The sequence below is a fragment of the Nilaparvata lugens genome, chromosome 1 (genome assembly GCF_014356525.2).
Source record: "Nilaparvata lugens isolate BPH chromosome 1, ASM1435652v1, whole genome shotgun sequence".
Taxonomy (NCBI): domain Eukaryota; kingdom Metazoa; phylum Arthropoda; class Insecta; order Hemiptera; family Delphacidae; genus Nilaparvata; species Nilaparvata lugens.
Genome location: NC_052504.1, coordinates 72270394 through 72342482, shown reverse-complemented (window position 1 = coordinate 72342482; position 72089 = coordinate 72270394). Strand labels below are relative to the sequence as shown.

At 33.2% G+C, this 72089-nt stretch overlaps 3 protein-coding genes across 18 annotated transcripts in view; 1 reads left to right on the top strand and 2 right to left on the bottom strand.

Annotated features, from left to right (window-relative positions):
• The window catches only part of LOC111060247 (kelch-like protein 41), a 24527-nt gene extending 11033 nt beyond the window's left edge, over positions 1-13494 (bottom strand). Inside the window, exons 1-6 of one of the 8 annotated variants that reach the window (XM_022347904.2) lie at positions 13270-13494; positions 11387-11541; positions 4025-4149; positions 1259-1446; positions 971-1072; positions 460-583 (exon numbers count right to left, since the gene is read on the bottom strand). In XM_022347904.2, coding sequence (XP_022203596.2) covers positions 460-583; positions 971-1072; positions 1259-1446; positions 4025-4123 — 513 coding nt within the window. In that variant the 5' untranslated portion in view covers positions 4124-4149; positions 11387-11541; positions 13270-13494. Of the gene's footprint in view, positions 1-459; positions 584-970; positions 1073-1258; positions 1447-1952; positions 2210-4024; positions 4150-11386; positions 11542-13269 lie in introns of those variants that run through there. The other 7 variants (XM_022347905.2, XM_039442334.1, XM_022347903.2 and 4 more) reach the window with 7 other exon arrangements.
• A 132-nt stretch (positions 13495-13626) lies between these two features.
• LOC111062628 (glyceraldehyde-3-phosphate dehydrogenase 2) lies at positions 13627-25400 on the bottom strand. Of its 3 annotated transcripts, none has more exons than XM_039442364.1 (6): positions 24988-25400; positions 19123-19204; positions 18137-18260; positions 16419-16789; positions 15235-15590; positions 13627-14050 (listed from the first exon to the last, which is right to left on the bottom strand). In XM_039442364.1, the coding sequence occupies exons 2-6, from the start codon at positions 19198-19200 to the stop codon at positions 13981-13983; spliced, it is 999 nt and encodes a 332-aa protein (XP_039298298.1). In that variant the 5' UTR covers positions 19201-19204; positions 24988-25400; the 3' UTR covers positions 13627-13980. The 3 variants fall into 3 exon arrangements, with proteins under 3 accessions (XP_039298298.1, XP_039298314.1, XP_039298306.1); XM_039442380.1 differs by having other exon boundaries at positions 24692-25084; XM_039442372.1 differs by lacking the exon at positions 24988-25400 and adding an exon at positions 23361-23437.
• A 6173-nt stretch (positions 25401-31573) lies between these two features.
• Positions 31574-71613, top strand: LOC111056071. Of its 7 annotated transcripts, none has more exons than XM_039442289.1 (6): positions 32520-32639; positions 50782-50938; positions 58581-58808; positions 59517-59639; positions 66501-66736; positions 67317-71613. In XM_039442289.1, exons 4-6 carry the CDS (start codon positions 59535-59537, stop codon positions 67720-67722), a joined length of 747 nt encoding a protein of 248 aa, XP_039298223.1. In that variant the 5' UTR covers positions 32520-32639; positions 50782-50938; positions 58581-58808; positions 59517-59534; the 3' UTR covers positions 67723-71613. The 7 variants fall into 7 exon arrangements, with proteins under 7 accessions (XP_039298216.1, XP_039298223.1, XP_039298188.1 ...); XM_039442273.1 differs by lacking the exon at positions 58581-58808 and adding an exon at positions 50457-50478 and having other exon boundaries at positions 32522-32639; XM_039442282.1 differs by lacking the exons at positions 32520-32639; positions 58581-58808 and adding an exon at positions 31574-31684.
• The last annotated feature ends 476 nt before the right edge of the window (positions 71614-72089 follow it).

Sequence of the window (72089 nt, the reverse complement as noted above, 5' to 3'; positions counted from 1 at the left end):
TGCAGTAGAACATCTGACAAAACACAAGAGATGATTGATGTTCATTATATTTTTAATTTATATATTTAGTTAGGTACCTTTTGGAATAATTATTGATTAATAGGTACGGTAACGTAGTTATTGCAAAAATGAGTTAATCTTTATGTAGAGTGAATAAATTTTGATTTGAGTAAAATTGTCCAATGACAATGACAATCAATGAACGAACCTGGTCTTTTTAAATAGCTTGGCGTTCGAAAACTCAAGTGGACTAGTGGACTGATGAATGCAATATTAAAACGTTGAAGTTGAAAAAATCGTAAACTCACATCTCATGTGGAATAACAATTATTTTTATATTGTCAGTTGAAGTATTAAAAAACGTTATAATTCACATAAAAAATTGTTGCACAGTTTGTGTTCTAATAAGGTGCCAAAAATGATTGCCAAAAAACAGTCTACTAAATGATCGACACTCACCTCAGGTAAATCTTTTGATTTAACGTTTCTTTCCAAATTCTCAAAAAAAGACGAATAACACTCAAGAACCAATAAATGACAGTAAAATTCAACTTTCCCAATCTTCACAGCAAAATCTGGATTTCTGTGGAAGTCATAATATGAGTTTCAAATCCAATGACAATAGACTTGAGCTGATACAATTTTCAAATGGAGAGATAGGCTATTAAAAAATATATATTTAAAAATAATATTATAAATTATTTACAGTTCTTTGAATAAAAACTCTGGTTTCAATATTTCTAGGTTGGTTAGCATTAACTTGAATATTAATAACTAGCAGGTAACCCGTGCTTCGCAAGGGTCTATTTTAAAACTTAACTAACAAAAACTTGACGTACGGTAATGAAATCTTGAAGAATTGAAAATAACCATCCTCGGTTAATTGAGTACCTATCTATATGCAAAATTTGAAGTTAACCAGCCCAGTAGTTCGAAGTAGTTAGTAGTATTGGTACTAATTGGTACTTACATAGAATTGGTTATTCTATGCTGGAGCAGCTTATGAAGATCGGACTTTTCGGGTAATGATATCTTTGACCAATTGATCTGTTCATCAAATGTACAGCCCATTCTATAAGACATGGAAAAGTAGTACATTTCAAAATTAGAATAGGCTTGAATAATTGTGTATTTCTAATAAATAATAAAAAATGATTGAAAAAATAATGTGTTACAAATAATAATTATTATTGATTTGAATTAATTATAAGGGCAAATTTGAATCTGATTGGCTTGAAACCAGAAAATTATAACACACCTTTTCAAACTGGTTTCATTTTGAGAAGCTGATGAACAGACAGAAACTTTATCACTGTCCTTTCGATGTTCAGTAGCAGTATTCTCCTTTGTCTTGGTGTTTCTTTTCTCGCTTTTGCTTGGATAGTCTCCATCAGCTCCTCTCACTCCCATTTTGTAGTTGTCAAGCATCAGCTCGGATAAATCTGTCTTTCAAACAAAAAGTGATTAATATTGTTAAATTATAAAACTGTTTAACCTATTAAAAATTATCAACTCGCTTTAATATAATTAATAAAACTTATATATAACAGACCCTATTACTTACATATGACTTACTAGCGCTACTTCTAATATTCATATCCATTATATAATTATTACACGGTACATTACCTACTAAACGTTGAGTTTTTTAGCTTAAAATTCAAGTAGAAAAAGAAAAAAATAATATTTCCATGAAGAACGATTCATGAAGGAGACTATGTCATTTATAAAAAACCTTATGAAGAGAAGTTTTATCACACATATTTATTATTTGAGTTTAGCTAGATTTGCTGTAATACGGTAGGTTTTTTAATTTTCTCTTTATGAATTGCCCAATCTAGGAAATTTTATGTTTGATAATTGAAAAGTAGATACTAATACAACCTATAATAATGAACACATAAATAAACTATTACTATAAGGTATAGAATTCAATATCATTTCTTACTTACAAGAATCACCTTGGGAAAATTTTTGAAAAGCTTACATTCTACAACATTGTGTGCTGTATAACCAGCAAATCTATTTCAACTTCAAATAAAAAATTGAAATAAAATTCACACGTTAATTTACAAATTTAATTTGTACACTATAATTTTATAAAAATAAATTATTTATAAAACTACGTAACAAAAAAATTAAATTCACTCTGGCTTGCAAAACAAAAATTTTGTTTATATACCTTACCATCACTCACTAATATTAAAACAGGTGTTTTATTGCATGTAGCTGCTGATAAAAAAAATAAATGTGGGAAAATAATGATAACCAATAATTATTATTGGAGAACATAAAGCTGGTCACTGAAGGGCGTTTCAACAAACCTAAATATTCACTCAGAATTTATGCTGTCCTAGGATTGACTGAAAATTTCAGCCAATTGGAAAAATGTTGCTAAAACGCATCTGTCATCAAAGCTGGTTATATTTACCACTTTCAAATAATGACACAACAACTTAATAATAGCCCAGTCAATGGAGAAAAAAAACAGGCGTTTGCGCAACAAATAAGGGTAAAGCTAAATTTTTGCAGGGTGTTAGTATACATACTACATAGCATGTCGAAAAGTCCCCATCGTCAACCGCTTTCTTCCCCCCAGGACCCTCCCACTAAATTTGAAACTGCATTGGTTTTTCAAAATAAGTATATCTCGGCTCCATATCAATCTGACTTTGATTTCATTCTTTCAATGAAGAATAGAGCTACATTATTAATAGAACAATTTAATCGTATATCTATAACAATTTAATCGTATATCTATTGTTCAGGAAGCTATTCTTGTACAAAGCCAGAAAATTAGGAAATTTCCAAAATATAATGAATATAATTTTATATTTTGTATAATGAAAGTTCACGCTCCCGTTTCTTGAGAAAAATGTTTCTTATAAAATTTATAGCTTGTTTTAAGGTCTTTGATGTATCATAAGTCAAACTTTTTCGATGTCCTACTATAATCTTGATTTGTCCAGTCAATCTGCACAATATACTTTTTCGCGCTAGATTCCCATTTGAAACAGGTGTTTTCCGGGAATACTATTATCATGTGTTTTTTTTTGTTCTCAATGCCCGAAAGCTCGGGAGCCCTTGGTGATAGATAATTGAATTTGTTCTCACATTGTGAATCAGGGGATTTCCTTTCACGTGCATCAAATTAAAGAATAAATAGTTTTGAAATTAGATTGATTGATTGATTTTGATTCAACTGAATGGCTACATACGTAATACAGTATAGTAATTTATGGTATATTGCTACAAGTAAGTGCAGAACGAGTCAAATTTAAACGTAGCTGTGTTGCTGTGTGATTGAATTTCTTAACAAACCTCTTTGAATAAACCTCTCTTTTGAGTTTAGGTAAGTTTAAAAAACAAAAAAAAATCAAGAATTTCATCCTCTCTCCAGAGTTCAAGCCATTTTCAATCACACGGAGTGGATGAAGATAAATTTGAGACTACAAGGCTTATAGAGAATAAAATTCCCTACAATTCTATACTATATAATTACTTGTTCTCACCCACTGAGTTTGATTGGAATGACTTGAGCTCTGAAGAGAGGATGAATTTATTAAAATCTTCGTAGCTACGAAATTAACAAGAATAAATATCAATATTATATAAGATATTCTGGGGTGTCTCCAATGTACAGCTATCTGCTTCTTTGATTTCTACTGACTTTATAACGTGTAAATCTCTATATAGCCTATACATAGGCTATGTGCGCTCAACGCCCACCTACTATCAGTAGTAGGCTAGTAGGGCCTATCAGCACTACTGTATCACTACACGCCTAGTTGTCACACGATGCAGTGCCAGTGCATTCTCTGTTCATTTCCACTGTAGAAGTACTGTGTACACGTAACCCGCAACTATCACACACTTTCTGATCATTCATAATTCTGTACAATTTCTAAATTCTCTAAATTACACTATTTTATCAGAAGTAATTAAAAACTGTATCACGAAAATACAATATAAATATATAATGTGTAGTAGTTTTAGTTTCTTCCTTTAAAGCAAAAAAACTTACTTTTAGAACAAAAGAGTTGACTGTTGCTATCACTTTGTTTGCAACTTCACCATTCAACTTGATCATCGTATTTTGTGGATTAGCCAAGAGAATGCTCATCTTGTTCGACTCAAATACAACCTGCACTTTTGAAAGAGTATGTTGATTGTAAACAAAGAGAAAAAAATATATCAAATTTAAATAATTGGTTAACTAATAAAGCGTGATAACAAGGTATAATTAAAATGATTTAGAAATACGGCTCTAAAGTGTGCGTCTATCCAACTAAGTTAGGAAAGCAAAATACATTGACTTCCAACAGAAACTATGAAACTGATGATTTGGAAAATCATTTACTTATTACCAAGTTGAAGAAATTTCACTTCATCGATTTACAGTATAATCTAATATCTATCTATTAATTTCAAAATTTACGAAAATAGTTATTAATTGAAAAAAAAACTGTATAGTTCAGGTTAAAATGATCCATACATCAATAGAAAGGATCATTCTTATCGTCATTTCTATGTAAAATTCTCACTGATTACCTACCAGGAGCGGATCCAGGACTCCAGTCTCAACTGATTTTATATACAGACTATTGTATTAGTGCCCGTGGGAGTTGCTGGTCTCCTATCGGGCGCCTCCCCAGGTGGCGGATTGGGGAATGCCTTCTAGATATAGGGGGTACCGGGGAAATTAAATACCCGGGGTGGACCAAAACCAGCAACTGCTGCCTTGCAGATGGAGCTCAGTAGACCTTCAAGGGCTAAGGGAAGAAAAAATACAAAATTGGTCCTCCAGGTTGGGGGTTGGGCGAGGTGCTAATAATTCTTCCCCGGAAAAAACAGCTTATTGTGAAACCTCAAAATGAGACTCGGAATTGGGACAGGAATAAAGGAAATAGAAACGGAAATGCCAATAAAAAAGGTTAAGAAAATTGGATTGGTATCTTGCCACATGGAATGTAAGGACAATGATGAGAGCTGGGAAAATGATGGAGATAGGGAATGAAATGCTAAAATTCAATGTCCAATTGGTCGCACTACAAGAAACACGATGGAATAGACAAGAAAGATTTTTCATTCATGTACAGTGGGCCAGAGGAAAGGACAGGACAAGGAGGAGTAGGATTCATGGTAGGAAAGAGATTGAAATCATCTATCTTAGGCTTTTACCCAGCTGGTAGTAGATTGTGCCGTATCAGAATCAAGGAAAAATTCAAAAATACAACATTAATATCTGCGTATGCTCCAACTGAAGAGGCTGACGAGGATGTCAAAAATAGCTTCTATGAGAAATTAGAAAAAGAGATCAGATTAGTACCAAAATATGACTTGTTGATTGTGCTTGGAGACTTGAATGCCCAGATTGGTAAAGAGGATTTTCTGAGAGGAGTTGCAGGGGAGTGTACGTTACATGATTTAACAAATGATAATGGAATGAGATTATGTGAATTCGCATTGGCAAACGATATGATAATAAGCAGCACATATTTTCCAAGGAAAAACATCCATATGGGTACCTGGACGGCCCCATCAGCAGGATTAGTCACTCAGATTGATCACGTGTTAATATCCAAGAGGCATGCTACATCCATTATAAATGTCAGATCTCAAAGAGGACCAAACTGTGACTATGATCATTTTCTTGTGTCTGTCAAACTGAGAGAGAGAATATCCCGAGTAGAATATGGGAATGGAACAAGAGGATGCATGTTTGATATAGAAAAACTCAGAAATGAAGAATACGCAGCAAGATATAGAAATGAGATGGAAAGATTGATACCAGATGGTCTGAACGAATTAGAGGAAGAAGAAAGAGATGTACAAGAACTTTGGAACCATCTGAAGAATACAATCAATGAAGTTGCCAATGAAAACCTGGGAGAAAAGAGAAGAGGTAGGAACGAGGAATGGTATGATGATGAGACTAGAGAATCCATTAGAAGGAAAAACGATGACAGAAGAGTAATGATTCAGAGAGATAGTAGAAGAAATCGTGCTAAATATCTAGAAAGTCGGAGAGCAGCCAACAAAATATGCAGAAGGAAGAAAAGAGACTACATGAAATAGCTTATAGAAAACATACATGAAATGAATGAGCAAAATGAAAGTAGAAAATTCTTTCATGCAGTTAAAAGAATGAAGAAAGGATATCAACCAAAATTAATGGCTTATAAAGATGGTGATTGAAAAGTGCTTGGAGAAGAAAATGACATAATGAACAGATGGGCTGAATACTTTCAAAATTTCCTGAACCGAGTTGACAATGATGATGAGGAGGAATCAAACTACATTTTACAGCGCTGAACCCTTTATCCACCCTCCAATCTATGAAGAAGTGTTAGAAGTGATAAATAAGTTTAAGAACAACAAGGCCCCTGGGAAAGATGCAATACCCGCTGAACTTATCAAGTACGGAGGCAATAAGATGGTGAAAGCTCTACATACAATGATATTATAGATATGGCAGCAAGAAAAGATGCCGGAGGAGTGGAGGAAAGGAGTGATAAGTCCGATACTAAAAAAGGAGATAAAATGACCTGCAAAAACTACAGAGGCATAACCTTACTATGTACAGCGTACAAGCTTTCCTCTTCTCTTCTGTTGGAAAGACTTTGAGTTTATGCAGAAGAAATAATAGGTGATCATCAATGTGGATTCAGGCAAGGGAGAGGCACAACAGACCAGATTTTCACAATGAAGCAGATCATGGAGAAATGTTATGAATATAAGGCAGATCTGCACATGATGTTTGTGGATTTCCGCCAAGCTTTTGATAGTGTTAAAAGAAACAGAATGAAAAGAATATTACAAGAAGTCGGAATACCAAGGAAGCTGATCAACCTCATAAATCTGACAATGGATAACACAACAGCCCAAGTAAAAGTAGGAAATAAACTAAGTCAAACTTTTAGAGTTACTGCCAGAGTCAGACAAGGAGACGCTCTCTCAGCCACACTCTTCAATCTAGTCCTTGAAACGGTAATTCAGAGGCTGGGTCTGAAAGGAACAATTGTGAATAAAACATCTCAAGTACTAGCCTATGCAGACGATGTAGTTCTGATATCCAGAAATCAAAATAATTTAAAAGAGCTCTTTTGCAAAGTGAAGGACGAAGCCCGAATTTTATAAGGGGTCTAATGACAGGGCTTGATTCCCTACGGTCTATCATGTGAAGCTTTTTGAGTTTCTCTTTAATTTGATGTATTACTCGTGACTAAGATTTATGCAATATATATGATAATATACATTTTGAAACACCCGGTACCGGTATTATAAATATAACTTACTATACTACAATGTTGAAGATCTATTCTTATATCTTCCGCCCAATATAACACGTAATTTTTTTAAAATCATTGGTGAAAAATAATAATATGTAGCCTACTGATAATAGCCCAGTCAATAAAGGTTTTTTCGATCCGAAAATTAAATAAAAGCTGAATCTTTTAACATCGATAGAACCCTCTCAGAGGGTCATTCACGGTAATCACGGAAAATCAATTATCTCTGTACTCATTGATCGGAAACAAATCTATTATACGCCATTCGATTCGTTACATTATGGACTACAATATTAGTTATAATCATTTTTTCAATAAAATTAACAGTTTTCTTGATAAAATAATATATAATTAATTTTGTCTATTGTTTTGACTTGCGCTGTATATAGCTTTTCACTTTTCAATTCTCTAAAAAATATTACAATATTTTTGATTTAACCATGCTCATGTTAAAAATCAGGATTTCGTTGTTTGCTCACAGAATTTATTATATTAATTTGAAGTGTGCTTTCTCCATACGAGTCAGAGGTAACACAATTTGATAACTCTAGTTTCAGATATTGATGTTTTTCAACGAAGTTTCATTATATATTATGTGTCCGACTCCTTCATCTTATCCTTATTTTGTGAAAAATGAAGATTCAAAATTTCTTTTCATAGCTTTTCTTGTGTTTTATCTTGTTTCATCACTCTTTATAATTTAAACACTCGATAATGGAATGAATATCATCAGATCACGTGAACAAAAAAATAAAAGGGTGGGCCTACCTGAGATACTATATGATAACACTGTACTCCTGATAAGTTGAAAATTTTCAAGCTGAAAATAGATTAATTTGTTGCACATTCGGTTCAAATATTAACAAATGTTACTAACTATTACCAATATTATCACATATAATGAGAACGAATTACTCTGAAGCTTTCTATTCTCACTGAACATGAAGAGGCAATACCAAGCCAGAATCGCAGTTACGTTCAAATCATTATTATCAGAGCTTTCAAATTGATGCTATGTAACTATGGATGTTATCCCCATCTCACAATTTCTCTATTTATCCTTATCCTGATTCAGAATAAAGTAGTTGATCTCTATAATCACAAAAATCAATGTACAGTTCCTATTATAAATAGTAAAAAAAAAATTCTAGTAATAATGCAACTTTTTCTAGGTACGAATTTCAAGGCTCATGAAATGACTTTTTCTCAATCACAGGTAGAAATTCCAATGATCATCATAATAGTAATTTAATGAAAATTGTTTGTATTGTCAATTGTTCGACGTAAGATAAGCTACATCTTCAAGGTAATCAACGTATTTAGGATTATCATGTTTATGAATGAAAGCGAGACTGTGATATAAGATTAGTCTAACTGAAATATAAACATTATATACAATGCATATTTCTGATCAACTATAATCACAAATGATAGTATCAAGCCGAAATGAATTGAGCAACTAAATTTCAAAGTTACTATCCACTGTTCAAATCGCACTGTGATTTCCTTTTACTTCCAAATTGATTGAATTGCCTCACTCTTCAACGTAAAAATTATTGCAAAAAAACCAGTGGAATGTGAACGTCATCCAAATAGCATTTGAATTTCAATTTTCAGATCATGAAATTCATAAAAAACTAATTCTTGAGAGAATAGTGATGAATTGCAAACAGTGCAAGTAACATTGATACAAAGCGATACAATGAAAATCAACATCGATTAATTTAATACTGGACTTATCAAATTTATATTTCCGTTAATTTATATTATTTATAAAGCTTATAAAATGTAAAACCAACATTTTAAATGTTCTCTACTGGAGCAAAATATCGATAGAAAATAAAGAAGAGCCCATTATAAGCACAATATACTTGTGTACTAGAATTCACTTGAACTAACTCATCACTAAATCTTCAACCCTTCAATGATCACAATGAACTAGAATGGTAAAAAAACCATGAAATTGATAATCAGGTACATTTTTCAATTAGTTTCACCCAACTAAATCTGTGAATGCTAAGTCATAAGAAATCATGTTCAATAGATTTGATTTGAATGCTTCAAATAGAAATTAATGATCTATTCTTTTGGTGCCCTAATCAAAATCAATTTCAATCAACATTAATCGACATGAAGAAAAGCTTCTGCCAACCTTGTGCAATGAATGACAAGATGCGAGTGGAGGTGAAAAATCGATATGTTAACAAAAATAATAGAAGATGATGAATCATCTTTCAATTAATCTTATACGGTAGGGTACTTTGTGGTTGAATGTGAAACACTTTCATGATTTTCCTACCTTTTATGCATGCTTACTCTTCCTTAATTTGTATGTTTGCATGGCTTTCATCTTTAGAATCTACTGAATTTTCATATTGGACTGTCTAAATAATGTAGATTCAACTAGTAAGAACGGAAGATAAGCTACTTTACAGAGAGAATCATAGAAAGTTTCAACTAAACAAGCCCAATGTATGAATTTTTTTATGCCTCAGCCGTCATATATTTGGCTCAACAGAAGGTATATTATCAACCTGGCTTGGAGAATATTAACTGTAGAAAACAGCAAACACTGCACGCTATGATTTTTCAGGAAATTGCCACTGTTAACACTATTTTAATCTATGATTTATCTCAGTTTTTGACATTCATAACTTATGATAAATTTTAGCATAGAATTATGATCATATACACATATTTTAAATATGTATTATATTATGTAATAGTATGAATATTTAATCGGTTGCAAACAATATCTTTGTCTGTCATAGAATGCATGATTTAGCACATATATAACAACAAAATGATTTTAGAGAATTAAAATGTGAAAAATTAGTTTCATCGCTTGTCAAAACAATAGACGAAATTGATTGTTTCCAGCGCCATAGTGTGAATAAGATGCAACTTAGAAAGCAGTAGGCCTACTACTGTATTTTACTGTCTACGATGGTGAAGAGAGTCAGCCACGCCGTACCGCGTCGACTGTTTCCCCTTCCACAGTGTCAAATCGAATCGCAAATAAATAACAATATACATCAATGGATTCGCAATGAATGTGGCTACATTATTTATCTGTCTAATTTTCTTTAGATTATTTGCTTCGAAGTTAATCGGAGAAAAAAAAATCAAATCGAAAAACCCCTAAATTTTTACATATATATTATTTTATCAAGGAAACTGTTTGATTTATTGAGAAAATGAATCCGACTAATATTTTAGTCCATAATGTAACGAATCGAATGACATATGATAGATTCTTTTCCGATTAATGGTTGCAGAGATAATTGATTTCCAGTTTGCTGTTTACTATGGCTAAGAGAGTCAGCCGCGCCGTTCCGCGTCGACTGTTTCCCCTTCCACAGCGTCAAATCAAGTCGCAAATACATAAAAATATACATCAATAGATTCGCAATGACAGTGGCTACATGAATTATTTGGCTCATTTTCCTTTAAAACTACTTGTTTTCGAAGTTAATCGAAGAAAACAAAAAAATCAAATCACAAACCCCCTAAATTTTTACATATATATTATTTTATCAAGAAAACTGTTAATTTTATTGGAAAAATGAATATAATTAATATTGTAGTTCATAATGTTACGAATCGAATGGCGTATAATAGATTTGTTTCCGATCAATGGTTACAGAGATAATTGATTTCCTGTGTTTACCTGCATTTTTCATGTTTTAGGGGGCTGGGGCGGAAAGCTCCAAGGGGATTTCTTGGGACTTTTGGGAGAATGACCCTCTGGGAGGGTTCTATCGATGGTAGGAAATTCCGCTTTTATTTAATTTTTGGATCGAAACTGCTTTTTTGGACCTTCATTGACTGGGCTATAATTGAAATTCGATACAGGCATGCAGGCATCTTTAATAGACTGAACCACAATCTCTAGATAGTCAACTGGAGATGCCTATTTACTAAGACAAAACTATTGTCACATATAAGTAAGTTGTTCCTGTTTTTAATCAAGTAGGCTATATATTATTATTTGATCTATAGTAATAAGTTATATAATAATATGTTTAATCAACCTATCAATTGGATTTGCTATGAATAAATACAACGTTTCAACTGTTAATATCTGATCTTACCTTTTCAGGAGAAACCTTAAGTTTTCCACTAGGAGTCGAATCGAATGGGAAAAAACTTAATTCATCATTATCTTGACTATCGCCTTTCATATTTGTGCTACTATGATTTGGATTAGCAGTTTCTGTAGGCCTACAGTAGCGGTTATCCCTATTACCTGCAAGTCGTAAAAAACGATAAGTAGTAAATGTAGAATTAAAATGTGTTAAATGGATAAGAAATTTGTATATTTGAGGCTGTACTAAATAATAATTAACCATTCAAATACTGTGTTGTAAAATTTATTTGAATAGAATAGGCTATTGCAATGGATTGAATGAAGTTTTCAGGACGATAAACGAAAGAACAATCCTCTATTTCGAGGAACACATAGAGCTACTACAGAAGGCGTCATAAAAGCATATTGTTTTATAATTAAGATGTATTATTATTATTGTAAAAATTAAAAAGTTATTGGTGTTTCTACAGTGGCATTCCAACACCTTGGTTTGTTTTTTGTTCAAGAACAAAAAAGCAAAAAGGTACTGCTTTAAAAAACTTATTTGTTTAAAATATAATCGTTATATTCTTTTTAAGTAATACTCTATTAAAGAAAAACAAAATCATTAGGTTTTGGCTGATTGCTTGTATTAAAAAAATAATAAGGGAACCGTTGTCAATGAGCAAGAAAGTTGTCATCCCTAAAATAAAGCTCTGTTAGAAACTATCTCCTCATAGAATCACTGAAAATCACACATTCTTGATTGTACACTAATGCGTAATACAAAACTAGCTGCGCTAATCGCTACTGCTACTACTGTTTTACAAAATGGATTTAATAATTTATATCATTGTAATATAATTGATTTTTGAATAAAAAAATGGGTAATAGCACAATCTTAGGCCTACAATGTAACTAAATGAGGAAAAGAAAACCATCCTGCCAAAAAAAGTAATGTAGATTGGATATTCTTTTTAGATTGAGTCAAGATTGCATATTAAGCTATTGAACACAAAAAGATATTATAAAAAATAACTTCAGAGAAAAGAAAAAAAATCTGGTGTGGCGCACTCACACAACTTTCCTTGCAGTTATGGAAATTGATCACCTGACGCTAACAAGTACAAGCGCATCTCAAGTCTACTATTCAAAGATCTGAGCCAGCTGGTGACAGGACAATAACGCTGGAAACACACGAGGTCTGCTATCTCTTTATAGTGAATGATTTAATAGAATCAACAGTTTGCAATATAATAATCACATTTTCTTGAATTTCAAGCTTATTTTCAATTTTAGGTGAAAATGTTACTCAACATTAATTGTAGAGATTTTCATGCTTAATCTTTTCCACTTGAATTTTTTTGTTTAATTGTATCTGAAGCCTGATAATTAGGAATCTAAAATCTAACTTTGCATAGATGGGGCAGAGCTCCTGAAATTTTTACAGGTACTATATGAGACTTGTGGCAGTTGATAGAGCTTATCAATGCAGGTATAAATTTGATCAAAATCTTTGGAGCCGTTTTCGAGAAAATCGCGAAAAAACCCCTGTTTTTGACATTTTAGCCGCCATCTTGAATTGCATTCCATCGAAATTGTTTATGTCGGATCCTTATAGTTTAAGGACCTTAAATTTCAACTTTCAAGTCATCCGTTAATTGGGAGATGAGATATTGTGTACACGGACGCACATACACTCATATACACACACCCACATACAGACCAATACCCAAAAACCACCTTTTGGACTCAGGGGACCTTGAAACGTTTATAAATTTGGAAATTGGGTTATCTTAATTTTTTCGGAAAGCAATACTTTCCTAACCTATAGTAATAGGGCAAGGAAAGTAGTAAAAATAAAAAAAATACTTTAGAATATTGAAAAATGGTTAGGAAAAGAAATACCTGTACTAAAGAATTTTCCAAATGATCAGATTGAACCGTTTAGTTATTTTCATTGAAAATAATCACTCCATTTCAATGAAATCTTCAACTAAAAAATTTCACAAGCCTAAACATACAGAAATTTTTAAAAATGTTCTGCCCTCTGAGCCAAAACAAAATAATGCAAAATGTAAATAATACATTGCATTCCTATGAATCAGATGATTTAAAAACATGATCAGCTGTTTTATTGCTGAATTAATGATCTATTAATAAATAATTATCAATTTTTTAATGGACACTTCTTAACCACTAATAGCTCCATAACACTGTTCTTAATTGAATTGGGTTGATATGCTTTGAAATAAGAAAAAGACGTTATTAAAGTTACGCATTTATTTCCAAGTAGAAACTAGCAAGGAAACTGTGCAACCATATTTTCAGTAATAATGGTTTCATTTGCAGATATAAATATTATAAAAGTAGACAAAATAAATTGTTTACAAACAATTTTTTATGGAAAAAACATTCTTCTAGGTGTATTAATCAATACTTTGTAATATATTCAACCGTTTCTAATCTCATTTTAAAGTGCTTTCATTTGCTGGAATTTAATTTTGTTAGTTACATCAAAGACATAATCTTGAAGAATACATTGACTGTTTTCTAATTATATAAAGTCGAAGGCCTGATGGTAAAAGGTGGCGTGACTTGTTCCTCCAAATAGCCCGCTTAATCCTTGGTTTGGATGTACTTGATGAGGTCGATGACACGGGATGAGTAACCAAACTCATTGTCGTACCTGCAAAATAAATTGACAAAAATATAAAATAAGCTGGAAGTCACTACATATTCAGACTGAAGAAAATGTGTAATTCTCATAAATATTATTGAATCTAAGACGCCATGAATAAATTCGATCGTTTTTAAGAGGTACGTTGGGCTAATACCAAAAACCATTGACTTTTTGCTGGTACCAGATAGACAAAAGTAGTACTATAAGATAGGATATGGTAGTTGCACTGTAGCTGGATATAATTATATTTATTTGAACATAGTACATTTTTTTTGATATGCGGTAGTTGTTTGTTGACACTCTATATTCTATTGAAGAGTGAGATATTTATTTATTATACTGGCAAAAAATATTGACAATGATGACAAGAGGCTCAGCCCTAAACTATCTCTCTTACTATTTTTAAACTTTACACTTTCAAGAATATTCTATGAGTCCAATTTGTACTTCAAAAAATAAAAACTAAGTATTAGAAATTATGATAGCCTATCCAAGAAGTGAATAATGATGGCTGGGAATGTAAAGAGAATAGTCCAAACTAAAAAGTGTTGGCACTCAACCCCCAGAAAGGCGACCTCGTGGGAGACCCAGACAAAGATGATGACAAGTCAAGTTCAGTATGCAGAGGCTTGGAGTTACCGAAGCAGATGCTCAGGATAGATCTAAAATACATGGAGGCTTTTTGTTTGGTGTGGCCAAATGCAGACTTGCAAATAAATAGCCACGGGAGTAAGAAAATGAATAAATTACGAACTAGATTAAATTACAAAACTAAATAAAATTTCACTCAGTATCATAAATTTCATAATAGTCAAAATAGAAAATGTTGAAGTAACCTTGCAATATTCAAGCAAGAAAAACACTACTTAATGACTGTGGTATATAACCATAGAGAAAATATAGCATAAAAAGATATTCCATGGTATAGGGCGTTTATGTTTCAAATTTCAATGTTAACTCGAGCCGACAGTCCTAGTAGTTGTTTTTTGTGAACCTATGTGACGCTGGTAGTCTCTCATACCGTGCCGTTTTTACACTCTAACCTGGCCAAAACATTAGTAAGTCGACAGTAATCAACATTAGCTAACAAAAAATTGGCTTGAAATTTAAAACAAACGAACTATACCATGGAATACTTTCTTATGCTATCTTTTCTCTATTATATAACTAAGTAATGAAATATCACTTACCATGAGATGAGCTTGACGAACTTGGGGCTGAGAGAGATACCGGCCTGCGCGTCGAAGATGGAAGAGTGGTTGTCGCCGATGAAGTCCGAGGATACGACCTCCTCGTCGGTGTAGCCGAGGATGCCCTTGAGGGGGCCGTCGGCGGCGGCCTTCACCTTGGCCTTGATGTCGTCGTAGGACGCGTCCTTGCCCAGTCTGACGGTCAGGTCAACCACTGACACATTGGGCACTGGCACTCGGAAGGCCATTCCGGTCAGCTTGCCGTTCAGCGAGGGAATCACCTTGCCGACGGCCTTGGCGGCGCCGGTCGCTGCCGGAATGATGTTCTGCTGGGCTCCACGTCCGTCGCGCCACAGCTTCAATGCAATCACACAAATATCATTCATGTTTGGCAGAAAATAGTTCCTGATATTATAGAAATATAATTTTCTGCAATTCACTTGTTTCATAAAATTCATTCAATCTTTAAAAAAAATAAAAATAAAAAAATAGAATTACAAATCATATTTTTCAAACTCAAGGTAAAGGTCCTGGCTTTATAAATAATAATTGTGTAAACTGACTAGACTGAGCAGACAAAAAATATGTAATGTCTACTCTCTATTATTTATTGTATATTACTAATATGGACTTGTCATATTGACAGTGTATACTGTGAAATAGAATGTTTATGCCGATAAATAAAATGGAATAATAACTGAAATCAGTTGATTCACTGATTTAATGATGAACAACATTCAACTGTGAAATCATATTTTACAGTAAACCCTTGATAAAACGAATCCCTTCTTGTAAAGTATTTATTTAAATTTCCGTACTTGTGCACAACACTCAGAGTAGTAAAAGTAACACCAAGGGGCTTCGATACAATGAACTTGTCTTCTCCTTTGGATGAGTTATAAATGAACAATGATTGTTTATGAACTTTTCTGTCACTTGAGCTTTCTTTGAATTTTTCAAGAGATAATATGCAAGGGTGATTCAATCACGAGAAAAGGGTTGAAATTTCACGCCGATCTTTTTCTGGTGACTGAACCATGTATAGCAGAAAAGTGATAATAGTACTGAGCAGAGGACCTAGAGTCCTAACTCTGTCCTCAATATATTTTTCTGATCATGTATTTGATTTGTGTATTATGAAATATAAATAAATAAAGGCAATTATTGAATTTAATATGCAATACCTTTCCAGAAGGTCCGTCGACAGTCTTCTGGGTGGCGGTGGTGGCGTGCACGGTGGTCATGAGACCTTCAACAATTTCGAAGTTGTCGTGGATGACCTTGGCGAGGGGTGCAAGGCAGTTGGTGGTGCACGAGGCGTTGGAGATGACCTTGTAAGAGGGGTCGTAGGCGTCGAGGTTGACGCCGCACACGAACATGGGTGCGTCCGCGCTGGGCGCCGAAATGATCACCTTCTTGGCGCCTCCCTCCAGATGGGCCGATGCCTTTTCGACGGTGGTGAACACCCCGGTCGACTCCACGATGTATTGCGCGCCGGCCTTGCCCCATGGAATTGCCTTCGGGTCTCGCTCGCTGAACACCTGGATCTTGTTGCCTGCAAATATCCATTATGTATCTTGTATTTCCAATATAAATAGCTAAGTTTGTAAAAATAAGTGAGAAACTGTTGAGTATTTTCAACTATTTTTTCACTTTATCATCTAAATTTCTTACCAAGATATCACTGAAGTTTTTAAGAGAGAAAGAAAGATGTGTGTGTGTGTGTATGGGCGATAAATAAAATGGAATAATAACTGAAATAAGTTGATCCACTGATTTAATGCTAAATAACATTCAACTGTAGAATCATATTCAAAACCTTCAAATTCAACCTTTACAAAATCAAATCAAATTTATTACCATTTTCACACAATATAAATGACATACTATGAAGTTAAACGCTTACTTTAGTTCTTACTCTTAACCCTTACTTGATAAAGTTCAAAAGTAAAACCCTTTCCAAATTTATTTATTCATTTCAGTAATGTACAATTATTTAACTTACAAGGCACAACAGGCACAAATCGAAAGACGTTTTACTGACAAATAGAAAATTTATTGTATTTTCAAATTGTATTTCAATGTAGTAGGTGATTTATTTGAATTTGTATGTGCTTTTGTCATAATGAATAATGATTTGATTTGAAGTTGGTATATAATTGGAGGCGAATAAATTGGTTAATTTATTGATAGTGGAACAGTAAACAAATGTGTCTTCATTCATTCATAGATAATACCATACGGGTGAATATGAAAGGTATTTGACCAATTCACCCAAAGGTATCTTCAAACTCTAATTTTAAATGTACCAGAAATAATGTTATTTTATTTTAAAGAACAACAGTAGAAATGAATGAGAGTAATTGAATGATGGTAAGTTAAAGAAGTTTCTCATAATTACAAACCAAATTACCATCATGCCTGATTATTATATACAGTATTTATTTATATTCCAACTTTGTCTTGTGCTTCTAAAATATATTTATTGTGTTTGGTCTGAATTTTATCGGATAGAACTTTTGTATTCAGTAAATATTGATTAAGAATTTTCAAATTATTGTCAAGTATATTTCTGCTACAAAAATAGGTCAATATTAAAAAGGCGGTCAAGAAAATTTAGTATCTAAGTTGACTTGCATAGTTGGAATTCCTGGAAACAATTAGAATCTCCAAATAATAATAAAAAACTAAAGCTAGTAATGTCCCTGACGTGAGTCGTGTCAATCGAGCTTTATCTGTTCATTTTTTCATAAGGGAAACAGTAGGCCATGAATTGAAATAAAAGTCAATTATAAAATGAATTCAAGATTATAGATTATGAAGTTCTTAATAATTGCAGATCAATTCTCTGCTGACAAATTGACGCATATTCACAATTGAGAGTCTTAAATGAAGAACGTACCGTTGACAACCAAACAGTTTCCTTCGGCTTTCACATCACCCTTGAAGCGTCCGTGGGTCGAGTCATACTTGAACAAGTAGACCATGTAGTCCACTCCAATGAATGGGTCGTTGATGGCAACAACCTAGACAGAATATACATTTAATAGTAAATATCAACAAGAGGTAATCTGAAAGTTCAAACAGAATGCGATTTTTAGTCCTGTTACAGAGTTTTAAATTAATTCATAAAACAGAAGTTCAGTTGTTATATAAACGTATAGTTGTTATATACAAAAGATATAGTATAATATTTCATTTCTTAGTAACTGAAGTTTATTAAAAATTATACTCCAAATGTACACCCATTGAAGTTTTACACGCTTCGACTCTTTCCACCATATTCATGATCTATGGTAAAAGACATTCTGTTCATAAGACGACTGGAATCCATTCCGAAATTTAATCATATCAACCTGCACGGCAGTGTGTTTACCGAATGAGTAGGGCTACCAACTTTGTGAGACAAAAAACTCTCCTTTAGTAGAAATGAATTTCAAAACGTTTGAAATTGGGTAAAAGGACTAAAAAATCAATCAATCCCTAGAAATAATGATCAGAAAATATTATTTTGTAATTTACAGATTATTTATAGGTACAAATATTTCTTCCTTTTACTTCTTTATGGATAAAATTTAGCTACTGTAGTTTGAAATTGAAGAAAAAATTGTTTCAAAAATTCTTTAATAATTATGGCTCATCTATTAAATTATTAGAAAGGAAACAATAGCCTATATATTACATGAATTAACAAATGAAGAAAAAAAGTTATTATATTTTTATTATTTCCAGCTAATATGAAAAATGATTTAAAAAATGAACAGCACATTAAATACCATTTGATGTGAAATACCTATCCGAATGAAACCTCCTTAGAAGACAATCATTTGTAAAGAAAGAGATAAGTAGATTTAGATCGCTTTAGAAATTTTCTGAAAATAATTTTACCTGGCCTCCACGCTCCAAGGAAGCCCTAAGGACCAGACGTCCAATACGACCGAAACCGTTGATTCCAATGTTTGACATGTTTCTAGACAAAAGAAATAAAAATAAACTAATACATATATATTTTTAATAATCATAAACATAATGAACAACAAAAATAAAAATATATAATATGAAGAAGGATCATTACATAAAAAATGCACTACCATTACCTAAATCAATGAATAGTAAAATTTTATCTTATTTGAAAAATTAATTTAAAAGTTGTATAGGCCTAACATAAAATTATACGAAATAATTGAGATTCACCTTTTACCTATCTGATTAACCCAAATTGAAAATTTTTAGTACAATATATATTTAGACCGTAATTTTTCTCGTGATTATTATAAAAATTGTTTACAAAACCTCATTTAGACTATTATATTATCAAATTTGGGTTTATCTTGTTTATACTTACTTAATAATTTATTTGATGTTGTAATTGTGTAAATAAAAAGATGTTACTTTTTTGTTCTAATTGAATAATGAAATTAATGTAGAATCGAACGTATAAAAGCAACAAAACTTGAAAAACCCATATGATGAAATTTAATTTAACTGCTTAAAGTACTAGAAAATTATAATAAAAAACTAAAATTAAAGTAATAAATTAACTAAACTAATACGGAATATTATTTTTTAGGTTTATGTAACAGTATCATATCATTTATATAATAAAGATTTGAGTGTAAGAGAGGGTTGGCTGCGCCCTAACTTTGCTCTCTAGAAAAAATAAAGGCAGTTATTCTATTCTATATCAAGTATTTCGAATCCTAGAATCTTACATTATACCTCTGAAGAATTCTGTTCACTAAAAATTTAACCTCTATTTTGGAAATGAAATTTATCATCCAAGATGAAATGTTTACTAACAGACACGCACTTAATATCTTAGCCAAGACATAATTGCCAGCTGACATTCAACTAGCACGGGAGTACTTAGCCAAGAATGCAGTGCCAAATGCAATCAATCAAATAAGGAAGCTATAAACGTATTTGAACTATTATCCTTGGCTAATCAATGGTTTAACATTAAATATAGTTTAAACTTGGTGTAAAACCTCGAAGGTCAGAAGTCAAATCTCTAGATTCAAAGAATTCGTACCTGCACCTACTGTATAATATATTGTAGCCTATATACTCGAAGAAAATCATATAAAAACAAATAAATTTCTTTATATCCAGTTTTTTCATAGTACCTAATTTCGAATGTGTTGCAATATACGTTTTTCGACTAAATTTTATAAATTGCATTTATGACATTATTTTGGAAAATCTATTTATTTTGAAGCATGACAAATAATTGAGGTTTATAGGAAAAATGAATGAGAAATCCTACATTTATGAAGAAAATTGCCACTTCCACTTTCTGTATTAGTAGGCTTTAGTAAAAACTTGGAACGTTTCTGTTACAACTTTTTACAAACCTTAACACAAATGAATCTTGAGAGTAGTATTATGAAAAATGAGGATTTTAATTTACTTCGTAAAGATAACCAACTTTCTGTGATACTACCTACAGCATACAACAATAATCCAATTAACTTCTATAGTTATTCGATCATAGTTTTGGCGTACACTTTGAAATTTATTTTCTAAATATTACAAATATTTTATTTATAATATAGTAACTAACCACCATTTCTTCTATAAAAAGCTACCTATTCATTATCTTCATCTTAAATTTATATTATTTAGTTTTCAAATAATTATTGCTAAGTTTTAAAGTACAATTCTATAACAAGTAAAACTCATGGAAACTACGTTTTTAATAAGTGAATCAAGTTAGTTTTTATTTTGTAATTTAAATATATATGTCAGGATTGAACTATTTTAATTAATTGAGGGTTCGAAGATACTGTTCAAATAATACATCTGTACGCAAAAGTAAGCTATACCTAATGAAAAAATCATGGTATCTGAATGAAGAATTATAATCAGGAATTATTAAGTACATATGTATTAAAATGAATAAATTACTGTACTGTGTACCTCAATATAATCAAACAATCCAACGCATTTCAAATAATTCTGTTAATTATCTCAAAATTCAATTACAAATTTATTAATATGTTTAAAGCCTATTAGAATTATATTAATCATTTATCTAAAATTGATTGGTGAAGGTTGGTTGGGGTCAGAGCCATAAGTCAAGGCCGCAGTAGAGATCAAACAATACGGTACGTCAAAGATAATATTTGACGTTTTTATCAGTTTGACTGCATTCATTTCTTCTGTAATGATGCAGTATATTTTTAAAGCGTTTTTAATTCATAAAAATATATAAACGAGGCCACTTTTTTAAACTTTTTTTTATAAACACCTTCTCTGATTGGTGTTGAATTTAATCATGTTTAAAATCTAACCGGGCTACATTTTAGATTCTAACATTTTTTTACCTGTTACCACTAAAAATCCTTAATATCATACAAAATAAAAAAACGCTTTTAATAATCCCACATACATTTATCATAATAGTGGGGTGTATCATAATTTTATTCACTAAAAATAAGCTATAATAAAATTTTGAAATATTCGGAAGCAAGAATTTCTTTCTTTCAATAGGCTAGCCATACACAGAGTGCCGCAGCGAGACTTCCTTTTTTCAAAGTAAATAAAACTATTTTTTTAAGTAAATGAAACTCTTTGTATGGGTCAGAAAGTTTGTATTTATCATTTGTAATGTATACATATAAATAAAGTTTTGAATATCAAATCAGGTAGATGACGTCCCACATTCTCCATACACAGATACACAGAGGAAACCGACTTTTGGCGTTTGTCATGACTCCTGCCAGCATTGCAGGCGTTATGTTAGCAATTTCTTCCCTGATATTGGTTTTCAAATCGTGTAGGGTCCTTGGACGGTTCGATCAAACAAGAGATTTTAAAAACCTCTATAGAAAAAATCACAAGGTTTCAAATCGGGAGATCGGGCTGGCCACTCCAAATCGCCCCTAATTGAGATGAGGCGTCCTGGAAAGCGCTCCCTCAATTGAAGTCACGTTCAGAATGTTCCTGCACAGTTGCCATCTTGTATGGATGGTGACATAATGGGCAGAGGAACTTTAGTTCTTCGTCTTGTTGCACTGGCAGTTCTTCTGAACATAGTGACCTACGTAACAATTGATTTCCGGTCCGGGGCAGTAGCCAAAGGGGCTTAATTAAAGCGATTTCGAATTGCGCGCTGGGATGGTGATCACAGAACATCCGCTCGAAAAATAAGTATCAACGGCAAATGCACGATTCTCATTGTTCCAATGAATGATGACGAATGAAAATGTCGGGAAGAAAACTTTATAATCTGATCTCTCTAACGAGACCAAATTTGCTCTACTACTATATCAGCTGACTGAATGGCGTTCACTTTAAAAAAGGAAGTTTCGCTAGCGCACCCGGTATAAAAAGGTTGTATCTGTTATAAATAATTAATTACTACTCTATATTGTAAATGATTATTTTGATGAATAAAATTTCATTTGATATTAGTTGATAAATGCAGAAGGTTATTTAACAATAAGCCTAGAATCGGATGATAATCTAATTTTGACAATGATTATAATATTTGCTCTACTACTATATCAGCTGACTGAATGGCGTTCATTTTAAAAAAGGAAGTTTTGCTGGCGCACTATTATTTGATAATCTAATTTTGACAATGATTATAATATCAACATAATAATTATTAAATTATAATGAAACATTTAGGGCCGGTTTCCGATCTCGGGATTTAGCCAAGTTCTAGACTTTATCTTTAAACAGCTGAAAATTGGCTTTTCGAAACGGGACGTAGTCGTAGTCCACGTTTAAATTATTAAATTTTGAAAAACTAGAAATTTCAACACAACATAAAATAAACAGAAAATAGTGTAAAGTTTCAGCTATTTTGAATTATTTAGGAATGTTTCATTCGTCAAGGAAAAACGTTTCCAATTTTATAGAAATTTATATAAATAAATGGCGCATCGCGCCTCCTCAGGTGTGCATCCAGCTAGTTTGTAATGAGATGCATTAAATTATTTGGCGGTACGAAGTTCGCCGGGCCAGCTAATGAGAAAAATAAAGATTATCATAAAAATTACGACTACGCCCCGTTTCGAAAAGCCAATTTTCTGACTCCAGCTATTTAAAGATAAAGTCTATAATGAGGTCACGTTATAATGACAGTGAAGAAAGATAGCAGAACAACGTTGTCGAACCTCTGGCTTGTTAATGATGGTATCTTTTATAGATGGTAGCTGATACAGGTTTATTGATGAAATACCAACTGTTCATTCTCGTCTGAAATAATCAATTATCTTTTATTAAGCAAGAAATTATATTTTTCAATACTTTCATAATTAAGATGAAATATTTTGCTAATTAATTATTAATTCTACATTGTTAAAAGACAATCTGGCAACAGAGGAAAGCGAGAAAGAGATAGCGCTATCCGCTTTGTTGAATGATAGACAAGGATAGCAATACTACTGCTAATCAAACACTGCCATTATAACGTGTATCTCACTATAGAACTTGGCTAAATCCCGAGATCGGAAACCAGCCCTTAGGCCTATAGTAAACTATAGTAGCTTACTGTATGTGCAAACCTTAGGTCCGATTGCACAACAGTCGGTTAAATTTTAACCGTGATTAATTTCACGAGAACCAATCAGAGAAGGCGTTTTTGAAAAGACGGCTTCTCTGATTATTTCTGGTGGAACTAATCACGGTTAAAAATTCAACCGGCTGTTGTGCAACCGGCACTTAGTCTTATGAATACATGGTGCCAGATTTCACAGAATCCAGATAGCCTGCGAAATAATTGTTCAAGTGAAAGAGTAAAAAGAGAGCGTTTTAGGGCCTTTTAGATAGAATGAAAATAAAAACGGCAACCGCGTGTGCTCCTGTTGTTCTATTGAAATAACATTGGCCATACAGCTCTGTGATGCAAACTAAGGTTTGCACGCACTATTGGTAAAATGTTTAGGACATTCAATATGAATTTGTATGTGAATATTTAATTCCCATATAGTTTTAATTGGAATATCGTGGGCTAATGTATTTATTTGCTCATTAAAAGTTTCAATTGATTAGTCATGGGTTTCTGATTTTTATACCTGTATTTGAAAACTTTGATAATTAAGTTATACTAAAGTAATCAAGAACTTTATCAGCCCAATTAAGGATAATGAATTGAAAGAATTGTGACAAAATACTTCCTAAAGGGTTGTGATCATTCCACATTTTATTCTACAATTTGAATTCTTAAAGGGCAAGTTATAGTCTAACTTTTCAAATTTATTTTTAGAATGCCTACAGTATACCTATATTAAAAATAGGTACCGTAGTGAAATTTACACCACCCAAATAATTTTATCAATGAAAGGTGATCCAATCTGATCATAATTTATGAGTTTGTCAACTACTTGACAATTAATTTGTTACTGGTACCGTACCTTGGTACAGTACGGTAGCTGTCAATTTCAAGAAATGTGAAGGTCAAGTGTAGGTCATGCCGGTAGAATCGTTCGACAATAAACATACTTACATTTTAATACCAAAACTGTAAGAATACCGGAATTGGAGGGTTGACCTACTTCATGATTGAATGTTTGCATCAACTTTCTAGATAAGTTAATAGCTAAATTTACTGATATAAGTATCAGAAGTAAATCCATGCTGATCAAGAGAAGTACAGTAGGTAGTTTAAATCATCAGAATAATCAACCGGTACATCAAGTTTTCATAGCCTAAGCAACATGAAATGCCTGAAAAACATAACTTGATAAAAATGTTTTAATTTAGTTACGCTCAGAAAGGATAATAAAGAATTTATCTACGAACCTTTTGAAAGTTTATTCACCAGAGAACAGAACAAACCGGCCACTCGACAGTCACAACCAAACAGAAAGAGACTAGAGAGAGAGTGACAGCGAAGGACACAGTGATATAAAAAGGAAGGGGAGTCACGTGTCATGGAACCAAGGCCAACTGATCCCAACACAGCACCGTAAAGCACATGTGCATATAACGTTTTCATCCAATTAGTTCTTTGTGATTACGGTTCAAGTTCAAGAGCACTGTGATTTAAGAATTCGAATGATATATTCGGATTTAAGAATGAAAACTAAACCTCCCTAACATTACCTTTCACATTGTGAATGAGTCACTTTTTACGATGTAAATTATTGAATCTTGCCGTCACGCAAGACAAGATTCATCATTAGCTGATACCACAGAGAAGTAAGCAGAGTGTTCTCCTACTTTGAGCTGATACTCAGTTGCAAACAGCTGACCGTTACCAGGTACTCTGTATGTTAGGTTTTGATCAAAGACCTTGAAGAAGTATCAGGTTTTTGGTTTTGATTGTGATGCAATCTTGTTTGCTTAACAACATTCCATGATGATGATGATGATCATGGTCACTTCACAAACTCACATAGAAGCATAGAACACTAGGCTACTCTTTTGATAAAGGATAAGAGAAAGGATAGATAAAGGAGCATTATTATATTTCTTGTCTCTGATTTAGCTCAGTGACATACAGTAGAAGGAGGATCTTCTATATGATCTACGTGACCATTATCATGGAATGGCTTCCAGTAGACCCAACTTTTTTCAGTATCAACCTACAACTTTACCCAACATTTTGGAATTGAGAAAAAAAAGTGAAACCACTATAATTGACCGAGCGAAGTGAGGTCTAAGATTCAAGTCGACGGTATTACATTTCTCTTTATTCATGTTTATATGTTCCGCATTTATGGTGAAACGCAGCAATAGATTTTCATTAAATTTGACAGGTTCCTTTTTTAATATTTTTCGTCGACGTATATACAAAGTTTTTTGAAATTTTGCATTTTAAGGATAATTCAGTGGCGTAATGTACACCCCCGCTGCCACCGCGGCGCGGGGGGCCCGAGTCCCTATGGGACCCAGGCTAGGGCCCAGATAATATGTAGGTTAATATAGGTTTTCTGAAAAAATAAAATTACCTGGTCTAGGGGGCCCCTGGTTAGGGCCCGAAATTATAATTATATATTGCATACTTTAAAAAGAAAAATTAAATAATCATGGAATTAGCTTTTGATAAAAAAGCAGAGGTTTTATTGTGGAAAATGTGGGACAGGTTTCATTCATTGTGTAAGAAGAAATGTGCGATAGAACAATGTTATCAGTCTGGTTATAAATTAATATCAAGATATTACAAGTAGAAAATAATGAATAAGGCAAGAAAGAAGAACAATAATTGAGTGCTGGTAGTGAGCTTATTGAAAAATTAGGAATGTTGTTTCAAAACCAAAAGAAAGGAGTGAAGCAATTGGTTTGAAAAACATCGTGATAGTTTCTCATTTGTGTTTTTAGTCATTATGCATACAAAAATTCTTGAAGTATTGAATGTAGCATCAAAAAGTTTACAAAACAATGACTATGATCTCTTCAAAGCAACTATGCAGTTAGAGAGAGCAAAAGAAAATTTGACCTTAGTAAGGAGCAATTTTGATGAATTAAAAAAAAGCTGAGATCGACCTTACGAGAGATTGGGGAGTGAATAACGAATTTGATGATAAAAGAGTCAGGAAAGTAGAAAAGCACTTCGATGAACTGAGCCAAGACGAGAGATTGGTAGACATGGAAAAATATTTCAAGACACAGTCATTGCTCAGCTAACAACCAGATTTCAAGCTATGTGTAGGGTTAGCAAACTATTCATTGTGCTCACTCCAAAATTTTTTATACAAGCAAGCAATTTTTGAACACAATAGGTATTTAATAAAGCTATAAGAAAAACCTTTACAAAAAATAAATTCATTTTAGGTTATAGGACAACAAATAATGCATTCGAACTGATTGATGAAAAATAAATCAAATTTAAATGTACAGCAATATAGGTTTGAAAAATCTAAAATCTATGAACTTAAATGTAGTGATTGCGACAAATTCTATATCGGACAAATGGGTAGAAATTTTCATATCAGGTTTCGAGAACATATCCAAGCACAACAATCTAAAAATTAGACACAAAATTCGGCATTTGCTGAACAATTGATAGATTCAGGCCATAATTTTACAAATATAAATTCCAATATGAAAATACTAAATTATGGTAATAAAAGTGGAAAACTGAATGTTAAAGAAGAATTTCATATTTATAAAGCGGCAAAATTAAACAGAGATAAAAAAAACTTAATCCAATTAGACACCAATAACCCCATTTTTGATAGAATCATGCGAATTTAAATCCAAAGTTTATAGTTTTAGTTCTTAAAATCATATGAATATGCTAACATATGATCAAAATAAGAATCTTCCAGTAGTATTTATTTATTTACTTCATATCACTTGAAAATGGCATCAATGTCCGAAACATGTTGTGATTAAATAATTCTAAAAAAGGGTACTGAGATTTTTACTTTCCTTGCCCTATTACCATAGGAAAAGAAAGTATTGCTTTCCGAAAAAATTAGGTACCCCAATTTCTAAATTTCTATACGTTTCAAGGTCCCCTGAGTCCGAAAAAGTGTTTTTTGGGTATTGGTCTGTATGTATATATATATGTGTGTGTGTGTGTGTGTATGTGCGTCTGTGTACACGATATCTCATCTCCCAGTTAACGGAATGACTTGAAATTTGGACTGTAAGGTCCTTACACTATAAGGATCCGACATGAACAATTTCGATCAAATGCAATCCAAGATGGCGGCTAAAATGGCGAAAATTTTGTCAAAAACGGGGTTTTTCGCGATTTTCTCAAAAACGGCTCCAACGATTTTGATCAAATTCATACCTGAAATAGTCATTGATAAGCTCTATCAGCTGCAATAAGTCCTATATCTGTAAAAATTTCAGGAGCTCCGCCCCATCTATGCAAAGTTTGATTTTAGATTCTCAATTATCAGCCTTCATATACAATTTAAACAACAAATTTCAAGTGAAAAAGATTGAGCATGAAAATCTCTACAATTAATGTCAAGTAATATTTTCACCTCAAATTGAAAATAAGCTTGAAATTTGAGAAATTTGATTATCCAATTGCAAACTGCTGTCAACTGTTGATTCTAATAAATGATTCACTATGAAGAGATAGCAGACCTCGAGTGTCTCCAGCGTTATTGTCCTATCACCAGCTGTCTCATATCTTTGAATAGTAGACTTGAGATGTGCGAGAACACTAGCATCAGGTGATCAATTTTCATAACGGCAAGGAAAGTTGTGTGAGTGCGCCACACCAGATTTTTTATTTTTATTACAAGTAGTCCTATACAGAAAAGAGATAAATAGGAAAAAAATTGCTCATTAGTCTTTTTAGACTAGATTGCAATGGGATTTGAAGAAAAATGAAAAAAAAAATTGGCAACGAAATATCGATAATATCAATTCCCATCCACAGTCTGCATTCTCATGGGGGTCGCAGAGAAGGGTACGCGCCACCTTAGTATTCCGACACACCCAGAGCCTGACAGGAGTGAACAGCGACTATTTTTCATTTTGAATTTCCTTTTATTTGAAAACCAGCAATAGACCTTTGAGACAATTGGTCTATCTTTTCATATTCACTAAAAACTACCTGATTGTTATAAGCTAATTTTAGAATGTGCTTCCTCAACATAGAAATACCATATTGTTGGAATATGGGGATGTAGAGGCATATTTATCTAAGATAGAATTCCTGGAAGATTGGATATGTGAGCATGTTGTCAATGGGAATGAGTAGAATACAAAAACTTTGAAAAGTATAATAAAGTTGAATGAAATCAGCTTCAATTATTGTATGGTAATTGTATGGCAAGATTACGATACTTATGAACTCTACTTAGAAATCCTATTAGGCTATATTTAGCGAGCGATTTCTGTATATATTTTTATATTTATCTGGTTATTTTTATATCTGGTTATTTATGTTCAATGGATCTCGAAAACGGCTCTAACGATTTTCACGAAATTTGGAATATAGTAGGTTTATGATATAAAAATTCGATTGCTCTAGGTCTCATCCCTGGTGAAACTCGTTGAAGGACATTAAAAGGATCATTCATCCTTGGAAAAATAGCTGAGATTTTAGTTGTCTGTGGATAATAAAGTGAGTGAGCAAGTGCATCTGTGGAAAATCAAAATATCTCATCCCCGAAATTCGTAAACTGACGTATAGCCAGCTGTAAAATATAAACACTACCTCAAAATAAAAATTCAGGGAAGAACAGTTTTGGGCTGTGCCTGTTAGTCCTTCCCCAATCATTTTGTTCTGTTTATCAATAAATAAAATAATAACGAGCAAAGCTCGGTGCCCCGATATTGGATTGTGAAACAAGATAATTGTACTGGAATGTATTTAGTAGTTCTGTGAACAGTAGTTTTCTCATCCACAAGTATCCAATGTCACCTGTTTGAAAAGAAACTCAGTTCACGTTTGAATTTGTATTCCATATGATATAATTCATCCAGTTCTGTGATAATCTTTCTATCTGATGAGAATTATTTTTTTACAAGAAAGAATATTATAATTTCTTCAGCATTATTAAGTTCATTTGATTATTTTTAATCAACTATTAAATTATTTTTTTACAAAAGTGAGAATATTGATAATGATGGGCACGCATAATAATACCAATATCGGGGCACCGAGCTTCGCTCGTTATTTATTTATAAGCTATTGATAAACAGAACACAATTCTTTAAAATGATTGGGGAAGGACTAACAGGCACAGCCCAAAACTGTTTCTTCCCCGAATTTTTATTTATACATTAATTTTTTTGTAAACACTTCCATTCAAGTTCAATTTTCAGTCCAAAAATTTAAAAACAAAAAAGGTCTAATTTAGATTATTTACAAACAAATTGAATAACAAAATAGCACTCACTAATCACTTAAAAATTGTCAAATAATGAATAACTTTGAAAATTATGATATACGGTACTCTAGTTTATAATGATTATCATGTCATGTCAACAAATCAGATTATTTTGATCAAGTCGATTAAAATTTCTAGATAATATTTCTCGCCGATTGATTACACAGCTCAAAATAATTCTGTCTCTCTCCCACACAAGCATTTCTGTTTCGACAGACGACAAAATTATCATCTGTTTTTCCAAGGATGAATTATTGTTATCCTTTTCATGTCCTTCAGTGAGTTTTCCCAGGGTTGAGACCTAGTGCAATCAAATTTTTATATCATAAACCTACTACCGTATATGTTCCAAATTTCGTGAAAATTGTTAGAGCCGTTTTCGAGATCCGTTTAACATAAATAACCAGATATAAAAATATAAACAGATATACAGAAATTGCTTGCTTAATGTAATAGGATGACTGCAAAACAAGTTATTAAAACCAAAGACCTTAAAGATGCATATCTCTTTAAGGTCGATCTTTGATTGAAACTGTAGACCTTATAGAAATTGACACGGTTTTTCCAGACATCTGTGTGACATCTGTGATTTCCACTATTGTCAGCTGATTGTTATGAATAATTCTATAGTCTGATTAATCCTATCTTCAGAGTATATATATATATTATATATATATATATATTATATATATATATAATATATATATATATATATTATATATATATATATATATATTATAGTGATATCAGAGTATGGAGGAATTCCTTTTCTTTTCATATTATCCTTAAAATTCGAAATTTCAAAGAACCTTGTGTATACATCGACGCGCAGTTGAAAAAGGAATATTCCTGCCAAATCTCATCGAATTCTATCAACGCGTTTGGCCGTAATTGCATTACATACAGACAGACAAAAGAAAATCCGAGTTAAAACATAGACCTCACTACGTTCGGTCAATAAACTGTGATATTTTTATAATTATTTAAAAGCAATTAATCCGTCCATTACAATCATTGAGAGAAAAACCAATAAGTTTCTCACATCTTCTTCTCAAATATTAATACATTAACAATACGCTACCGGTAATTCATGAGTAAATACTGATGTTGAATGAAAACGAATAAGAAATTGTCAAAAAACCACAGATTAATCTGATTAAGAAAAATCTGTGGTTTTTTGACAATTTCTTAGTCTTTTTCATTCAATATGAATAATTACCACAATATCTACTTCTCAACTACACAAAAAGTGAAATACTGATGTGGTCGATTATGACTTAAATGAAATTGTTGTTTTCTTCTAAATCTCTATAATTGAGCTTTCTGTTAATTTCGAACCAGTTATAGAATAGACACTCTGGGAAGTCTAGCCTCTGAAGCCAACATCTACTGCCATATCGCCCCATCGTGACGTCAGCATCGGATAGAAACCTTTTTTGCAGAGTTTGTCTAAATTGTTTTCCATGGCTGATTGTGTCTATTTCAGATGGGAGTAAATTATCATTCATGAAAATGGTAAACTCCCGCTGAAATACAAAACAAACTCTACAGAAGTTTTCTATCAGATGCTGACGTCACGATGGGCGATGTGGCAGTAGATGTTGGCTTCATCGACTTTCAGTATGAATATACAATGGGCCGTGTCTATTCTATCTATATCTATAACTGGTCTAAGGTACCTAGAGGCGAATGTAAGTTATGTAGAGATGGGCAAAGTAGTTCATTGAACGTAACTATCTCTCCTTAGTTCGTTCACTAAAGTGAACTAGTTTAAGGAACTAGTTCAATTGAACTATCTAGTTCACATTTTAAAATTAATGTGTGATTGGACTACATTTGGCAGTTTAGCTTCATTACACTGCATTGTTGCACCTCTAGACTAGATCAAGTTAACAAGTCGAAATAGCTTCCACTTATTATTATTAAACTAAAGATAAGTTGATAATGAAATATTTTAACAAGTTAAAATAGCTATAATAAGTTTATAAGAAACAGACATGTCATAGAAACTGGGACTGTTGGTTAGGAATTGAAAGAATAACAATCATGATTCCTCACTAACAGAAAATTATTTATTGTTAAATTAATTATTTATACTTTCACAAAAACCAGCAATATAAGCAAACAAACATAATATTAATTTTTACATACAATTAATAATTACATTAATTATTAATTACATACAACTATTTTCACAACTTCCCAACTGAATGAACGAACGATTTTGATTTTGAACGCCTAGTGACTATTTTACTGGTGACGAACGTCAGCTAGTTCAGAATAGTTCAGACATACAAATCAATTAGGACCAAAGGAACTATTGAACTATGAACTGTGGTGAACTAGGTGAACTATGAACTGTGTGTATGCGTCTGCGTAGTACGTATCAGCCACGACATTTTGATTTTACCCAGTACCAAGCCAAGCCAAACTGAACTATAGTTCGCCTGAACGACCGACTGATGTGAATAGTTCACACTCTGGAGTAGTTCATTTGAACTAGTTCGTTCGCGAACTACACATCTCTAAAGTTATGTCAAGATCTGTAGGTGTAGTTAGCTTATTCTTATTGCTTAAAAGAGAAGTTTCTTATTGTAGTGATTATAGTGATTATTGTAGCTTATTATAAGAGGCATATAATACAAGGTACGGTGTATTTCTTTATAGTTGATTTTTGTGTTGCGCCAACTTAACCTTCTTTCTAGTTGTACCTTGGGTCCCATGGGCACTGGAAATTTGTGTTTTAGTTATAACGATTATTCTTCTGTTCGCGTTACTGTTTATTGTGACCAATGTAAATTCATGTCAGTAGACACAACATACAACATTGGTGTAGAGTTAGAGTCTGGGCAAAATTCTAGCCGGTGAGCACCCCCTGTTATCTCAGTTGTTATTGAAGATATCGACTCAATTTTTTTTTAATGAAAGAGGGAAAAAAAAGCGCGCTAGCCTATTTTTATACAATTCAGTTTGATTTTAATATTAGAAATAGTGTTTCAAAACTAACCTTATATTGAAGAAAGGATGATTCTAAATATATTAGTATCTCAACTATTTTTGAAGGTATCAACTCAATTTTTTTCTGATGAAAGAAGAAGGAAAAATAGGTGTTGCTTCTATGAATTTTATTTTGAAAGACTAATTAAAACATTAAAAAACAGTTTGAATTTCTGAAGTGAGACTCAACAATGAAGAATGATGTTATGTTAACATAACAATGAAGAATAAACTGTTAATATTAACCCTCCTAGTACCACGTTGGGTCGTATCCGACCCCAGGCGCCATTGCTCATTGGTTTGTGGGCATGTTGGTGGGGGAAACGCCACCCCCTTCCATGTAACCTTTCCTTCAGTATTTCTACAGACACAGACCAGAGTTTACGTTCGTGATACGTAAACTTTTTTTAATATCGCCAATTTTAATGTTAGGTGTCAAGAACAGCGTCGCATCCGACCCCACATGGCCTTTCTTGTTCAACTCATTTCGATGCTTATTATTTGAATTACACTATTCAATTTGCGTTCTAATTAAGTGGAATAGTTATTACACACTTTCAGCTTGTATATACTTGATCGTGGGTAATGATAGAAATGAAATTTCAACTTACAGATAGAAATGAAATCTGTATAGATGCATAGAAACACCTTATGAAGTTCCCAGAGAGAATAGAACTAGTTTATAAATTATACTGGATTATTTTTATCCTATCTATACATGTCATTATGTATTTCTATGCCTTTTTTATGCAGATTTAGTTTTTAAGTTGTGAATACCAGCAAGCTTGTTCATGGTATAACCACACTCTGATGTAGATTTAGAACCATTGGAAAGCTGGAATTTTGTACTCATATTATAAAGTCATAGGCCTATATATATTTGTACTCATATATAAAAAGTTTTTAATCATTCAATTGTTTTTCACCTTTTAAATATATGAATCCTTTATGCGACCTGAGCAAAGCTTTCGATTGTGTGCCTCATGACATACTGATTAGGAAGCTCAACAAGTATGGTGTTCAGGGTACAGTTCTAAGCACAATCAAGTGCTACTTGGAAAACAGAAGACAAGTGGTCTCACTGGAAGGAGCATCATCAAGTATTAGAAATATGAAGCATGGTGTGCCACAAGGCTCTGTATTGGGCCCCCTGCTCTTCATACTCCTCATGAATGACTTCCCAGACAGCCAGGGGTCCATCCTCTTTGCGGACGACACCACACTGATAGCTAGAGGACGAACAACAGAGGAGGCAGCAGAAAGGTCAGTGGAACAACTAAATGCAGCAAAGTCCTGGTTTACTGCAAACAGGATGAAGTTAAATGAGGAGAAAACTAACCTTCTGGTATGTTCCCTCAAGAGGACTGCAGTGGAGTCTGATCCTGTGAAGCTGCTGGGTTTTTGGGTTGACAACAAGTTGAGGTGGAGTCAACATGTGGCTGAGGTCTGCAAAAGACTTTCAGGGTTATATTCCTTATAAGAAAACTGAGACACATTGTCTCCAGGGATTACCTGGTCTCAGCTTATCACTCCCTTTTTCATAGTCACATCTTGTATGGAATCCTCCTGTGGGGACACGCGCCTTATTGCCATGATGTGCTGCTCCTGCAGAAGAAAGCAATCAGGGCCATTACTTTTGCGGACTACAGGGAGCACTGCAGGCCACTCTTCAAGGAGCTGAAGATACTCACCATCCACAGCCAATACATCCTGTCCTCCTTGATGTATGTCAGAGACAACCTGCAGCAGCTGTCAACAAGAAATCAGATACACAGCTACAATACACGCCATGCAACTGACCTGGATGTTCCCCGATGTCGGTTGGCTGCTACTCAGAGAGGCTTCCCATCAGCTGCCTTGGGCTTCTACAATGGACTCCCAACTGAAGTAAAAAGTGCATCACGTGCAAGATTCAGCGCTCTCGTCAGGCAAAAGTTGATTGATAGAGCAATTTACTCGTTGGCAGAATTAGCTAATGAGCCTTTATTTTAATGACACAGTCTGTCTGGTAAACCCGGTCAAGGACGACGACAAGTATCAAGTAAGTATCAAGTATCAAGTAAGTAAGAATGTTTAAATAAATTATATTTTCATTCGAATTTAAATGAAATTTTGTGAGGGAAAAATCATAATTGGAGACTGGGTCGGAAACGACCCCACCTGGTCTTCTATGTCTCATGCAACCACGTGGTACTAGGAGGGTTGAAGCCAATAGCACAGCTGACTCAGATATGGCCGAATTAAAAATTTCAAAATAAGCGATTGCTCAAATGAATGTTGGCATCAATTCAACTTCTTTGAAAGTGATTGAACCGGTAACTGCAGGCAAGCATGGATACGGTATTGAAGTACAATTTAATTGATGAATTAAATAGAAATTAGATATTATTCTGGGGAGTTTTCATTAATTTAACATTAGAGTTTCTAAAGCTGACCCAGAAACACAACAGAAATTGGTAATTTTTGTTATATGTGACTAACTATTGTATCTCACAATACTGTATTGCACAATATTGTATTTCAACTATTTTTGAAGATATAAATATATATTTTTTTTAAATTGAAGAGGAAGAAAAAATAGGTGTTGGTAATATAAATTTTATCCTAAAAGACTAATAATTTAAACATAAAAAAAAATTATGTTCAGGTCAATTTATGTCAGGTTCAAGTCATTTACATTTATATAGTAATTAAGATGATTGAATAGGATAATTGAACATTGAGATAGGATTCAATAGTTGAGATAAAGATATTTTTCAAAAGATAGAGATAAGAACTCTTGGAGTATACAAAGAACTTTAAAGTTAAGAACTAGGAGTTGAAGAAGTGGTGAACAATGTACAAACCTTTACTTTTGCCACATCTTCTCATGACAAAGATAAATTTCAATTGAATGAACTCTTGAATCAAGTCAAATAATTACTAACCCGAACAAGTCCGACCAAAGCTAACTGAGCCTGGGCCAAGACCAAATCTCTCCTAAACTAAGCCTTTTATAATCTGAGATTTTTCTAACCTAAGCTTTTCCCAACCTAAGCTTCTCCAAACTTGAGTTTTTCCTAACCTAAAGCTTCTCCTAACCTAAGCTTTCACTAACCAAAGCTTTCCCTAACCAAAGCTTTCTCTAACCTAAGCTTTACCTAACCTTAGCTTCTCCTAACCTTAGCTTCTAACCTAAGCTTCCCCTAACCTTAACTTTTCCTAACCAAAGCTTTTCCTAGCCAAATCTTTTCCTAACCTAAGCTTTTCCTAAACTAAGCTTTTCCTAACCTAAGCTTTTCCCAACCTTAGCTTTTCCCAACCTAAGCTCTTCCCAACCTAAGCTTTTCCTAACCTAAGTTTTTCCTAACCTTAGCTTCTCCTAACCTGAGTTTTTCCTAACTCAAAGCTTTTCCCAACCTAAGCTTTCACTAATCAAAGTTTCCCCTAACCAAAGCTTTTCCTAACCCAAGCTTTTCCTAACCTAAGCTTTCCCTAACCTATGCTTTACCCAACCTTAGCTTCTCCTAACCTTAGCCTCTCCTAACCTAAGCTTTTCCTAACCTAAACTTTTCCTAAACAACGCTTTTCCAACCTAAGCTTTTCCTAACCTTAGCTTCTCCCATCCTGAGCTCTTCCTAACCGTATCTTTCCCTAAGATAAGCTTTTCCTAACCTTAAATTCTCCTAACCTTAGCTTTTCCTAACCTATTTTTTCCCAACCTAAGCTTTCCCCAACTTGTGCTTTTCTTAACCTAAGCATTTCCTAATCGAAGCTTTCCCTAACCAAAGCTTTACCCAACCTAAGCTTTCACAAACCAAAGCTTTCCCCAACCAAAGCTTTCCCTAACCTAAGCTTTTCCTAACCCAACTGTTTTCTAACCTAAGATTCTCCCAAGATAAGACTTCCTAACCAAATCCTTTCTATGCAAAATTTTTCTAATCTAACCTCCCCTAACCAGTTCTCCTAACCTAATCTTTTTCAACCCAAACCTTTGTAACCTAAGTTTTTTATCATCCCCAACCTAACAAAGCCTAACTCAAACTAACAAATGCAGTCCAGCCCAACCATTGAACTCCCCTCTAACCAAGCATAGCCCAACCTAATATAACAAAGCCTTACCAGATAATGACTGAGCAATCCTCAGGCTTGCTCAGTCTTCATCACTCAAGGTTTGATAGTCACATTAAACGTTGGTAGGTAGGGTTTCATCAATAGCATTAGATACATGAGAAAATGTGGTCAGCAGTAATGGTTAGCTCCATATAAAAATATTCTCAACATTTTTTATATTTTCCAGATTTTTTATCAACTTCATCAATATCATTAAATACAGGAAAAAATGTGTTCAACAGTAATGGTTAGCACTTTGATGGAATTAGAATATTTTTTTTACAAATTTGATATATTTGAATTCTAATTCAAAATAATTTTTCCCCATAATTGGAATTTTTTTTGAAAAAATTGAAGATACTGAAAATTATAATTGGAACCGTTTCAAGGGTAAGTTAGCCTGTGGTACTTTTCTGTAAGTTGTATAATTCTGAATGATTGAATAAATAAATAAACTTCAATTATTAATTCCTAAATGAGACTTCACAAATTAATTACCCATTGGGATAACCAATTTTTTCAAAAAAAAGTATTCTAATTATGGGAAAAAATGTAGATTGAATTAGAATTTAAATATATCGAATTGAAGTTTGTAAAACAATAATAATAAAAAAAAACAATAAAATGAATATTGAACTCTTGAATCAATAATCAAACAAATTGAAATCGGAATCTTTCTTATCAGCAATTTCAAAAACCGATGACAACTCTATTTAGCATGCTTCAAATTTGTGACCTTTAGAGAATATAGCAGCAACTCTATAACTCTACAACTCTATGGTGCTAGTAAAAACATGATAGGATATAGGTTAGACAAAATTCAATATTTGCTATTAATATTAATAATATTAAATTTTATCGATTAAAATTGTTATTCAGTTACCGACACATATTTTTTATTGTTATTTCATTAAAAAAAATTGAGTCCCATATCTTTAATATTAGTTGATACAAATAATTATAATTTAGAATAGTCCTTTCTTCAAAATAAGGTTAGTTTTGAAACAGCTATTTCTAATATTAAAATTGGATCAAATGGTATAAAAATATGCTAGCATGCTTTATTTTGTCTTCCTCTTTCATTAAAAAAAAAATGAGTTGATATCTTCAATAATAACTGAGATAACAGGGGGAGCTCACCGGCTAGAGCTTGGCCGAGCTCTGTGACTCATTTTCATGAAATGGCGCTTTTGTGTCCCCGGGACCCAAGGGTCACGACTGACGTTACTTTTTCATTACTTTTAAATGTACATTTTTGTGCAATAATGATTAGATTCAAGTGTAGCAATCAATATGTACGTTTTGAACAGAGACTTCTGAGAATGTACCGTACAAATTAACTTCTAGATTTTGAATTCAATGACATTAGTGATGCTGGATATAAATTCATAGTGCAAGAATACTGACCTTGAGTAGGATGATTGTGAAACCAATGAACTTGATGTAATCCCAAGGATACCAAACCTCCCCTTAAAGTGGGCTAGGCCTATTATATATGACCTTATAAATCTTTCATTTTTTAATAGTGTTTCATGTAGGTTTTATGATTTATGTAATCCTATCCATCACTTAAATTTTATAAGTTTTGAGGTTAGGGTAAAATCTACCATAACAGTGAACTATGACCTTTCAATTTTTCCTATCTTTTTAGTAGTTTTCCATGTAAGATCTACCATAGCATTCATCACTATAATTTTTGTTCACTTTATATAAAATAATAACCAAATGTTACTTCTTACCACCCTAAAAATGCAAGGATTCATTAATTCATTTTTAAAATTACAATGAAGTTTTTTTTCTTTACATAAGTGCTCGTTGCGTTCATTATTAACCCTTGGACATATAAGAATCATAAAATAACATTAGCCTATATCTTGAAATATTCAATATTGAAGAAGTGGGTCCCCTAGACCCAAGGATCGACTAACCTCAGAAAAGAGTAGGTTCAAGAGTAGAAGGTTGAGCTAATATTACTCATGTAACTTATAGGAGTTGACCTTCCTCGACACGCATGGGTTGCATTAAACCTTATCAGAACAATGTACGGTAGATGTAAAGCATCTCTTTTCAAATGTGACTTTATAGACTCTCCAGGGTGTGATTGTGGAGCTCCATTGCAGACAATGAAATACATTGTCTATGAATGTGACAGATGTGTCTACCTGGGTGACAGTAATGACTTTACTGTAGTAATCCCTCAGGCGATCCAATACATTTTAAATTTGGACGTGCACTTGTAAACAGTGCAAAATTACAAGGACTTACGAATAATAAAATGTCATATATATATATATATATATATATATATATATATATATATATATATATATATAATATATATATATATATATGTTTATTCGACAGAGGCTGGCTCAAACAGCACTCTGGTTTGTGGACTGTATCAATAATTACATCGAGAAGTTTTGGGTTGTCTGGCGTCGGGTAGCAAGTTGAACAATTGAAATGGCTAAGTGCACAATAACATAGGCCTACCTTCATGTCCAAAACCTCCTTGCTTCCAGGATCCCGGGTCCAGATCACGATACGAGATGAGACAACACTTGTAATAAATCACAATAAATGATCAATAGATCACTTTGCAAAAATCGACATTACGAGAAGTGAGCTGTTCGATTGGCTGTCAATCGGCAACTGGCCGCGATTATGCTATACGCATCACCCCTTAATTGCCCCCTCCACCACACAACGCCAGACAATAAAGGGGAACATTCATAACATCCGAACATTCCACCCACCTTGGAAGAACTTCCAATAACAAAAAACAAAAACCACCTATAATGAACCCTACTAGGGAAACTAGGAAAAAGAAGGAGAATATCTTCACTCCTCAGGGGCCCTTGAGGAGACTTATAAAAAGGGAGTAGGAGGCCCACGGAAAGGAGAGGATGGGACGAGAAATGATGACTATATACAACCAATATAGATAAAAACAAGAAACAAAGCAACTTGGGAACCTTTCCCACATATAAAATGAGAAACAAAAAAAACTAACCACTAAACTTATTGAAGTTCCCTTCAATAAGGCCTAATCTTCATCAATAGGGAGGAGACATACCCTATTGACAGCCCTAGTTAGACTTCCCTTTGCAGTCTGTACCTCCACCACTCTCACAACTCCATCCTGTCCAGGGAGTATCTTTGTTATTCGACCAAGCCTCCAGTGAAGAGGGAGTAGGTTACTTTCCTGTAAGAGAGCCATACGTCCAATGTTAACATTACTATGTTTTCTGTACAATTTTGTTTGGGTTTGCAAGCTAGATACATACTCCAATCACCAACATTTCCAGAATGAGGATACAAGTCTTTTGAGTAAACTCCATCGATTTCTCAAGTTTACCGATTGAATTGATTCCTCTGAGTCTTTATTCTGTGTTGCTAGAGTAATTTTTCTTGCTTCCAATTCAATCTGTTTGGAATTTTCATCATCATTACCGTGGATTTGGTGTGGCCAGCACTCCAGTGGTTTGTCTAACCAATCAGAACCATTCCACCACGGAGAATTACCAATTAATTCATTGAGCAATAGTCCTCGACTAGCACAATCAGCTGGATTACATTCGGTTGACACATATCTGAATTGCTCTGTAGACAGGTGTTCCTGTACTTGACTTACACGATTTGCCACAAACCTAGGCCAACGATGAGGTGAAGACCGAATCCAACTCACTGCCACAGTTGAATAAGTCCAAGCTGCCATATAATCTATGTTTATAATTTTTGAAAGCACTTCTTGAACTTCATGTAATAATCTACCTACTAGGACAACCACACAAAGCTCCCATCTCTTCACTACCTCCACGGATGCTATATCATCCCAGTCACATCCCAATTGCCATAGACATTGAATTATACTCTTGAAGGTAAGCATGAAAGGTGTCAAATATCCTAATGGATCAAAAATTTGTGCTAAAGTTGATAAAACATTTCGTTTTGTAGCTAGACTGGATGGAACCTTCACCCTGTAGAAGAGATAGTAACCAATTGGATTCGATTGAAAGCCAAGAATTTTAATGGTTTTATCAGACTCCAAAGTGAAATATTTTGCATCAATAGCACAATGCTCTGGAGGGAGATTTGATAGAATGGTAGAATGATTGCTGGCCCACTTTAGCAATTCAAATTTCCCTTTGCTTAACAATTCAGTAAGCTGCAGTTGCTTGGTACTGATTGATAGCTGACTTGATAGCTGCATTGATGATACTGATGTAACCATATCATCCATGTAAGTAGAAAACCGTAAGGCTTCAGAAGCCACAGGGAACATTTTTTCTTCATCTTCATTAAACTGATGCATAGTAAATATGGCAAGAAATGGCAATGATGATACACCATATGACATAGTTGTTAGAGTATACTCTTTCATTTCTTCTCCCTTTTCGGATTTTGTCCATTTTATTTCAACATTATCCTGTCTATCATCATCTAACTCTTCCAAATTTCGTTTCTCCCTATCAAAAACATCTTCTCCAATTTCCCTTTTCGGTATGGGTCTTCCCATTGGTTTGATTTCATGTGGACTATGAATCACTTTTAACTCTTTCCTTAAATTACCGTTGATCAGTAAATAACTGTTGAAGGCTATACCTTGTTTACCTGGAACTTCTTCTAAATTATTTCCCAATTCTTCTTCTGGAATCATGGAAACATTTTCTCCGACATTAGTTTTACCTTCAAGATATCCCGATATCTCCCTCATATTTGTTTCCTTGGATGGTAATTCTACAATGTATCTACCAGTATTCAAACGACAAACAGTTGATTTGTATATCTCCTCACAAGCCATTTCACTTTCTAATATTTTTTTTGTCCTCGGTGGCTCTTCTACGACCCAAAATCGCTTCACCAACTCTTCGGAATTAGCATTGGAATACATGCACAGATTATTTGAGATAGTAGAACTCTCCTCTGATACCTTACCCATCAGGCAGTAGCCCCATACAGTTTCTAGGGCAGATGGTGTACCTGCTGGACCAATCACCTTTCTTCCAGTCAGAATGAAGGGGAAATATTCAGCACCCAATAAAATATCAACCTCCTCTGAAAGGAAAATTTCAGAATCTGCTAGCTCCAGTCCTTCAATATGTGCCCAGTACGCATTTTTTATCTGATTTGTAGCTGCTATTTTGTTGACTCCCGATGCGGTAATTTTTAATAAAGGGGAGTTTGGTATTTCAAATTCACAGTTAGTAATTTCATCTGTCACTTCCAGTTTAGTATCAGATAATCCATAGATTGGCAAACTATGTGTTTTCTGTACCACTAAACCCAGTTTTTTCATGCATCGCCTTGTAATGAATGACTCGGTGCTTGCACTATCTAATAATACTTTGAACTTATGATAATTGCCTTGATTACCTCGAACTCCCAATTTAAAAGTTGGTAACAATACTAAGAAACTATTTACATTCGAAAATACTTTCTTAGCTGAGTCAGTAACAAATGTTTGATGGCTTTGATCAGCGACGTCGTGCACGTCTACCCTGCTAATTTGCTTATTACCGGCCAATGTGTTGGTGTTTTCAACAGGCGGCTGTCTCGGCTCTAAATGGAGGAGTGAATGATGACGCGAATTACAGTGACTGCATGGCTTCCTTCTTCTACAATCTCTAATAAAGTGCCCTGCCAATAAACAGCATATACACAGTTTCCATTCTTTTACACGTTTTAATCTATCAGACGGTTTGAGATTCAAGAACACTTTACAATTTTCCAGTTCATGAGAATTATTACATTCAATACATTTCAGCTTGTCCGATTTCAATTTAACAATCATAGCTGAAGCTTTGTAATTTCCCATAGTGGGTTTTAATTTCCCAAACTGCTTACGTGAGGAGGCTTCTGACGATGTAGATGACCCCAATAAATCAGTGGATTTGGTAGCCTCTAAAATAACAGCTTCATCATTCAAAAATATTTGGAAGTTTTTCAAATTGGATACTGTTCCATTTCTTAGCAGTCTCTGTCACTTCTCTCTCAATTCTTCAGTCAGTTTTTTACGTAAGACAAATAATAATGGAATCGACCAGTCATTAACTGAATGACCAATTGGTTTTAGTGCTGCAATATACTCAGCTAAATGAGTGATGAATTTTCGTAGCAAGTCTGGTTGCTTATTAACTGCTGGCATATCAAAAATTGCTTGCAAGTATGCATCAGTCAGCTTGTAAGAGTCATTGTAGCAATTCAATAATAATTTCCATGCCTCAGCATAATGATCACTTGTCAATGGGACTACAGAAATGACTGACAGTGCATCGCCTCTCAGTAAAGACCGAAGATACATATGTTTTTGTATGTCAGCAATTTGGCCATTATTATGAACTGTGGCTTCGAATAAATCTTTAAATTGACTCCAAATTTTCAAATCGCCATCAAAAGTCATTAAAGGAAGCTTAGGTAGGGCTACTGACGAGATATTTCCAGTTGTAGGTGAAGAAGCTACATTGGAAGAACTAATATTCAAATTTGTTTGAGTGGATGGTAAGGTTTCGAGAATAGCCTTGACATTGAAAAAAAACTCATCAAATTGGCTCATCAAACTTTCAAGTTCATTTGTTTCCAATCGAGGATTTTGTTTGTTATAGTAGCTCTGCATCTTATCTATTATATCATTGAACTCCACCTGGTGGTGATCGATATGCTCACCCATAACTTTCAATAAATTCTTCATTTTTTTATTTTTCGGATCTTTTTGACAGCTTTGGCAATTTCATTAATCCGTTTTATTTTACGAATTAATGCATCTCTTTGAAACGTCAAATCTTCAATAACACCCATAGTGAGGCGATAACAGTGAGCGCTTGTCGAGAGAGAGAGAGAGTGAGACAAAGAACCAAACAAGAATAAGAGGGAAAACACGAGAGCAGGCGACACAATGAAGTAGTGTAATGAACAATGGCTAGCTTATCTAATCATACAAGCCAAGCCAGCATTTCAACTTATGCTCGGTAGAAATGATCGGCTACAAGGCTAATAATACTGTATCGATACTCTTGGAACAAACAATATCTGCTATTAATAACGAAGTAACGACAATAATCAATGCAAACAACTGCAAGTATCCTTTGAAAAAAGTAACAGTTCCAATTAATGTTACAGCTAGATGACGTATAAGTCTTTCTCTACTTATCGACACAAACTTGCCAGTCCAGCCTTGTGGCACCAATGCAACAATCTTACACAATAAAGCTACGACACAATTATTTACAAAAATATTACTTGTTCTACTCAATTTCCAACTTAAATTGAGCCCACATTTCTTAAGAATACCACAAATAGAGCGTATACTCATCTACAACGACAAAAACAAGCCATATACACAGAAACACCAAGAATAAAATAGGCATAAAAAACGACAAACCTATTAGACAATATTTCAAACTTATGTCCTATTCAAATTCGATTAACAAATCAATTCCAGCCCGGAGGACCAATGTTTATTTGACAGAGGCTGGCTCAAACAGCACTCTGGCTTGTGGACTGTATCAATAATTACATCGAGAAGTTTTGGGTTGTCTGGCGTTGGGTAGCAAGTTGAACAATTAAAATGGCTAAGTGCACAATAACATAGGCCTACCTTCATGTCCAAATCCTCCTTGCTTCCAGGATCCCGGGTCCAGATCACAATATGAGACAAGACGACACTTGTAATAAATCACAATAAATAATCAATAGATCACTTTGCAAAAATCGAAATCACTAGAAGTGAGCTGTTCGATTGGCTGTCAATCGGCAACTGGCCGCGATTATGCTATATGCATCACCCCTTAATTGCCCCCTCCACCACACAACGCCAGACAATAAAGGGGAACATTCATAACATCCGAACAATATATATATATATATAATATATATATATATATATATATATATATTGTAAGGGGGATTTTTTTCTTACATTATGATAGAAATTCAATGATTGACTCACCTCAGGGCCTCCTTGATGTTTAATTTTGCTCGAATGGCCAGTTGGGTGAGCCAGAACTTAAACCCTTACAAGATGATAATATGAATACTGCTAGCTTGAAATATTCACAGAGACCAGAACAATTGTATCGAATATGCAGCCTATTATTTGTTTGAAGCGATTGGGACAATATTCAATAGGAATATTTGTCTCAACAAAGAAGTTGGCACAAGAAAATTTGTACTATTAAGTCTCATATAATGGATCTCTCTTTTTTAGATAAATTTAACTGCCTGACTTAAAAAACTAGTGGTCACTAAAACTATTACTTATGTGCCCTTTGTCTAATTTTTGTGTGGGAGTGAGATTAACTTTTCTTTTTGCTTTTAGTTCAATTCAACATGTTGGCAGCCTACTAGCTTTACATTCGCGATAGATTATTGAGCAAACTAAATTTAACTTGGATTTTACTTCTTATATCATTTGAGTTTCTACTTCTTTTACCAACTATAATTTACATTTAGAAAAACAGATAAAACATTTAAGAAATAGTTGAGATCAATTAGGTATCACAGTCAGTCAGGAATCGATTAGCACAAGACAAGAACAGAGCATCACCAAAATGTTTCTCGTTTTAACCATCTAGAGTCAGCTGACTTTAGAATTACCAACCAAAGATGATATAACCATTTTATGAATTTGTCATTTTAGTTGTGACGATCATAATATTAAATATTTTTCTAGCCCATTAAGTTCACAAATTGCCTTTCAATTAACAAATATCATTATTATTACTTTCCAATTGGTCACTCTAAATCGATTCATGATGTCATCAAGTTGACGGCCTCTGGCAGCATATTCAAACTATTGTTTATCAGCTAATGGCTCATCCTTTCTGAACTGTATCCTTACATAAGTCCTCCAAATTGATGAAACTTGGATATCAAGTTTCTATCAATTTCATCTCCAGAAAAACAACAGTTCAGTGATACAATTTCACACATTAACACAATCGTTCCTCCAATAAATACTCTCAAGTCCTCACTGAATTGTACTTTTAAATCTTATGCTGCAAAAATGCATGATTTTTAGGGGTACATTTGACCTGGACAAGTCATATCTTAATCCAAGAGAATGCAAGTGGGACTTACTCTCCACTATGCAAGAAATAGTGTGTTGGAATTCAATCAATCAATCGCATTAGCGGTTATTCCGCAAAAATTACAATATAAACGGTCCATGCTGTAATAAAATAATAATGATACAAAAAATAACATTGTAAAGATTACGTCATAATAGTGGATATAAGTCCTCCATCTACTTACGAACAATAACAAATACAATTCAATTCAGTGATTATGAGGTATTTTACAATAATGATTTAAAGACATTCTAAAGCTTTCTCAGGTGCAACAATTTTAGTGGACGAGATAACAGACGTTTGACTAGATAGGTAACAGATAAGATGACAGATTAGATAATATTACTGACTTGGAAAATAATAATTTTTGGTTCTATAGTGGTGTACAACTTGTTCAGGCTAATTCATATATGCTCAATAAATAATTTCAACAAATAATAATAGAAGTCTTATGCTTTTGTATCCCTCAATTCTTCATTGCTGATGGCGTGACCTTGATCTATAATAATTCAATTAAGTTGTTCTCATTCGTTTCTTGACAACATTCAATTTTGACATTAAACATGCTAATTTATTTTATATGGTTGATGCTGTATTTTCATGCTAAATTTGTTAAATAGCTCATGTGCATAATATAATATAAATAGTCACGCTAATTGACTAGTATAAATATGCGCTTATAACATTGATAATAAATATTTGAACAATATAACAATTTGCTAAATAAAAAATTTTCAACCATAATAACATAACATTCTTCTTCTTCTTCTTTTGGTTCCTTCTCCTATCGGAGGTTGGAAATCATCACGGCAATTTTCACTTTATTGATTGCAGCCTTGAATAGTTCCCTTGAGTTGCAGCCATACCATTCTTTTAAATTACGCAGCCAGGATATCAAGTGTGCTGTCATTCATGAGCTTCAACAATTCCACAGGAATTTCATCCGGACCCACAGCCTTTCTCCCCTTAGATCTTTTAATAGCATACTCTACTTCACTTTTAAGAATGTCTGGTCCTGTTCCTTCTGTATGAACCTCATTTACTATTGATCTATTATCATTAAACAACTCTTCTATATATTCAGTCCATCTCTTCATCTTCTCATTTATGTCAGCAATTATTTTACAATTTTTATCCTTAAGAACAGACACTCTTGTCTTTCTTCCACCAGTCATAGCTTGAATCTTTTTATGCATATTAAAACTGTCAAACTTACTTTCACATTCCTCTATCTCTTTACAGTTCTCCAAAACCCATTCTTCTTTGGCCTCCTTAATATTTCTCTTAATTAGTTGATTCACTTCTCTATACTTTCTCTCATTCTTACCTTTATAATTTCGTCTCTCCTCGATCAGATTGAGTATTGCATCCGTCATCCATTCCTTCTTTTCCACCATTTCGGAGATAATGTGTCCTTACCAGCTCTAAACAATGCATCCTTTATGTTACTCCACTTGTCATTGACATTTTCAATGGCCTTAATATCATTTTTTACAACTTCAAGATTATGATTGACTTTCTCTTTTGCATCATTCATTACTGAAAATTCATTTAAACGTGTTTCCATCACACATTTCATACTCTTACGTTTTAGCCTCTTTAGCTTTACATTCACCACTGCAACAACTGGATTATGATCAGATCCTATGTCTGCCCCAGGGTAAGTTTTAGTTGATGTGACTGAATTCTTGAATCTTCCCCTGATCATTATTTATAGTCTATTTGATTTCTGACAATATTGGACTCTATCTTGGGGTGATTTCCATGTATATAGTCTGCGATTTGGCATTTCAAACATTGTATTCATTATTACAAAATCCTCACTCTGACAAAATTCTACCAAACGTTCCCCACGCTCATTCCGTAAACCCAGACCATACTCACCAGTAGCCTACATCCATCTGTCTTCAACTTACCAACTTTTGCATTGAAATCCCCCATTATCATGGTGACCTCTTCCTTTTTGGTAGACTTTAATACCTCTCCCAGTTGTTGATAGAAATCTTCAATTTCATCATCTTCTTTATCTGCAGTTGGCCCATAAGCTTGGATAATATTAATCTTTCCCTTACATGACTCTATTTGCAACATTACAATCTGGTCAGAATATGGAACAAAACTTGTCACTGATTTATTGACCTGCTTATCTACTATAATACCAACGCCATACCTGTGTGCATTGTCATCATTTCCAGAATAATATAATATATTATTTTTACAAGCACACCTACCAGAGCCTGGCCATTGAACGTCACTGACCTCAAGTACATCCACTCTCAGTCTTTCCATCTCTATTATCACATTATCAAGCTTCCCTGCCGCATACAAACTCCTTACATTCCACGTAGCAACTCTCATTGATGCTACACTCTTCACAACATTGTTCGCTGCCGTTCCCCCCGGAGATCCGAATGGGGAGGGAACTTATTACTCCAGAAAATTTAGTATTGAACACTGCCATGATGAGTTCTACAAAGGACACCCAAATGGGTCTTTAATACAGTGGTTTCCCGTTGCCTTCTGTATCCTTATGCCGTTGATCAAATATGATTCCTCCGCCTTTAAGAGCAATTTATTACTCTATGGACAAAAGAGTGCCCAGATTTCTTCAGTCTCCTCCACCCGAAGCTGTTGGACTGCAAGAAACGGATAATTTATACCGACAATCATTCGGTTGTAGTCGCTCAATCTGAGACAGGCACTACATGTGCTAGTTTTGGTCCGCCCTGGTTATTTTATTTCTCCAGTACCTGCCATATCTGGTGAGCGTTCCCCTATCCACCACCTGGGGAGGCGCCTGGTAGGAGACTAGAACATAACATTGATTACACATAATTTATAACAGATAACAGTAATATGTATGGTAACTATAAGATTAGACTTTTTTTTATTTAATTTTTCAAGTGTTAAATTTCTTCAAGAGGATGCAATTTTATTTTGTTTATCTTTTTAAATTATCCCTAAGGGATTTTTTTCCTCAACGGAATGTGCCTGTTACATTTTTAGGCCTGAACAATTCTCTTATCTTTGAAGAAATATTGTTTCAGTTACAAATTTTTATTATTGTTGTACATTCAACATATAACATATATCTTTTAAAACAATCAAGCATAACATTAATAATGACAATAATATTCTTGTTCCTGCCTTTGGCCTGTAACTAATAACTTATATTCTATCATATTCATATAATCAAAGTAACATTTGTTTCAAGATTAGGCCCTAAGTGTCTTTCTTTTGAGTTTATGTTCTTGTAGCAATTTGCCGTCAGTTGTTGCCGGCTTGTCAGCATGGATTTTGGAATTTTTGAAGAAATTAATGAATTGTGCTCCATTTGAGCAGCCGTAGTGAAGTTAGCTTGTGTGACTTCACTCAAATTGTCGGCATGATTACGAGTGGTATCACATTTTTCATGCTGCAATTCTACTTGAGACTCACCTTCACTGCAACCAATTTTATCAATCCCCAGCTCCAGCTTATCAGACATCTTCTTCATGTTACATTGAAAATTTTTAAAACTTAAATAAATAAATTAGAAATATCTCATAAGTTACATTATATATATATATTATATATATATATATATTATATATATATATAATATATATATATATTATATATATATATAGAAATATATATATCAGAAGATGTCTGATAAGCTGGAGCTGGGGATTGATAAAATTGGTTGCAGTGAAGGTGAGTCGAGATTGAAAATATTGGAAAATATAAAATCTCAATGATGAAATCTCAATCTTATAATGAAAATATCAAGATTGTAAGATTTAGTAGATAGGTAACAGACAATAAACTTAAATAAATAAATTAGAAATATCTAATTATATTCAATAATAAACCCAGACCATACTCACCAGTACATCCATCTGTCTTCAACTCACCAACTTTTGCATTGAAATCCCCCATTATCATGGTGACCTATCAAAACGTGACTTCACTCAAATTTTCAATCTGAAAACATAACATTGATAGTGAACCACTTTGACACTGGTTCCTTTATTTTATTTCTAAAATATCTCATAAGTTACATTATATATATATATATATATATATATATATATATATATATATATATATATTATATATATATATATAATGTAACTTATGAGATATTTCTAATTTATTTATTTAAGTTTATTGTCTGTTACCTATCTACTAAATCTTACAATCTTGATATTTTTGTAGTTTGGACTCTTGCAATTAAATGTTTTGCAATAACTTCACACAATGTACGGTAGTTTTACAACAAATAAATAACTAAAACTCATAGCCTATCCTTATTTTGTTTCAGCAATACTTCAATAATTGAACTGGTATGTGATTCATACGACTTCAAGTTTTTTTATTTCTCTCCCGTTTCATAAAAGATCTTATTTTTTGTTACCCATGTCAACTTAGGCCACATCGTAATATTTGACTTCATGGTTCATGTTTGAAAAAGCATCTTTTTGTTACTTTGAAGTAAACCTACGTTACGGTAACTTACCGCAGTTCCTTTCAGTCTATCATCTAAAAATGGGCATAAGTTGTTATTCATTTAACAAATAGAAATAATGTAAGCCTAGTTTACCGACTTGTCAACTTTCTCCTGTTTTAATTTATGACAACGATTCCAGAGACACATAGAACTTCAAAAGTCATCTGTCCAGTATGGAATGTTCGTCAAAGCCTTTCAATGATGATTCTAAAGACGACAAACTCGAGGAGATTGATAAAGATTTGATTCCTCAAGTATTGGAAATACTCAAGCAACAATTTCCAAGATCAATTCATGTAAGTTTCAAATATTTGTACGGTGATCCAAATTCAAGGTTCAATAAAAGCATTTATCATGTCATCAGTTTTTAGGTTCATGATTCACGCAGTATCTTTTATGACTGCTATTCTGCTACTGTACTGATAATATTGAAATAAATGACAGAAGGAAATTCGTTGAGCAAAACTGTCAAAAAACTGTGTCCAGACCGCTCAACGAATTCCCTTTTGCTATTTAATTAATCGTTCAATATTTGCAGTAGCACAATAGTACAATTCCTTGGTTGTATTTATATAGCTTTCATTAGATATTCGAAATAATGATTATTTTATAATACTAGCTAGCAGGTTTGCGTCCCTCGTTTCATCCATCTAGCCCCGGATGAATCATCCAGAAATGAGAACAGCATACTTGTTTCACTCGAGTGCATTCTCCATTTTTAAGCATGCTTCCTCTCATCAAATATAGTCAAATACGTCTTCCGTAAATAGACTATTCAATCACTAGTTGACTGAGACTGGTTACCTTCTGCATTCAGGAACACCTAATGCATATCAAGGTGGCTAATTGGGAGGAGCTTCTATTGTTTAGAAGATTTTTTATTATGACTTTGCTGGTCTGTGATGCCATACAAGTGAATTGAGTTTTGACACAATCCATCCGGGAAAGCCTGGTCTTTGATCATGATATTGGATATTTACTTGGAAATTACGCCAAATATACACCCAAAATCGGCGTTTTTCCTGCGTTCATTTGCGTTTTCTCAGCTTTATCAAGAGCAATTATTGAACAGATAATTTTGAATTTTAGCCTAGTTCAGATTTCTAGCTAGGCTATGAAAATTGTGTGTCAGAAGGGCGTAACATTTTGCAGAAGATACGCCCAAAATCGGCGCTTTTCTCAGTTTTATGAAAAGTGATTGACAGAAAAGTTTAGATCTGAGGTTCTACAGAGGTTTAGCTAGAGTAGAGTCTAGTGTGGATATTGTGTAGAGAGAGCATCAAGATTCTACCAAAGGGCTTTCAGGAGTGACTGAACTTGAAAATCTAAACTTAATACACAAGTTCTGTTTGGGTAATGGGGTGCTACTTTTGAGAGTTCCTTTTTACAGTTTTTCAACGCATTCTGATAGATTTTTCAAGTACCGGTAGATTAAAACTTGAAAGAGAAAAATGAATAGTTTGAAAGTTTTGTATATTATTCGTTCTTCGACATTTACTCAGAAATTTTTTCAACTCTAATACATAGATGATATTAACTTTTTCGAGAACTGATTAATGGGAAATGTTCATATTCGGTACAGAGGCTCAGCTAGGGTCTAATAATTTTTTTAAGGAATAGCTACAATACTTCGCCACTGATAAGATCAAAATCAGATTTCTCCAGAATTTTTCCTGCATATTCTCAGTCAACTAGTGATTGAATAGTCTATTTACGGAAATAGTGAATGATTTAATAGAATCAACAGTTTGCAATTGAATAATAACATTTTCTCGAATTCCGAGCTTATTTTCAATTTTAGGTGAAAATGTTACTGAACATTAATTGTACAGTTCTTCATGCTCAATCTTTTCCGCTAGAAATTTTTTTGTTTAAATTGTATCTGAAGCCTGATAATCGGGAATCTAAAATCGAACTTTGCATAGATGGGGCGGAGCTCCTGAAATTTTTACAGATATAGGACTTATGGCAAATGATAGAGCTTATCAATGAATATATTAGGTATCAATTTGATCAAAATCGTTGGAGCCGTTTTTGAGAAAATCGCGAAAACCCCTGTTTTTGACAACATTTTCGCCGTCATCTTGTATTGCACACACACACACACCACACACACACACACACACACACACACATACACACACACACACACACACACACACACACACACACACACACACACACACACACACACACACACACACACACACACACACACACACACACACACACACACACACATACAGACCAATACCCAAAATACTTTTTTGGACTCAGGGGATCTTGAAACGTATAGACATTTGTATACTGGGGTACCTTAATTTTTTCGGAAAGCAATACTTTCCTTACCTATGGTAATAGGGCAAGGAAAGTAAAAAGACTTAATATTTTCAGATGATTTAATTTCGTATGGTAGTTGATTGAAGTATTTTGGAGCTACATATTGGAACGATTGCTTGAAAATTGATTTATTGACTTATGGTAAACGAAACATTCTTTGTGTGATTCTTCTAGTATTGTAATATAAATTCTCTGTACCAGTATTGCCAGCTCTGACATAGAATAGCTTTAAGACTTTATATACAAAAAGATGTTGTAGAGCATTTTTAATTACTCTTTCCATGATTAATTCAGTTTTAAAAACTTGGAACATACAATCTTCGGGGACGAAATTTCACTTCACACTTATGTGACAGATGTTGTTCTAACTCTTCTGTAGACTTGGCAGAGGGAAAATCAGGCAGGCACATTAATCATGTTAGATTAGTCTTAACTATGTGTTCATCTATGAAAAGAATCTATTTCCAGTTTATTTTTAGGGATTGTTTTTGCCTTTGAAGACTAATACTGGGCCGCCGTCTCATCGACGCTAGTTGGTCCTTGACTTTGACATTCCTTGTCTACACATGGCAAAACTAAGCATATACCTATGATTCAATGAACATGCACACTCACCCACTCACATATATGCACCACATTTCACAAAAGGAGACATTCTTTAGGAGGAAACAACTATCTAATACTTGTATTTCCTGGAATGAGCTCATAGATTGCACGTCTTTATTGAAAATGAACTTGGTTGATCGATAAATCTTACTTGATGTGATCAATTGATTGATGCATTCAAATGCATTTGCCATCAGCTATCATACTCTGGAGAAGGAGGAGGAGGAGGGGTAGGAGGAGGATGATACTTATTATGGATGGTTATAAATAAATCATTCAAATCGCAGAATCATAAATATATTCAATGATCAATCACAGATATTGTAAAAAAAGTCGAATACAATATGAAAATAGTTATAAAATGCAAATTTCAAATTGAAAAAACTATTGACATATTTTTAAAATGGCAGATGAAAAAGTTCAGAATTATAAGCTGATTAAAAAAATATTCAATCAACTCAATTGGTTAGCCATTAGCCCACACTGTAATCATCATCTTTCCCTCCCTTCATTCTTGATATATGAATTAAATATAGAATATACAAATTATTGAGAGTTTATGCATGCGAAACTACGAATAATAGAGGTCGAAGATAAGCCAGCGCTTGACTTTACTATTAATTATCAACGCCAGTGTAAAGTTGGAAGAACATTATCCAGAACTACATCGAAAATTGACTGTTCTGGATGTAGAATCAATAGTTCTACAGTTCCTTATGAGTTATGACAATAGTTCCATGTAAATATTTGGAACAACAGGATTCAAAAAAATAATGCCCTTCAAGTTCTACAAATTGAACGTATTTTGGTCAGATGAGCACAAAAATATGCTTATAGATCATCGATTATGAAAGTTATATGAAGAGGAGGTCATCGTAGATTCAGAACCAGTAAGTTATAATGAAAAAATTAAATACGGAATTATTTATGGCTAGTTTAAACTCGTAAATCTAGAAAATTCACGTTTTCACCAAATGAATACTGAATTTGAAAATTTGAGAGGTGAGAACCACAGTTCTAGGCAGGGGGAATCACCCTGCCCTGATTACATAACTGTTGAGTTCCAATCGATAGATTCCACAAAAAATTATTCATGGCCATTTTTGAAACTCGGAAATCGAGATAATTCACGTTTTTTATCATAGATTCAACAGGAAAGATCTATTTCAACTTTGCGAATGAATATGATTATAAGAGAAAGTAATATGATTGTAATTCTCTTCTCCATCCTTATTATTAGCAAATCATATATGGACAATATTGTATTATCATCTTGAAATATTCACTCATCTTCTTTGAAGAGGAAAGAAGTTCTTTGTATCCATGTTTGTATTGCTGTTTGGCTTTGAAAGCTGCATTCTTGTTCGAATTACATAAATGAGTCGAAAGTGACCTGCTAAGAGGGAAATGGGTCGCCAAAAACATAGGGTGATGTTATCGGAGGTTCAAACGTATTCCATAACAAAACCTTTTCTAGCTGAAACTCTTTTCGGAAGAAACAGGTGCTTTTTTCACAAGAGGGCTTATTGTCTGTCCAGTCTACAATCTGGAAGGTTTCGAAGGAAAGTGTCGAATATTCATAAAAATAAGAATATCTACAACAATAGCTGACCCTCACACTATAGTACAGTTTCTTCGAATTCTGGGAGTACAGATGGGACTATTGTTTCCCTAGCCAGTTTGCAAACAATTTCTTCAACTGTTCCATTGATAGGGTAGTATTTATTTGTAAGAAGAGGCAACATCAAAGTCGCAGTGATATCAATACATTGAATACTAGAAAGGTATTTTATAATGAACCGGTGGAGGTGTTTTATAAACCAATTTACCTCACACCGGATATCAATCTGTAACCGGTGGAGGTGTTCTATAAACCTCTTCACCTCACACCGGATATCAAATTATGTCGCCGAGAATTTCTTTATACCATGACTTAGTTAATCTTCATGGCACAACGTGGAATATTAATTACAAAGAACTAAAATAAAGTTTAGGTCTTCAAGAACTAAGAACTAACTAAAGTTATTACTTCTTATCCTAACTTCTTATCTTACTTCTTAGACATGAGGTTTGAAAGACACTCTTGCAGTCTATCCCACCGTTGTGCACCAATTTAAACGGCGGAGAGTTTCTCCTCTCCTGTAAAATTTACTGACATTATACTACTATTAAACATCTATTTGAATCTGTGATTAGTTGGGAGCTTACAGTGGATTCGTTCATCCAAATGCACAGATTCTCAGCAATATTTAATCGTCACCTATTTTAGCAACTAATAACTACGAGCCAGGAACTTCAATGAAAAATACTTTAAGAATTTAACCTTAGCTTTAGACCTAATACACAAAAACAACTGCAATAATACACACTCAATTTCACACTACAGTATTACAATTAATTGGCTTCTTATTATATCTAAAGAATTCATTTATTAGATTGGCTTCTTAACACTAATTATATTTCCTATTCAAAGAGCAAAGCGAAGTTCTAGTTTATGGTAGTTTTAAATTGTGAATATTATTCTCGTGGATGTCGATTCTAGAGAGCTATAGTGTATTATCTTGAGTCTTCGACCATGTATAGATGGCCCAATACATCCTATACATTGTCGAAATTTAAATCACCACACTTATGATTGCCGTCTGTCATGGATCAGTAGCCTCTCCACCATAATTTTGTGTATTGCTAAGTATATTAAAGTATTATCGAGTATTATCAAGTGTAGGCTATTAAAGTTTTATAAAGTGTTCTAAATGATAAGATACTGAAGTATTGAAGTAATGATTTTCACAACACATCAACATCATTATCAAACTTGCTTTACTCGGTTGACCCCTTACCCTCCCAACCCATTGATTCAGAAAAAAATTGGCTTCCACACACACTCCCCCCCCATCTATACAAATTTTCGTCAGTCATACTACATCACTAGCTTTTTTGGGACCCCCACACAAGAATTTTATTGATTTTGAGAGAACCCAAGAATTTCAAGAACGCATAGACAACGTGGGGTTAGTAACCCCACGAAACTTCAATTGGAGTGAAACCTAAGTATCTCATAGGCCCTATCCGAAACGATTTCAAGTACAAACTTGGTCAAAAGTAAAAACTTCAGTGAATCATCTTGAATGGAAATCGGTATTCAAAAGTCTTTATTTAATACTCTATATCTTGAAAGTCTTAAAATTTCTCTGTATCTTCAAAAGTCTTACTTTCTCATTTAAAAATTGAAGAAAACTTGAAAAGACAAAGACATCGAAATATTCATATTTAAATCTATTGCAGCAGTCATCATAATATGATTATGAATATGAATTTTAATATTATGTGTAAGCTCTAATTATTAATGTTAATATTCAAAATCTTTCATATAATTATATGTTAATTAATAATCAACTGGAGATTTATTGGAGAATTTGGAATAACAAAAGAAATGCAATTGCGAATTTTTAATTACAAAATCATCATGGAACTTCGTGGAGCATAACCTTGGATTATTGTCATAATAATAGATTGCAACATGTGTTTCATTTCATATAATTGAAAGTCTTCTTCCTCTTGATTTTGAGTAAACATTCCAAATCGATAGAATATCATTCAAAAGGATATTGAAAATACTGATGATGATGTAATCTAAGTCGAAATTATGTTCTATTCGCATACCACATATTGGTTGGTATTTACAATAGGCAAACATCTCAATGCTTCACATTGAAGCTATTGAAAGGAACAAATTGAAATATTGAAATTATTGAGATGAAACCTTTGCCTGTCCCTTTGTGAGGCAGGAGTATTATTTTCTTAGTACGTTTACTATATAATCATATATGATAATGGAAAGCTATATTAAAAACAGCTATAACTCCCTTGTTTTCGGGTATTTTTGAAAATGGGACATACGCTTTAAAGAATTTGGGGTCACTGAATCCAAATCCGAAATCAGAAATCTTCTATCTATATTTTTAAGGAAGTTAGACTTTGAGAAAAAGTGATGAGTCATACTTTGAGCAAACGTCGGCGTAGTTGTTAGATCTGTCGGCTTATTTGTAAGATCCCCATGTGAAAGTACAGGAGAGCTGCAAAATATGATCTTCCGTAATATGATCTTCCAGGAGCGAGGTCTCTGCCGTGTGAAACTGGCCTAAAGCTCTCAATTGTGAATATATTTATTAGTAATTTCAGCTAATGAAGCGCCAGGATATATCAAGTCACAGCATTCATGATCTTTTGGCAGATAATTCTGTAGCTGGCAACTCAGATTTCTACCTTGACTGTCGGCTAATATTAATACATTTCTATGATGAGGATTAGTGTTTGATTCAGTGAGTGCGTTGTCCCTCAGCGTGATTTTATTGAACTGTGATGTGGAGCTGAGCTTTTTTATTTCTTGCTTTAGCATATTTGTATTTTCAATTAACTTCTGAATCCGCTTCTGCTGCTTTTTGATCTTGATTTTGAGAATGTTCGACTCCTCAACAAAATCATTTTCATCAGCTTCACTCTAAATATTAGGCCTACTTGGAAAATCAATATTCAAGTCCAACCATTTATTCCCAGCTAGAAACTCTGGATTCTCTCTCAATAGGTTCACCAGGAGTTTTGCATTGTTTACAACTTCCCAACCACACGAGTGAGAATCTTCCTGCTGTCTACACTGGGATTGTTTGAAAGCTGATGTGTTCACTATATTCATCAATTTGGAAAGCCTTTCATATAAAACAGTTGCTGAATCATTGTTCAATCCGGATGCAGAGTCAAAATGTAAGAAGACTTTGTCTGGCAGCTTTATAGCTATCAGACTCCAGTGAGATCCTAAAGTATTTCCACCATTCACAGTTATATTTTGGAGTTTGAGATTGGGACCAATATTAATTTATAGTCAAAAGGTTTCAAATTTTCTATACTATGAATGGAATCATTATCGTTATTGGCAAGCATGATTTGTGTGCAAATAATTGGATGTAATATAAGGACATCTTTTGCCTCTTTCAGATCCCTCAGCTCGTTCCAGATTTCTGAATCACTCAGCCAGGGTTCAATGATGATTTAATTGGAACCTACTGCATTATCGTTACTGGGTTTGCACTTGAGATTTTGGATTTCTTGTATGAGTGCATCCCTATGAACAAGAAGCTCATTCACACGAGAGACCAGTTCGTCCTTCTCTTTGAGAACCAAATCGTCCGTTTGACATCCTACGTCACATGAATCAATTTTCCGGTGCTTATTTATTACTGAATCAAGAGACATTCTATTTTCAAAGTTTGATATTTTTGTAATTTTCGCATTTTCTACTTCCTCATTATAATTAATAAGCTTCGATGGAGTAGCAGGTGTTGCATGATTGGAATGTTTGCCGGTGCACGCTTTAATCTTCTCACACGCCGAATCAGTTGTTATTGAGCTTGTACAAACCTTATTAATACATCTCCATACAAGGTCACTATTGCTTAGACTGTAACTTTTTCTAAAGCACTGCTTTTCGTGGTAGATGCATGTGTTGTTTCTCGCATTTTTGTGTGTGAGGAGAGACATGATTTGCAAATTAACAGTGACAAATGACTGAACACCAATATACTCAGAGTGGGAGAAGCTATGCAGTCATCTATTGAATCACTACTGATTAATTTTTGCTCCTCATTCTTATTGCTTATTACTATTGAATTTTTACAATATTACTTAATAGATTAAATTTAACTGTTAGCCTTAAACGTGCATATGCAGGCCTACTTTCCAAACACTTTGTATGGTGAATTCTCATTTTGTCTGAGCAACTGTGAATTTGAAAAAAAATTATTTGAGTATGTCGCAATACTTGTTTGTATCCACAAACTCGTGCTCCATAGAGTTTTATAGAAAAATATATTACTGTGTGTATTTAGATACCTTGTACAAGATCGTACTTCATGAATTATTTGAATTTTATAGATTTACTACTTCATTTGGATGCAACTGGAGTGGGAGAAGAAAAATCTTCCTTCTTCTATCAATGTTTTGTGCTGCAATGGAAACCTGAATGGAGGCGTGTTTGTCGCTGTTAGCAAATACTTCGTAAGTTCAAGGAGATTTTAAGTACCTGAATATCCCCATTTGTTAGTCAGAAACTTTTACTATTCTAGAAGCAAACTCTTCCATTCTAAACAATTCTGGGAAAATTAGGCGTTTGCATCTAAAATTTCTCTATTAGTAATGCATTTTTATGTGTCTTAGATAATAAATTACAAATAAAAAGAAACAGTACAAATTGTGTGGTCATATTGCAATTTTGCAATAGAGATTGCAATATTTTCACATTATTATTATTATCATCTCATAATCTGAGTTATCTATGGTATCCACTAAAATATTCAATGTTTATATGAATATGGAATAAAAATTCAATTGCTGATTGAATAATCATGATTATTTCCCGAATGTAGATTTTTATAGAAAATTTCTTTATCTAATTTATTGCCGTGCTACCAATTTCTCCTAAATAGGTTGGATAGCATTTCACACCTTTTAACCTAAAGGAAGTTATCGGCTCCAAAATGGTAGATTCTTGATAAACTATGAATGGATCTATTGCTTATGAATGAGAAATCCAGTTCTCAGAGCAAACCAACTTATAATCTTCAGAAGAATTTTGGCAATATACAACACAAATCCACAAAACAATACCTTACACACTTAAGCATCTAGCATCATTACAAGCTAAATACTTATCCATTTATATAGTTGAAAAACAATGGCTAAAGGCTTGTAGACACACAAAACAATTTATACAAAATTAGAACACCATAAAACTGTTCAATACCGGTACTCAATTTAAAACATTAAAAATTCAATTAAACAGAAAAATATTCAGAGAACACAAAATTAGAACACATAGCCAGCCACCATTTTTTAGAGAGAGGCCTAACAAGTACAGAGCAAAGCCCCACCTCAAAACCAGTGTTGACGTTATGAACACGTCACTGATATTAAATTCCAAAAAATTATAAATTACAAGTTTAGAATTTACATTTTACATTTGTTCTCAATAAAACTTTATTTCGAAACTGTTATTTTAAATTTATATATCCTCTATATTTATAATGATCTATTTATCTGTTAATTCTGTTAACTCAGTTTCGCTGATACCATGGAATGTGCAACACAATTATTTAGGATAAATTCTCAGTTAAAAAGTTGTCCACATATCGATTACTCTGATATTTACTATCAAGTTTTATAAATCTTGAATTGAAGATTCAATTTTAATCGAGAAAAAATGTAATATTACAAATACCCCCCTCTTGACATAAAAAATTTTACTGTTTGAGAATTTAAAGAAAAAAAATTACATTGAAACAAATAGAAATTGTTGAAATTAAATTCGAGAACAGTAACAATTTTTTCTATAAAAACATTACATGTCATCCTATAATATTGAAAATTATTATAAAAATTCATCAATAGCATTTGTTATACGTTTCCAAACAATATTTCAAAGTATAGAATATCAAAATTACTTTTGATTTAGCTTTATAATTTAAAGGAAAATATCTCAACGGAAAGTTTAATAAAGAATAGTTTTTGAAATTGCACATAAATTTAATAGATAGAAAAATTCAATTTTTATTGCATAAAAATTTAGTATGTTGAAATTTTTTTTTTAATGAATTGATGAATTGTTACATTTAATTTTCACATAAAATTTCAATAAATCAAAAAATGTTCATTTCTTTCACTATTGACGTGGTTGATTTTATTGATGCAAATTTTGGAAAACAGTCCGTTAAGGCACTCAGTATGAATTTCAGTTAAGTGTGACTCCAGTGTGATGACATCAGTGTTGGGCTGATCCGAATACTCGTAGTGTTGGGCTGATCTGGATGCACGTAGTGTTGGGCTGATCTGAATGCACGTAGTGTTGGGCTGATACTTGTAGTTGACTGATGCATACCAAACTCGATACAGGTGACATCTCAGTTAGCATTGCCTCATGCTTGTAGTAGACGGCTGCATACCAAACTCAATACAGGTGACATCTCAGTTAGCATTGCCTCATGCTTGTAGTAGACGGCTGCATACCAAACTCGATACAGGTGACATCTCAGTTAGCATTGCCTCATGTTTGTAGTAGACGGCTGCATACCAAACTCAATACAGAGTCACGTAAATTTTGTATCATATAATTATACAATGTACATTTCAGGCTTGAAATGACAATGTAATTTGTTTTTTGGAAAAGAGATAGACGCTGCATACAGGATTAACTTAGGTGAGGATTAATTTAGGTAAGGTTTGGTTTTTTGATATTTTCAGCTTTCAAGGTTTAGAGTTCTGCATACAGGAATAATTTAGGAGAGGATTTTTCGAATCAATTCTTTCATGATACTGTGACTGTTATTCTGAATTCAAAGTTGTGAATGTGAACATGGATGGCAATTACCTCCAGGTAATGTGGTAGTGTTGAAGTTTGAGTTACATGGTCAGCAATAGGCGTTGGCATTGTCATTGGCGTATGCATTGGTGTCGGCATTGGCGTTGGCATTGTCGTAGGCATTGGCATCAACATTGGCGCAGGCATTGGCATCGGCGCAGGCATCGGCGTAGACATGAACGTAGATATTGGCATCGGCACAGGCATCGGCGTAGACATCAACGTAGATATTGGCGTTGATATTGGCATAGGCATCAGCATTGATATTGGCGTAGGCATTGGTGTAGATATCAGCATAGATATTGGCATTGGCATTTGTATAGATATCAGCGTAGATATTGGCGTTGATAGTCAATTAATGACTCACACTAGTTCGAAAATCACCCAAATGTTCTTAACACTCTTCATGGCGTTCACTTGTTGTTGATTTCGAGATTCACGTGATAATTATTTTGATGTTAATGTCCACGCTGTACCTGTTATCTTAAAATGCTTATAAACTAAAAAGAAAATTTTGATTAGGCTACCAATACAATCTAATACACATGAAAATTATTTACAAGTATATAATCAATATAAAAATGAAATTTGTTAACATCTTATTATACAGTCAGCAATACATAAATTGTGAAATTTCCTCAAACTCAATGGAGACATCAATTACAAAATTTTAATAAAAAAATAATTTCATTTCCATTTATTCACTGTTCAAATATTTTATGAAAAGCAAATTATTCAATATTATTAATCATCGTTTGTTGGATACTATAGTTTATTTCGACTTTTCAATGTTCTAAACACAAACTACATTTCATGACAAAACTTTACTATCAATCATTAAACAAGAAATCATTCAAAACATCAATAATATTTTGCTTCAAAGGCAATCAATATTCATAAGTAAACATCTGCATCTATGGCAATCAACATTATTAATCATTATTTCGCATCTATGGCAATCAACATAAGTAATAACCTCTGTTATTCCTTCTTTAGGCAATAATGGGTTTCCATCTCAAAAAACAATCACATACCAGCAAAATTCTAATCAACAAACCCCACTAAAAATTCTACATACACTCCAGCATCCATTTCAAACGATAATCAATCATATCAAAATTTATAGAACAAACAGTTTTTAAAATTTAGAAAAAGACATCAATTACAAAAACTTTAGAGAAATTTTAATCTTTAACTCAAGTTTTATTATTATAACAAAAGAATTTATACATAAGATTAAATTTCAGCATGTTCTAAATTGAACCATTTATTTTTTAAATAATTTCAGAATTTGAAGACTGTATAATAAGTACAAACATTTCAATATTACAATACAAAGACAATCAAGATGGATAATGGGTAAATAAGTTCCCTAAAAAATACAAATAAGAGAAAAAGAAAAATTGGGTAAATAAATTTTCTAAATAATACAAGGAAGACAAAGATTAATTAGAGCCTATCCTACATGTCAGTACTAAACTTTCATAAGGAAGTATATTTAATAAACATATACTACAAATAAAAAAATTGCAAAATGGGTTAAAAGCCCAGAAGAAAACTATAACCTAATTACATATGGCTTATGGCATGATATGCAATGAAAGATGAGAAAATGGGACACAATTTGCTCTGAAAAACCTAGTTACATAATATGATACCTGACGAAAAATAGACATAATTAAAATATGTAATACATGATGAAAAAATATACTGCAAGCACGCAATTATTTACACTACAATAGATAGATTTTAGAAAAGTTAAGTTTTATCAACAATTTAAAGATTAGGAAAATAAGCTACTATTTTAACTTCCAAAATTATTTCAGAAAAAAAATACAAATTTAAATGACTATGGACAAGATTGGTTAAGATATGCATCATAGAAGAAATTTACTGAACATTACACAAAGACAGGAAATAATCGAAATTTGAAACGATTAAGGGCCAAGAAAAATAGGCTACAGGAAAGAAAAAAGACACAATTATGGACTCTTACCATACACTGCATAGTGATTATGCAATTCTGAATCCCGGCATAACACAGGATTCCTAATCATAACATAGTGCCGGGGAATACCCTTTCATCATGTGATTCACTGTCATCATCTTGTAAGTAAGCAACTTGAAACAACCTTTGAATACTAACACATCAATGGTGACTTTGTGCTTTGTTTTCTTCAAGAACATGATTTTATTCATGGGTTCATTTGTTTCAACAAAACCATTTTGCTTACAAAAATCAGTCATGTTCACTAGATAATGCTTTGCATACACTTTTTCAATTTTTAGTTGAAAGTTGAATTCATCAACTTGATACAAAGCAAGATTCATTTTAAAACTTCAACTGAGTTGTGGTCGATGTTGTAGAAACGTTCCATGATGAAATAAAAACACATAGATGTTGTCATTTTCTACACTTTAATTTGGTACACGACCATGGTTTCGTGACCACACAGGTGACCTGTGTGGTCACGAAACCATGGTCGTGTACCAAATTAAAGTGTAGAAAACTGACAACATCTATGTGTTTTTATTTCAAGATTCATTTTGTTTACATTGTTCCTAACCTCTACAGAAACCTGTCTCATGTAAACATTCACTTTATTTACTGTTTTCCTAACTTTCAATTTGGCAATACTACTTTCTTTACTGTTGACTTTCAATAAAGACAACTCCCTACCTACTACATTACTCAATTCTACTATCTCACTAGGATTTACTTTTTCAATAACAGTAACTAGGCCTACATTATCTGAAACTTGAAATAATTGATCTTGTATCTCAACACTACTATCATCCTGCTTCAATTTGCTTTCATCTTCATGATTATCAATCAATGTTTCATGTGTATCTTAATAGAAGGTTTATACTAACCTGCTCTAGTCTTATACTAGTACATTCTTGCTTCATATCATCAAACCTAGCACTTTGATCTTGTTTCAAATTATCAATCTTAGCATTTTGCTTATCAAACTTAGCATTTTGCTTATCAAACTTAGCATTTTGCTCATCAAATCTAGCATTTAGCTCATCAAACTTGTGTGTTAGGAACGCTATAAGATTCAGATCATTTTTAATGTTTGCCATTTTGTAATATGCACTGATATCCATTCATTAAAACTTGACCACTCCAGAACTGACCTCCCACTCAGCAGCATACCATTCATAACCTATCAAGACATCAGCCTACTAATAATTTTTCATAACCAGGGATATATTTTGTAGTTTGAGTCCCACACCAGGGCGTACCATTTGCCGTGCTACCAATTTCTCCTAAATAGGTTGGATAGCATTTCACACCTATTAACCTAAAGGAAGTTATCGGCTCCAAAATGGTAGATTCTTGATAAACTATGAATGGATCTATTGCTTATGAATGAGAAATCCAGTTCTCAGAGCAAACCAACTTATAATCTTCAGAAGAATTTTGGCAATATACAACACAAATCCACAAAACAATACCTTACACACTTAAGCATCTAGCATAATTACAAGCTAAATACTTATCCATTTATATAGTTGAAAAACAATGGCTAAAGGCTTGTAGACACACAAAACAATTTATACAAAATTAGAACACCATAAAACTGTTCAAAACTCAATTTAAAACATTAAAAATTCAATTAAACAGAAAAATATTCAGAGAACACAAAATTAGAACACATAGCCAGCCACCATTTTTTAGAGAGAGGCCTAACAAGTACAGAGCAAAGCCCCACCTCAAAACCAGTGTTGACGTTATGAACACGTCACCGATATTAAATTCCAAAAAATTATAAATTACAAGTTTAGAATTTACATTTTACATTTGTTCTCATTAAAACTTTATTTCGAAACTGTTATTTTAAATTTATATATCCTCTATATTTATAATGATCTATTTATCTGTTAATTCTGTTAACTCAGTTTCGCTGATACCATGGAATGTGCAACACAATTATTTATGATAAATTCTCAGTTAAAAAGTTGTCCGCATATCGATTACTCTGATATTTACTATCAAGTTTTATAAATCTCGAATTGAAGATTCGATTTTAATCGAGAAAAAATGTAATATTACATTATAAAATCATACACTACAATCATTTCTTAAAACTCAACAAATTATATAATATGTAAGCAAAAGAAAAGGATTGTAATATGAGAAATGTAACACAAGACAAAAGTTTTGACATAACCCGAAAGGTTGTCTGCCAGGAGTCAGTATCATAATATTTTCTCATACATACATTTTATTTTTATATATTCTACAATTTCAAAATTAATGCAAACATTTACACACATGCAATTGAATGAATAAACAAAATAAAAATAAATCTAATATTTTGTCAAAAAAAAGACTGCATTAAAAAATTGAGATATTGTATTCTCATATAAAAAAGATTAAAACAATATCTAAAGTACTCATGTTTTTATTGACCTTTCAAATAAATACGTTTCTTTGACACACCTTGTAGTTTTTTTAATTAAATAATTTATTGAGACTAAATTAATTTCCATTCCAGGTTTGTCGATACATGATCTATTCTCAAGATGGAGACAAAATTAAATTGAAGAACCTCTTGAGGACCTTGCCCGTTGACTGGTCATGTAAACCTATTATTGTATTTGAAGCTGTTTTCGAGAAAGACATTGGAATTGTTGAGGAGCTGATTGCGTCCAACAATCGTAGCAGTTCGTATGAGGCGATATTCAATAGAGTGTGGCTTCCACCAGAACTGCATCATAAGATAGATGTGATGTAAGTTGAAAACCCTGTTTCACAAAATTCAAATAGAATTACAGTACTTGGACTTTATTAATTGACGACATTCTAAATTGCTGCGATCAAATATCCTGAAAACTTCCTCACTGCTATCGACAGCTGATTATTTCATTGCATGACTTTCTCTTTAATAGATAAAGTGGAGCAAGAATTGTTAAGTTCTCCCACTCTCACGTTAAAGTCTCCCCCACTATGACAATGCTATTCATCAACAGTGTTTCCCACTTTTCGAATACTTCTTAAATGCTATCAATATATTGTGCTATTTTATCTGGTTTGAAATACAATTGACCTACAATAAATTTCTGTATGTTGCTTGCCAATATCAATTCACTTCTAGATTCAATAACATCTACCTTTAATTCAACTTTCATCAACATTAGTAGCCCCCCACTAGATCTACCTCTAGCAGCTTCTAAATCAAATTTCTCTTAGAATGCAGACTATTTGTAAATCTATTTGAATTGTTGAATTGATGCTATCGATTTCTTCTTGATATTATACAAACGATGTGTAAATCTTTAACACTGATTTTAAATTCTATTTTGTTTTACAGTCCTCCCGAAAACACATATCTCGATAGGCTAAATGAGAGTCATGTGAAAAAAGTCAATGAAACTTGGAAATATGGTTCGAAGGATACAGAAGCCATGGTCAAGAACACAATATGCGGGAATTTAGGAATTGGATTATTCAGAAAAGAAGACGGCAAGCTGTTGGCGTGGAATACGATGCAGCATTTTGCTGGCCTGGGAATGCTGTTCACAGATGTTGAGGAGAGGAACAAAGGGTATGCGAGGATAGTAACCGCTGCCCTGGCCAAAGCTCTAGTCGAGCAGAATGTCATTCCGTTTGCTTGTATCAGTGAAGTTAACAAGCCATCAATGAACGTATTCTCCAAATTGGGATTTGTTGTTGCTGATCGTTGTACCTGGGTTATTGTAGATGCAATTCAGAAATGAATTATTTGTTAACTATTACTGTATTTATAAAGGATATCGTATTATTTACTTACATGTTGTATTTTGGTATAGTCAGCTTGTCTAACTATGTATAAATTGTATAAATAGATCAGTTTCGCTAATTTACTCGGTTATTCTTTCAAAGTAATAAAAAAATAGTAATTTATACTTTGTCACTTTGACGGTGAGTTTTGATCCCATCTGTCTATCCATACAAAATTCGTGATACTTGGTTTTACCAAAAATTAAAAGAATTTCTATTTGGAACTTAGGATCAGGATCATCAGTATCTCATTAATGCATTCATTACCTTTTGAAAATATTTTCTATTTACTGACAAAGTATTATGTGAGTTCATCGGGGAAACTCCCTTCTATTATTGCCTCTATAACACAAGAAAGTCTTCGTTCAAAATGAAGAGAAATTCACAGCATGAAATAGATCAACCTAATGATGAATTATTCTAAGCATATGAAAATATATTTTTTCAGATCAATATATATTTATAGGCCTACTTGACTAATGAAAGAGTAATGAAAAAGTTGATAATTAGATGTTTAATAATGCTGCTACTTATATTGATTGTTATATTTTTCTATCTTAATCTTATGAATGTTTACTTTGCTAGAATCCTAATACCACAGGGTGGCCACCTACCGGGAATATGGGAGAACCTTGAATTCCTCATGATTCTACTAACCGGGAAAAATACCGTGAATTCCTCATGAATTTATCATTAATTTCTATTAATTTAGTAAAGAAGTGTACAGTAACATATTCAATTGGTAAAATTTTCCTCTAATTTTGGGTTAGCCTATGCTTTTTTAAATGCTTCTTAATGTACTGATAACAGTTCCTCTGGTGCAATAATAACGTATTTATGTTCTAAGTGTGTAACTGAAGCAGGCGCGGATCCAGGGGGGGACGGTCGGGCGACCGCCCCACCCCCCACTTTCAGAGTGATGTTTGAAAAATCTACAGTGTTACTTCAAGTTCAGTCAATATAGACATGAAAAAGGGGGTGTGCTTGCATTTTATATTGTAGTTCTGATTTTTCAATATATTGTTTGTATACATAAAAGAAATCCATTACGAATTATTTCATGCAAAATTTCCTTGTGCTAGATACACGATGGCCCAAAAACCTCTTATTTTTGGCTCATTTTCCAGTTTTCAGTTATTTCTGCCAAATCCTGACACAAAAATTCGTTTTCGCCTTTTTTTAGATCATGAAATTCTTAACAATGAATCCTCCATTGTCATCACATTAAGATTTTGCACCATGATATAATTCCATTAGATCATGTTCTATGAGAATCACCCGTTAGATGCTCTTAATTTAGTGGAGAGGCGCGCATAAGGACATCTCGAAGGATCAAAATTTCAAACACTGATAACTTTTGACACAATGATCGGATCTCGATGTACCACAGCTCATTCTTCTCTGCTCGTCAAGACGGTTCAAAATCATGCATAAGTCGAACTCGATTGAAAAATATGAAATTCATCCCTTAGTGTAGTTTAACCAGTATTTCAATACACAAAGAAATGACCAATAATTCAGAGCTATATGTAGCTCGGTAACCCATTATTATAATAAAGGTCTGGATCTTGAATTGAATATGCATTTTTTTCTCCTCTTTTAGTTGCTGTAGATGGAAAAATATGATCGTAATGTCAAATTCAATCATTAAAAGAAATCGAAGATACTTTCCTCAACGGTCTAGGAAGTTCTATGATTGGAAAAAGTGATTCAAAATGAATTTTGGGGAACTGAGCTCGTAGAGGATGGAATACTCTACAATTTGGAATCAATCATGAGATGTATCAGACTCATTTTAGAGACTCTTCATTAACAGAAAAATCGCGAAAAAATGAGAAACTGAAATATCGCTATTTTTAAAATCGGCTGTAACTTTCTAATGATACTGGAATCGGAAGTATTCTCCATTCTAGTGGAAAAAGAAAATATACTTTTCCACATCCACATTTTGAAATTTTATCCGAAGTATTTCACAAGATTTGCAGCTTTGAAAATGGAAATTGGTCATTTTTTGTGAATTGAAATACTGGTTGAAGTAGGCCTACACTCAAGGATGAATTGTCTATTTTCTAATTGAATTTCATTTATGATGCATGATTTTAAACCGCCTTGACCTGCCGAGAAGAATGAGCTGTGGAACAATGAGATCTGATCATTGTGTCAAAAGTTATGATTGTTTGAAATATTGATTTTTGAGGTGTCCTTATGCGCGCCTCTCCACTAACGGGTGATTCTCATAGAACATGATCTATGAACTTATATCATTGTACGAAATCTGGATGTGATGACAATAGAGTTGCTGATGATGATGATGATTGAAGCTAAAACTTGGGTGTTATCTAAATACAAGGATCATTATAGTCAGGTTTACCTGAAAATCCATATGAGATAGAGCGCTCTACCTGTAGAGCACAAAATTACGCTCAGAGTAATCTTGAATTATACATTTAAATGGTAACAATCGGAAGATGTGGATCAAAAACTAAAATCATAGAAATTGATTTTTTCCTAAAATTTTACTTATTATTTTTTGTAAAATTGTAACTCAGTACTCATTGAAGATAGAAAGTTCCGAATGATCTCATTTTATTAGGAATTTCATAATCTAAATAAAAGGCGAGAGCAAATTTTTCTGATTGATTATAGGATTTGGTAGAAATAACTAAAAACTGGAAAACGAACCGAAAATACGAAGTTTTTGGGTCACTCTGTATCTAGCACAAGGGAATTTTCCATGAAATACTTGGTTCTGGATTTCTCTTTTGTACCCAAATAATATATTAAAAAATCAGAACCACAATATAAATTGCATGCACCAGTGTAGGTTAGAGAAGATGCATGTACATGGTGTACATGCACCAGTGACTGGACTAATAGAGAAGAAGAAGAGTAATGCAACGCAAGTAATGCAAGAGTAATGTCGAACGGGGGGGGGGGTCGGCTGGACGACCATCTCCCCCCCCCCCAGGTAAGGGTCATGGATCCGCGCCTGAACTGAAGACTGTTGGCCTAGTAGATTTCACATTAATTTCTGGTTTCAATCGATTTGTTAGCTTATTTTGAGTATGAAACAGTAAAAAAATTTGACGCTCACTACTTATCGTTTATTTTAAAATTATCATATTTTTAGTCATGATATAAATCAATTACATTTCAAAATTAAATATTTTGATGACTTCATTCTCTTTGGAATGAGACTTTCTTCAAGGTTTGAAGAGTCACAAACAGCTGGAATCGGCTATGGTAGCCTACTGTACATACATGCATATATATGGCTTATAAATAAAAATATACCTAAATCACGAAACATGTTGTGATAAAATAATTTAAAAGGGTAATGAGATTTATTTATATTAAAAGTAGCCTTAAAAAAAAACAATATATATGGCTTCATTGGTAGAAGTATGACTCAGACTCAGAATACAACATGTTCAAATATATTGATAACTTTGACATTGCAGTCTATTCTTGTGATGAATTTTTATTTTTAACTACTCACTGAGTATTGAAAATGGACCCTGTCCGAAAACACTCCACACAAATGAGTAGTTAAAAAAGAACGTACTAATTCCTCACAAAAATAGACTGTAGTGTCATAAATTATTAATATATTTGGAAATTTAAATACGCTATTCGCAATTCGTCATGGAAGATCAAACTGAATAGGATTTCCATAATATTTTCTATAATTTTTTACGAATGTATCTTGTTCCTCAAATACCGGAACTCTACCTGGAAAATTTGAAATTTTACTCTGAAAAACCGGGAATTACTCATGAATTTTTCATTTTGAAATGGGTGGCCACCCTGTACCATCCAAGATTAAAAATAAATGTTTTTCTAAAAAAGTAAATCTTTTATTTATTATTTCTTCGATTTGAGTGATTATTTATGGTTGAATTCACTTCTTAAGCTGTGTTAACGCCAAAGTTATTAACAAAATGTTAATGACTTAATCTTTATAGATTCCATTAGATTAAACGGAACTTGACAAACACATATGTTCATCATGTGTATGATAAGTTTAAGTTATGTTCAATCTAATAGAATCTATAAAGATATTAACATTTTGTTTATAACTTTGGTGTAAACGCATCATAGCTTTATTTAAGTCATCTCCAAACGACTTGCTCAACAAGATGGCAACGCTATCATATTACTATGTTCAGCTGTCAGCTCATTATTGCATGAAATGATGAATTTGCAATGCTTCTTGGGCCTGTTTCACATGATAGGAGACTTGGACATGATCACTGAACAGTACTCGTCTTTTATTACCGAAATACCTTGAGTCCAATGGTGAGTTCACATGATGATCGCGTGC

Coding starts and splice junctions, on each gene's coding strand:
- LOC111056071 (XM_039442282.1), top strand. CDS start 50,816: ATGGAATGTTCGTCAAAGCCTTTCAATGATGATTCTAAAGACGACAAA. Junction 50,939..59,516: donor AATTTCCAAGATCAATTCAT/GTAAGTTTCAAA, acceptor TGAATTTTATAG/ATTTACTACTTCATTTGGAT. Junction 59,640..66,500: donor TCGCTGTTAGCAAATACTTC/GTAAGTTCAAGG, acceptor TTTCCATTCCAG/GTTTGTCGATACATGATCTA.
- LOC111062628 (XM_039442364.1), bottom strand. CDS start 19,200: ATGTCAAACATTGGAATCAACGGTTTCGGTCGTATTGGACGTCTGGTC. Junction 15,591..16,418: donor TCGACGGACCTTCTGGAAAG/GTATTGCATATT, acceptor ATTGCATTGAAG/CTGTGGCGCGACGGACGTGG. Junction 14,051..15,234: donor TTCGTCAAGCTCATCTCATG/GTAAGTGATATT, acceptor TTTATTTTGCAG/GTACGACAATGAGTTTGGTT.